General features: G+C 36.9%; 1 protein-coding gene across 1 annotated transcript; it reads right to left on the bottom strand.

Moving 5' to 3' along the window:
- Positions 1-12,141: 12,141 nt before the first annotated feature.
- On the bottom strand, positions 12,142-30,480 carry N4BP1 (NEDD4 binding protein 1). Its single transcript, XM_084294736.1, has 7 exons — positions 30,108-30,480; positions 25,990-27,749; positions 18,923-19,053; positions 18,413-18,509; positions 16,504-16,611; positions 14,810-14,917; positions 12,142-12,662 (listed from the first exon to the last, which is right to left on the bottom strand). The coding sequence occupies exons 1-7, from the start codon at positions 30,360-30,362 to the stop codon at positions 12,326-12,328; spliced, it is 2,796 nt and encodes a 931-aa protein (XP_084150862.1). The 5' UTR covers positions 30,363-30,480; the 3' UTR covers positions 12,142-12,325.
- Positions 30,481-72,089: the final 41,609 nt, after the last annotated feature.

The raw sequence follows: 72,089 nt of genomic DNA, 5'->3' as shown, positions 1-72,089 counted from the left end.
GATTTTTTTTGTTTTCGTTTCAGAACAGAGAGTCTCCCTGAGAGGGCCTCTTGCTCTGAACTTGCAGGCCATTTAGCACAGCAGAACTTTAATTAAGCTGGATCTGTTGGGTTTTTCATAATACTAATTACCAATCTTTTCAGTATATATTCTGTTCACCTGTGAGCTAACTTACATTGCCACTGCATAGCCTTAGGAGTTATGGGGCTGTGGGCTGTCACAGGTATTTTCAATACAATTGTGGCAGAAAGCTTCAGAGAAAAACTTGGTTGAAGAATGAATGTAGGTAAGATTGCAGCCCACCACAGCACAGGATGCATTTTCTTCCCCACAACTCTGTTAAGAGATGGTGAAATCTTTTTTGTTCTTTTTCTGTCATATCAAGAATGTAATCCAAACAGCTTTGTCCCTTTGCAAGTGCAGGGACTGCAAATCTTCCCCTGTTGAGCTGCATAATGATAGGTCCTGATACTGACGTTCAGACACTCAAAAGCCAAGAGCTGCATAAACTAAGAATGATAGAGTATGTTTCAGTCAGCCATTTAGAAAAAAATACAGTATGTTATGAAGCTACGTTTAATCAACATATTTTCAGTTTAAAGCTGTCCTGTTTTGGTTTTCTGTTCTGCAGGGCCAAAGATATTCTAGCACACAAGCCACATACATAAGCTCTGGTTTAAATTTCTTTGGTTTGTTTTTTAAACAACTATGCCTCATCTTGGCTTTCTACCAATATTTATGAGGCATGACAGGTATATGACATTCTTATTTTGATTAAAATATATATTTTTCTGCTGAAAAACTTGATGAATACTGTTTTTAATGTTTGGTGTATGTTATAGTGTGAGTTATTGCTTTCTGTTAGCAGCCTGCATTTGGGGACAGAACTATATCATTTGATATAAAAGTTGTTCACCATGACAACTTCTTCAACTACGGGATTTCATGTCCTGTAAGTGCAAAATGTGAGAATACAATCTCCATAAAATTAACACGGATTTCCTGGTTGTTATAAGCAACTGCTATACTGAGTGTCTTATCAGAAGCTCATCATCTCAGCAGAAGTAAAATACTACTTCCCACAAGTCTATCCACATCTGTGTGCAGAGAACATTGTTTTGTTCTATCTTCCACCTCTGCCCTAGCTTCCATTTCAGTTGTATATTGATTTTTATATATTGCTTTTTTCTTCTGAAAGGTGCACACTAGAAAATATGGAACTACTCAGAATGTTGCTCAGCAATATAGTGTCAAAACGATGAGTAGAACTGACAGTTGGCAGAAAGGTGGTTAACTCAGCTCAAATGTCAGTAAGAATAAAATGTTAAGCCTGTGTATTATAAAAGCCAACTGGTATTCAACAATAGGATACAATTTAATACCCAGCTCCTTCCATAATGACAGTCTGTGCAGAGACACAGTGAGGCAATAGGACCATCTATAGTAGTTTGTTGTCATAACTCATGAGCACAATTTGTTCAGAAATATAACCATTGAATTTTCAAATATATTGTCAATTTTTTACTTGTGGACTAGAACTCATTCCATATACACACTCAACGTGTTTAAGAGACTTCTGCTAAATACAACTTATCAAATTTCTCACCCTTTGCACACTGATACCTGATCAGGCCTTCTGCCACATGTCTGTATTCTCTAACCACAAGATAGCCTTAAATGAAGTTCTGACAAACCGACTTTGTGTTCTTTTTCACTCAGGAAAAAAGTGGAAATAAATCTTCATAATTTCAAATCTTTGGTTTAAATTTTTTTAAAAACAGTTTTAGAGCAGAGTATAGTAAGGCTAATCACTTTATCATGTCATCCGTTGGACTGGAAAGGCCTTTCCAGTCAGAACAGCACACAATCTCTACTGTTAGTTTTAATACCAAAAAGGTATCTTCCTTGACCAACAGCTTGCCTTCTTTAATTTAGTGGAAATCATCTTGTGAATGAATGTTTCTGTAGAATTTCCTAATGCTGTAAACATATCTTAAAACTTTCAAAATATACCTACTTTCCATTTTACAGGAGGGCAAGAATACATGCAAGCAGCACCAGTATTTAATCCATTACCAAATAGCAGTTCTAGTAATGAGATGGTGCCACGTGTGCCTTAGATGGGGAAGAAAGATCTATAATCTATTCCTGTTTCAGCCACTACAGCACTGACTAACTGCTGGTAAGTCACTCCACTAATGCACTGCTGCTTCTTCCCCTCCCACCTAACGGTTTATGAACAGATCCACACAATTTAGGGCTGACTCCTATAATGTCCTTCTCACTATGTATCACTCACTATTAATGCACTACATGTATGATACAAACGAGGCAAGCAAGAGCTCATCAGTAATGAGAGAAATAAAGGGCTATAACATTTTTACAGGAACATTATAAACTCATTTAAACTGCTTTACTATTTGTATATAATTAAATATTGCATTAAAAGAAATTCTAACCTCCCCTCTCAAATAGCTCCTCAAGTAGCAATTACTTTCACCTCCTACCAGAAACATCTGAATAATGCCCATGGAAGGCCCTGAGACTAAACCCACCAGATGGGCTGGACGAGATATTCTGGACTTTTGCATGAATTATTTCACTCCATCATAATTTGGAAGACTCATAGCTGCTGTAATACTGGAAGGCTTGATTTGATTTCTGTTTATAAAGTTGAGCTTTGATGGATGTTATAAAACAAAGGATAGGCAGCCAGCTTCTATATCTTCTCTGCATTTTTGTTGACAGTAGAGATCTGAGGGCTCTGACTCATGACCTAGAGCAGTTTAAACCAATATGCCAGCTGTGACAACTGAGAAACCAGCACACAGCACTCTTGCAGTAACAAGGGTAGCTAAAGTGAATCTCCTGCAAATAACACCAGTAACATTTTAAGCTACTACAATACATACCAGTTACGAGTCAGAGCCCTAAATGATTTCTAGTCAAAACTAATGTATTGGAAATTTTCATATAAAACATTTGTGTATATACTGAATCAGCATAAACTCTACAAGTTTATTTAATTTACATGCTAGTATTGTCTTAAACCATTTATTTTTCAGTGCTATCTCCTTACTCATGTACTCAAAAAACAGTTTCTGGCTCAACTCTATAAAGGAAACAAGTTTAAACATTGTGAAACTGAGTACTGATGTTATGTGTTTCAGACTATGTTACTAAGCTCTGGAAATTTCTCCTTAGGTTAGGTGCTAGCAGCTGCTAGACCTCCATATGTGCATGCCAAGAGAATAAAAAAAAAAAAAAAAAGTTGGCTAAGAAGTTAAAATACAGAAAATTCTATTTCTGTAATGTAACGAGTATTTGGGTAGCTGCATGTGCAACAGAAAACATTAATTTGTTTCCAACAAATGTCAAATATTACTATTTTAAAGCCCCTTCACTTCAGAATGTCAAGAATGTCATTATCCATATTCTTGGTGTACTGCCAGTAGGAGATCTGGCAAAGGACTCTGATGTGCTCTTTTTAATTCAAGGCCTCTGCTGCAAAGATCTCCCACAGAGCAGTATTTATAAACCACAATGTATCTCCTCCTCTCAGAAAATATTACCAGGTCTTCATGCTCTGCCTTTTAGATATTCCCAATTTCCTTCTGTCTTTGCAAGACACACAACTGACTGGGGCTCATTTGGATTCAAGGTGCAGCGATGCACCTCACACAAAGAGTCAGCGTCATTTAGTTTTGCATGCTCTTAAGTCACTGCCCCAGTGAAAGGGCTGGCCCCTTCCTGACTTTGCTTTTGGATTCTGCTTTGCTGTTTACCTGGGTTCTGGCAAAACTAGACAGGCAGCTCTGCCCTTGCCCTGTAATGTGAATCTGTGGGGGTATCTTCTCTGTTTTTTTAACATAATCACATAATCCCTCTAAATTTCTTTTTTTTTTTATTATTTTTTTTTTTTTTATTTTTATTTATTTCTTATGCACTGATATCTTAATTTTTGGCAAGCAGAATTGTCCAAACAGAAGATTTCTGGTTGCAAATTTGAATTCAAAGAATTTATATCAACTTACTACCAATATCACTCTCATCTCAAACCTGAGATATTAGCAAAGAAAAAGTAACATCCCTGAGCCAAGAAGCAAAAGTTAAAGCTAACATATGGCAGTAAGAATACCAATAAAGGGGTAAAATGATACAGTAAGACATATAATTGAACTTGTGCACTAAGACTGAGTAACTGTACAAATATTTATTAAGTTCATATATCATCCCATAATATTCTACATTTTCTTTGGAGACCAAAAATGCAACTGTTTACCTTTAAACTAAAGAATTAACAAGTGGCTCCCTCTACAGTTACAAGACTGTTATCACTATTGATATTTCCAGAAACTTTGAAATGGTTTTGTGCCCAAAAACACTGTATAAAACTAGGGAATTGAAACACTCATAGTTTGGATTTACTTTCAACGTTTGTTTTAAAAAGGAAGAGAGGGGTAATGTGCCTATATCTTTGTGAGCTGGCTTTTATTTTTATTTTTTTACTAACAAACTGAGTAAACCTTTCTGTTAATAATATGAAGACTCAGTAATTCAAATATTGTATGCTTATTCAACAGCTAGGTTGAAAAATTATAGGTTACTTTGGGTTTAAACAACAGTGATTCCTATACTTAGTGACAAATGAAAATGTAAAATTAATCAGTATATTCCAGCAGAACTCTGTTTTTGGAGCATATTTTTGTTTGTTTGTTTGTTTTTGTTTGTTTGTTTTTTATTGAAAGTAAATAACATTTCAGTATTCTTATGTACATTGAAAGTACCATTCCTTAAACTATTAAAAGATGTACTCAAGTGGAGACTGGAAAAGAGAAACCAATATATTCAAAACCAACTTTCTTTTCAAAAATGCTTCATTTGAATTATCCATTAAAAATTATATAGGAGAACCTTGCAGAATTTAGATGTAAATGCAGGCAGCAAAACTTGGTATTTATCATACACAACTGTGCAACTTCAGCAGTACAGTGGAGATCCATTCTAAGCATAAGTGCATACAAACAACGGTGAAAAACATACATATCTAAAAATCCATCTATGTTTTAAAATTCATCATCTTTTACTTTCGATTGAGCATTGTGGTATTTCTACTGTGTCCATAGCTTTACATACTAACATATTTGTGTGAAACTGAGTGAGCACAGTAGCTGTCAGGAGCACTAAAATACATAGAACATGATTAGTTGCACTGCTGCAAGGCCCTTGGGTTTATGTTCTGTGATAAAAGGGAGAATCTGCATGTATCAGAGACACACCCAATTTTATAACCATACTCCTCCAAATACCAGGATCCCCTACCAGAGTTTATACAACTTCTCACTGCAAAGTATGTAGTATTTGAATCTACAAGGTAGTTATTATTTTAAATAGAATTTATTAAAATAACAGGTCATATGCATGAATTGTAGCAGAGCTGCAAACTTCCCAATAAAACAGAAGCATTCAGAACATAAATCAGACCCAGATCTAAAAATAGCATTGGATGCAACTACAAAAAAATCCAGCAAGTAAGGCATTCATAGCAAACACTGCCTGAGAGCTTGCGAAACAGAAGGAAACACTGTCAGAATTAGAAAGACACTGCGTGATTCACTGTTTTTCATGGAACTTTCTCAGGCACTTCCTCTGCTGTTGCAAAAGGCAGTTCAGAAATGCTCTTTCAAAAAAACAGACTATCCTAATATGGCACTGACAGAGAAAGGAAAAACAGCAGCACCAGCATGGAATCCTAGGATTTATTTGTAGCTTTGTTTAATTAAAACCTGATAAAATTAATTATATTACATAATGCATACCTTAAAATGCAGAGAACAAACTTCTTGCAATAGCAAACTCCTCAGTTTACAAAAAATTCCTGTACTTGTCCTCCTACCAGGAATCAGTGACCAAAGACTTTATCCCGGAAATGCAGATTCTATAAAAAATTAACAGATGGAAGGGGATAACTCTGTACTACTCATTGATAGGAGATGGGTCCTGTTATCTTTCACTCAAAACACTGCTTTTAATCAAGATATTTTTTATTTAATTTATTAGCACATAAAAGGAGAAAAATTTATCTATTATCAAAGTATTCCCCTCTTGACTCTGTCACAGGGAAGTACTGGGAAGTTGCATTTGTCTTACAGAGCCTGTAAACCAGTAGCAGCCAGGTGGGATTAGTACAACGCTTAAATCCTTAACTTCTCTCTGGAAAACACAAAAGAGAATCCTGTGTCCCCAAAACCTATTCCCCAAGCCAACATAATTCGATTAGGTAGAGCTGTGATTTTTTCAGCAAAGAAAGGCTGAGTAGCACAATGTATAGTGTAAGAGGAGACCTTAGAGAAAGAACGATTGCCACATATATTCTCACAGCAGCTCCTAAAAATGAAAATGTGTGAGGTCAGAATCCACATATGTGAAAGAAGATATGTTCTTCAAGAAGTGTGTTCAGACATGTACACAGGCTCCAGACAGTTTAAAGGAGCCAATAGCTACCACCAGACCAAATAGAACAAAAAGAGCAGCCATTTCCCTTTAAACCAAGAACAAACAAACAAAGCCCCCAAATCCTGCTGGCATTCTGTCTACACTTGACCAAGTAATTGTGCGACTTTGAAGTGATTAATCTATTCTTGATTAAGTCCAAGTATGCATACTTATTTTGGAATAAGAACATAATACTTAACATTTTCTAGGCATAGCTCAATCGCTCAGGACAAGAAAAACAACTCCCCAGATCTCTGCCTTCAGTTGTGGCAAACCAATTTTTACCAATAGAGGTATTAAGACTGAAACCTGTCACCTTTAATACAGATGGCTATGGTGTTTACACAGCATTCACAGCATTAAATCATAGACATAACAGGAAACACATCTGATTATCTCTTTTATCAATTAAGTAAAAACAGAAGTACAGTTTTGACCTCTGACACCTGTGTGGAGACTGCTCAGCAGGGTAGTCTACCCACAGCTTGCCACCTCAGTTTAGTACTGACATTACTGTATTCCGTCAGGGCTACCAGAGCAGACACAGCATTGACATTTAAGCATACCTAAAACACATGCCTACCTTAGAGCTGCTCTGTGCATGGCTGAGGGCTTTGCAGTTGCTGCCTGGTCCACCACCACCAGGCAGGGGTTTGGCTTGTGCTCTGCCGTCCCCTACCAGTTTCCCAGCAGCCTCTCTCCCCTCAGGGTCTTGCATTCGCCCTCGCCCTCACCCTGCCTGTTTTGGCTGCAAAACTGGACCAACACACAAAAACCCATCTCAGCTGCTGCCTAGGCTGCCATATGAGGTTGCAAACCTTCTGCTGAGACATGTTGGCCATCGGCCATTTCCCAGCCTTCCTGATTCTTGATGCTCCTTTTCCCTCCCTCTCAACAGCTCACCTGAGGTGAAACAAGATGGGCGCCCTCAGAGGCCTCTCACAGGAGCAGGGCTGCAGTGGTGCTGGTTGTGGGGTGAACGATGCCAGAGCCAGCTGGGGAAAACTTTCATGGCAGTACTGGACGTCTGCCTAGACACAGCAGATACTGGGATGTAGTGGGATGAGGAGAATTTACAGAGGAGGCCATTGCTGTGGCAAAGCTTGGCTCGCAGTCACCACTTCCACTCACCATACTGCGTGGTTTTAGGTAGTTGGCTCTTATTTGTGCCCCATTGTCTCCATTTGAAAAATGGGAATTATTATGCTGACCATCTGTGTGGAACATTTCAGGCGATAAGCAAAAATAAGTAAATAAATAAATCCTTGCAATTCTGTAATTCTTCACATCCTATTCCATTTTTTTCCCTTGTTTTCCACCCATTAAAATCTAAGCATTCTCTCGGATCTGTCTATAAAAAAAATTGGACTTACATAGTAATATTTACTCTACAGAATGACCCTCTGCATGCTCATTCTCTGTGTTAAACAAAAGGTCATTTACAATTATTTTGTTAACTTATCATTAACATTTTTTTTTTTCATAGGCAAAAAGAACACATGGGGATTTGCTATATAGCCAGTGAGTTACCTGCTGCCAGCAGGTACTCAAACAGCAAACTTGCAAGTGGACCTATATGATGCTTCTGTGTTAATGCGTAGCAAGAACCCTGACTTTGCTCTGTTCATTTCTGTAAGTCTCTTCCTAGAGAGTTTACCTACTCATATTATGGTTTTCATCTTAACTTTTTTTTTATCAAAGAACAGCTTTCACAGATATCACAATATTTTGACAGCTTTTCTTTTTTTTTTCTTTTTTTTTTTTTTTTCATACAAGTTTCCATTAGGAGATACACTAGTATTTTGCAGTAAATACAAGTTACTTCATATTTTCAAACTGATTTACTTTTTCCTCTTAGGTACTATCAACTCTGTTTTCCAAGATGATGGGAAAGATGCCTGGAACACACAAAACATTAATGCTGGTAGGAAAAAAAATGCCCAGATACCAAATTATAGGGGACACTGGGAAGCACTGTGCAAGGACACTTGATGGAATTAGCTCAGGTTCAGCTGGAATGACAAGTTCAGGCTCACCATCGGTGTATTACTTGCTTGCAAAACCACATCACCTAATGTACACTTCTTTTGCCAGCACAGAACCCAGCAATACATGTATATCTGAAGTGTGAGCTATCTAGGATCTGGAACATTGCAGGAAGCAGAGAGCTCCAAGATCATTATTTAGGATTATGGTGGTCCCGGACTGACACATCCAGAGCACAACGGATATCTGAATTGCAATTCTCTCTCTACACAAGGATCACAACACAGCTAAACCACAGTTACATGTTAGTTATCACACAGACAACTACTTGAATGTACTCAAGTGATTGCAATATTTTATTATTTTACTATTGAGCTGGGCAATCACACGTTGTGGTGTGTTTTTTATTTATTTTTTTTAAATCTTTTGCTGGTAAACTCAGGGCTGTTCTGCCAGGTAATTATACCTACCTGGAATTATAAATGTCTTAGCCTGGACAACAAGGAAGTTCTGAGCAGGATCAAAAAACATTCCTTTCAGTGGAAATATCAGTAAATTGAAAGCTGTATTAGCAAAAAGTACCACCTCTGAAAATTAGTTTATTCTAGGCATCAGGAACATTCCAGGTACATTCAGACTTATGGACATCACACTTGGACTTTACCTTCTCCTTTGATCATTCCACTCTGTGTACTTTGTACAGTTGATAAAGGAATGTCACAGGCCAACTTCCATGTGTAAGGAAAGCATATTTTCTTTGCCATAAAAAATTCTAAGAAAAAAACAAAATACACGCAAGAACAACAACAAAAAAAAATTGTTCTGGTGCCTTTTTAATTATGTTAGATTGAAGAAGGCTTTCCAGGCTGCTCTTCACGCAGGGCTAGTTCTGTTGTGCACTGAAATAGAGGATTTTATGGCTGTTCATATTTCCAGCAAGTAAGTGAAACCTAAGTACACGTGAAAATAAAACTGAAAGACACTGATGGTTTTGTTCTAAGTGTGAGATGCAGCCCTAGGTACTCCTCTGTCATACAGCATAGCATTACAGAAGTTCCATCCATTTTGTTCTAGGAAGATTCAAACCATACTGACCATGGTTGTCACTTTCCCCATTAGCAGAGATGCAAAGAACTCGAAGGCACAACAGAACCTTAGAAAAAGGAGGGGGGAAGGGCAGCAAAGAACCTTTGGCCATCAATAGACTTCTGCTATCAAATTCAGTCTTTTTTTCATTAATCAGTCTGTACTCCATCTGGGAAAAATGGTAAGATCACAGGTTTTAGATAGCTACTCTTCCCAGCTAGGTTTCTTGTGTCATACAAAAGTAATCAGCTACTACTCCACTGTGCACTTGATACTACGTCCCTCTTTAATTCCTTTCAAATTGGATGTATAGAACAGAAGTGAACAACATGTTTGCATTTACTGGCATTGACATAGCGCTTGAATTTGTTGCCATTTAGTGAAGACTCTACATATTCCATCAAGCCTCCCATACTGGATAGCAGTCAATGTGGTATTTATCTTTTGCTACCTCTGCAGTACTTTGCAATACTTCAATTTTCTTCTTCCTTCCTTGTGACAAAAACTGAAAACAAAACCATATTTCTTTATTTGTATCCGTGTACGCTACAGGTTTTTTTTGTTGTTGTTGTTTGTTTGTTTTTCAGTTGTGAATATACTGATAAACAAAGGAGGTACAGGATAGTTTGTATAGGTTTTTTGTATAGGTTTTGGCCCATTTTCTTGATTCTCCAGATAACTTCTAGAACAGCTGCTTAGGTATTAGATGACCCTATGTCTCTGTGTCTCACGCCAACACAGAACTAAGAATTATCAGACTCACTATCACTGTCCTCCTCAGGATCCTATCCCTCCAGAAGATAAGCCCATATCTGAACACACAGGACTTAGTAGGTAAGTCACTGCTTCTTTGCAAAGATGTGCTGGTCAGAATAATTTTGCCCACCTGATGCATGAATCATCCCCTCAAGCACTCAGGAAAAAAAATTAAGCTTTGCCCATTTGGGTGTACAACCATGTTCAAATAATTTACTCATCCTCACTATTTTTTTGAGATGCTGCAAAAATTGTTTCTAATGTTTTTAGTTTGCTCTTGCTGCTACTCCTGTTGAGGGAACAACAGGGCTGCCTTCTATTTCTGACCTCATAATGCATATGAAAAGGCCATCAAAGACAGAGAGACTTTCAAAACCTGATCAGTATTTCCCAACTCTTTTGCACCCAAGAAAACAGTGATTTCAGAACTTAGCACACTACTGAAGAACAAATCACTATTCATATGCTTTAGGGTAAGGCTCAGCATGCCAGAAGTTTAACACAGGCCCTGAACACCATGTTTTCTTTTCAATTGTATTTGATCACCTATCACAAGAAACCTGTTAAAAGGGCAACGTGACCTAAGTGTGTTCACAGGCACAATAATCTTCACTTTGCTCCTACTCTCAAAAGTCTCACTGGTCAGTTTTTGAAAATTATGTCCTCTTTCCTCCCCCCATTTTTGGGCTAGATCCCAGAACATATTTGAGGGAGTGGAGCTGACTGTTAACTGCATCCTATTAGTTCTGCTCAAGATGGTGTGTCATTTCTATATAAACAGCATCACATTCTGTTAATAGCCAATCACAGCATTCGTAGTTCAAACAGGCAGGGCAAAGACAAACAAAACACAGATTGTTAAAGATACTTCAGTTATTCTGAAAGCGTATTGATGGTCAGAAGAATTTCTAATTTGAAAGCAATGTTAACATCACAGATCTTTTAAAGCATTACAAGTAACTTCAACTGATGGGAACTGTGGTTTTAAGTTTTCCTGCTGAAACCTTACTTCTAACTACTCTAATATAGTATCCCACAAACTGGATGAACAAGTGCATTTTTTTGATCAGTGTCCACAGACCGAAAAGACATTTTAGCCATGTATACAAAGCTTACTAGTCAGCTGTAATATCAGAAGACTGCTTAGCATCCCTAAGTTCTTCATATAATGTTCGGTTTTAACCACAGCAACATATACTGTTATCTGTCTTGCATTTTAACCTTTCTTTATAGAAAAACTAGCACTTCCGAGTACAGGTCAGTAACCTTGCTTTAGAACACTACAAACCAACAGATGAATAATGCCATCTTGTGACAGTACTGCAACAGTACACCAGACTCCCACACAGCAGATCTTCAAATGGTTGTCCACAGTACCTTAGGAGTATAGACCATTTCCAAAATAATGGATGCAGGCCTAAGGAAAGCAGGTACACGTATACATTATACAGCAGCCCTTGCATCTGGAAACGTTAGAAGGGTCTGCTTGTGTTTTTATGGAGAAATGTGTGAAGGTTTGTAAGTGAAGGAGGTACTACTATAAGAGCATGGGTTTTCTAAGAATATCTATACCCTAGATACAAAACAACGATATTTGACAGGTGCATGGCTTATCTTATAGCATCTTGTCCATGCATCTGGAAAACTTATCTGAAAATGAGTCATTTTTCAATCTCTGATATGATTTATCCCCTTAAGAGTTTTTGTGTGCACTAACACACTATTTAAAGTGATAGCAGTTCTTTAGAACTGCTACTGCTTTAACAAGCAATTAAAGTGAAGCAAAAGAATTTTTCATAGAAAATATTAATACAAATCTGTAGTAGCAGCAGTTTTTAATTTACCAAAAACTGGCATCTATTAGCAACAGAACATACACAAAAATACCTTTGTTTATACAAATAAAATTAGGTTCTGAATATTCACAAAGTAATAGAGCAACATTTTTCTTCACATTGACATTCATTGTTAATCAGTGTGATATAAAAACCCTGCATGGTATTCAGTCAAGCACCATGGCAGACAGTGCATTAAGATCTCTCATGAATGGATGATCAGCTAGTATTTGATCAATCTTTTGTCTCTGCTCATAATCAGGAAATATTTTTCTCAGGGCTTCTCTTAGCTGTACTGTTTCTGAGGCAGATCTCTGGGGTGGAATTGCTAGACAAGCATTCATGTTTGTTTCCAGAGGAAGCCACGTTGATGAACAATCACTGTGTGCTCGGTTTTTAGGCTGTCGACTGCTACTGGTTGGTTTGGGGACTTGCACGAAGAAAGGTGTCTCAGAAGAATATTGTCCACTGTTCTGTAAAGCTCTTTGTGCTGACAGAAAATCTCTGTGGAACAAAATTAAAGTTTTGGTTAAATTAAGGTAGAGGGAATGCTGTGTCTGTACAACCACAGAAAGAAAAAAAAACCTGCAGCTCTTATACTTCACTGCTGCTCAGCTAGCTATTGACTGAAAAATGTGTATCCCTTGATTCCAAAAGTGAAGCAAAACTGCAGGTAAAACATTTTTCAGCTTGAGTCTGGCATGCTTAACAACATTACCTAACATTATCTACAACTATTTCCAGTATGCTGTGAATAATAGGACATTTACTTGGCAGAATGAGCAACAGTCAAAGCTCATTTTATGGAAGTATCAACACCAGTATCATTAAGCTAAATGGATAAAAAAAAAAGATGTAATAAACGCATATACTCTGACTCAGAACACGTGAAAACGTGGACAGACCAGAGGGCTTCAGCTGCTCCAAAAGATCAGTCCTCATTTATTTGCTCATGACTGAGAGCTGTCAGCTGTGCCCATATTTAGGTCAAAGCCAGGTTTTTCTCATTTAATATCCTTAGCAAGGCAATAAATTTTTCATCAGTTTCAGGATCTTAATGTTAATTATTGAGATTTCATTTCAGACTATTTAAAAAGTTGTAGCTACTCAACACTGCTAAATTTAGGGCCAATTCTACTTCAGACGCCACCAAAATAACACAGAAGCATGAACTGGAAATCACATTACAGTCCGTTTTCCTATGACTGGGGGAAACTATAAAAATTACAGGGCTCTATTTTAAAAGCAGTTAGGGTACAACCTCCCACTACTCGGCATGGAACAGTTCTCTAATTGCTTGAGATCCTTCCAGTTTCTGATCTTATGCCCGGCAACCAATGGTGCCATTTATGTTTTCTGTGTCATTTAACTCAGATAGAAAGGTCACAAGGAAGGAACAAAATAAACTTTTTACACTGGCACCTTTTCTCTGTATTAAACAAACAAAATCCAAGACAGACCACCACAGACCAAAATCAATTTCTGGTTCCAAATTTCCAGGTAGGAAACCAAGCTCTTCTAGACTCCTTTTGAAAGGGGTTGTTTCCCCCAATACTCCCCCTTCCCTGCTTCCACAATCACAGCCACCTCACGACACTGTTATCACTTGATTTTCCTTGGACACAGGCAGCTAAAACAATGTTCCAAATAACATCTCATAAGGGCTTTATATTACAGCTTCAGTACTTTCCCAGCTTTTCCTTTTGCAATTCCATTACCACACTTTCTTTTTTTAATGCCAACATTACACGGTTATCTTCAAGTCAACCTACAGCGTATTGATACAGACATCTCTTCCTCGAAGTTTTTCAATAGCCAATATTCCTGCTTATACTTTTCATTAATCCTGAAGTGCACGTGTTTGCATTTTGTATCACTGATCTTTAATTCCTTCACTTGTTTCTGAAAACCTCTCTCATTATTCTTCAGTCATTAGTATTTATAATTTCTAAGCTGGTGAAAAAAGAGCAAAGATTGCCTCAATTTCTTGTGCAAAAACAGTAAAACCATTCTCAAGTCTTGGCACATAACGGAGAGCAAATTCATAGTTATGAATACATGCACAGAGTAAAATAATCTTAAGTAACAATATGTTTATTAATATTAAAATTATGAATCAAATATGAATGCACTTAACAGCTCTCCAAAACGGATTTATCAGTACCATACCCTCAAGTGTGAAGTGAAATGCCTCTCCTGTGACAAAGAATATGAATTCAGACTGTTTCTTTTGTAATACCTCTTGTCCCACTATGAATACCGAGTAAGTGATCAACCAAAGTATTTTAAATACCACCACGCTGTAATTAGCAGGCAGACCACCACATACCCAAACTACCAGTAGTTTTAGGAAATTATAACACACTATTTGTATGAAAGCCACCACAGTCAAAACCTCAGAGGAAGTTAAGGCATTTGTCTTACTTATCTTCGTTCTGAGAGAGATGTTGATGCAAATGTCACCAGCACTTTCTGAACAGACTGAAGTAACAGGGAAAAAAACATGTTTTTGTTAAGCAACTACATGCTACAGCATTCTGGTCTGATTTCACTGTACCGTTACTATATAGATCTAACCAAGTCTTCAAGTGAGCCACAAAAACAGGTCAGAAATCATAACCGTCTCAAAAAAAAAATAATGGTGCTTATACCTAGAACAGCCTTCACTTCGAAGGAAGTCATCTAATCTGGGTCCGTTTCTTCCCAAAGGATCATCAGGAACCATAAATATGTCCCCCGCAAAAGTGTACTGGAGCAACCTGCAAGAGAGTTCTTTCAACAATCTTCACTAACAATGAATTCACCACTCCCCACCCTTCACCTCCAAAGCACAGCACAATCTCTCATACAGCAAACACTTCATACCACATCAGGAGCTACTGAAGCTTAACTAGTACATACTCACTTTAATTACAACCAGCATTCACTGTCAACATAATTTTATGGGCCCTTATTCCCACTGCACTGCAAAGTACTGAGTTTTTTTTTTTTTTTTTTTTTTTTTTGACAACGCATGTTGGGTGACTGCAGAGACCGGGATAGAATTTTCTAGATTATTAGAAAGGATTGTTGTTTTTTTTTTTTTTTTTCCTTCAAACTTGTAAGGATCCTCAAACATGTAGCAAAAAACGCTCATGTTATCAGAAAGCCAGACAGCCAGCAAACATTGTTTAGATGCTTACAGTTAAGAGACAAAGAAGCCTTTTTTCTGGACTCATTTTGGGACAGTGAGAAATCTGCATTCAAAGAGACCAGTTCAACTAAAATTTGTCTGCGAGAAGAGGATTTGGTATAGTGGAATTTCCCCAGAAGTAAAACTAATAGCAGATGTTAACACAAGATCTTGAGAAAAAAAAAAAACACACAACAAACCACAGCCTAAGTATGACGTGCTAAGTATTCTTGCTAAAGTAGCATATGAGAACAGAACCTGACTTGGGTAAAACTTGCTAAAGAAATAGCGAAAATATCTATGTGACTAGATAAGAACTCAAGCAAGTTTTCAATTATTTATTTCAGTATGCCTATGCAGAACCCAGTCACTGCTGTAGATGTATGCTCAGGTTATCAGGAAAATTGAGAGACTAATAGAAAGTTTAGGCAGAGTAACAGGAGACCATCCTTTAATAGTAAATTTAATAGTAAAGGTGGCCTGATCTAACTGAAGGAAAAAAAAAAAAAAAAGCAACAACAGAAGAAGTTGAGAAGTTGCACAGGAGAAACTAGAATCCCCAGAGAATCTACAAATTGAAACAGGAATACTTGACAGCTAAGCAAACTTATCTAAACCCACAGGACACAACAATTGCGGGGAAACAGCTGCAGGGATACGTTGCAAGTGTTCAGTATGTTGTTTTGCCATGCCCATTTGTTGTACTACAGTAAGTGTGAGCGATTCTGAAACCTTAACAGTGACATTGTGCATCTGCATCAGCCATTATATCTCCTTGAAGAAATGAAATGTGTAACAAGAAAGACTGAGAATGGACCTAACAGGATACTACTGTAACAGGATGTGACACTGAACTTCAGAAGGGGCGTAACTTGGCTGCCATACAGACTTTCTACTTACATGAGCAATTAAGAGATCCTTATATGAGCAATTAACAGACATGTATTAGAGGATACATGAATAATAGGAACATTAGGCGACTCAACACACAATTATAAGGCCATTAATCAAAGCAGTGAAACAAACAGTAATTTCTTCATCTCTACCAGAATTGCATCACAGATAACCTTCCTGGGGGATTTTTTTTTTATTATTATTATTTTTTTTAATTACAGTGCCTACAACTGTAAGGACAGACATCCTTTAAACTTTCATAGAAATCTAAGTAATTACCTTTTCTGAATAATTTCTCTCCAGGCAAATGATTCTGTCACAAATTCTCTGAAGTTATCATTAGTCACAATAACACCTCCAGTTTTATCAGCAAGATGTAATAAAAATCTGTAACATTCATTTCCAAGACAGTTAAGGTAGTCTGCTGTGCTGAAAATCGTTCAAAGATCTAGAAAACTAAATATTTTCACCATCCAAAAGTAACTTATTTACATGAAAACAAACATTTGAATTACCAGAAAATTACTTCATTTTGACCCATTATATGGCTTTAAACAACAAAGTTTTAGGTAGCATTTATTTATTTAGTGCAGTAGAATCTTTATGGAGGCTTTTTTCATTTGTGGGGGGATGGCAAACACCACAAAACCACAACCCCCCCCCCCCCAAACCCACAGATTCATCTGATTCTGAGATATCTGTAGACGTACGTTGCTTGCTTTATAAAAGAGTACAATATTCACTAAACATTTTATCCCCAATTTATTTTGACATACCTTCTTTTTTTAACTTTAACGTCTGTGTCCTCCAAGATAGTATTATGCATGTTACTAAATTATTTGCTTTGTCAACATTTGCTAACAGATTGCTGCTACCATTTTGTTGTTAAATAATGACACACTAACTATTAATTTATTTAGAAAAACCCATGATTTTTACCTGTCTGAAAATAGGCTTTTTGCTAGCTGAAACACTGTGTGGAGACTTTATCAACAAGATAATAGATGTTACTTTTTTTTTTTTTTTTTTTTTTTTGAAGACAGATGGTTACACTTCTGAACAAAAAGCAAATATGTTATCATAACATTCATTTCCACAGTAATCTCAAATAAAATTACTGCACCTGCACAGTATTATGTATGAAAGCCAGGTGTATATAAAAATATTAGTGTGTAACCAACTCCAACTTGGCTGCCTTCTACAAACCACTGGGATTGTTTCTGCTATATCATTAAGAGATTGGAGTTCCTCTACTTTAAAGTATAGAGCACTTCATTTAGCTTTTGCATATCAAATTTTGCACTCAGGTACATGATTGTACAATTAACAAAATAAGCATTGCCCATGATGTAAAGAACTTGACAATTCTGCAGTCAGAGAAAAGTATGACTGATTATTAGTTAGAACACTGCACTTGCTGTCATGAACAGTTTCAAAGCTACAACTGCTCATCCGAGCACAATTAGGAAAGACGGTTGTTGAGGGGAAAAAAAATCAGCACAAAACCCCCTTAACTATTTTGTTCTTCTGTGTATCGTGACTGGCAAAATTTGGCGATACCAATGAAATCACTAACACGCCCTGCTACACCCACAATAAGACCTAAAGCTTGGTAGTGCATTGTTCATTGAAAAATGATTCCCACAGTCTGAAGCTAAACTTGGGTGCTGAAATTAACTTGGAAATTGAATAGCCCACACATTGTTACAAGTACACTGGAACAAGTACACACCTGTATTTATATGCAATAATGACTTCAGAGAAAAAGAAAAAAAAAATATTACCTGAACAGTAGCTAATTTATGTTAGTGCTCCCCAGACTTAATAGATGATTCAGGGATAAATCAATTATCAATAAAGCATAAAAACCTTACTGGAGAATTCATTTCTTCCTCAACGTAAATCATGAAATTTGAAATGGATTCCCTTTTTTTTTCCTTACAATTGCCATGAGAATTTTCAGAAATTCATAGAAAGTAGCAAACAGTATGTACAAAAATATTATGAGATTTACTTTCTTGCACTGTTATAAGAAACAATTTTATAAATAAAGCTCAGCCTTGTATTGAATGCACAGAGCTCTGTTTAGACAGACTGAACAGCTGCCCAGTACTACTGATCACAAAGTACTAAGCTTTTACAACTATTAGTTGAGTTTGAACATTTTATAACTATGCATATTCCACACCTGTCATCATGAGCAGCAATCCTTGCTCCCAAAACCATCCTTGCAGGGGTTAAAGACAATATTCCAACATCCTGGAGCTGCGTTAAGAAATCCTGTTCTGTTAAAACATGAAACAACTGTTCAGTTTTAAAAACAAAAGCTTTCCTCTTAAGCTATTTATAGATGACAATTAGTCTGATATAATTATCAGAGAAGATAGGTACAAAAATAACCTATTAATTTACAGAAATGACACTGATAGTTGGACGATTAGTAATACAGAAATAGAAGAGGAAGATGTTGAACAAGAAATTAAAGGGTAAACAAAAATAATTAAAAGAGGGCTTCCACTTATGGCCTAGCAGTTAAACAGCATTTCAGAGTGCCTCACACTGTATGCTGAAATCAGATTACTCATGCTGAGCAGCCAAACACTGCTCATGCTTTCTTTTTCATTTATTTTCACAGAAATACCCTAATAATTACAATTTACTTTAAATAAAGAAAACATTAGCAAACTATTTGCCTTACCTGTAATGTAAGGATCGCGTCTTGTTCTCCACTGCGGAACAAATACAGTAATATTTCTGTGGCCACGTTTCCAGAAGTAGTCAACAGCTATTGCAATTCCTCGACAGGAGAAGAATTTCTTTAAACCATGACTTGTGGAGGAATGGAAGGAATGGGAAGAAAAAGATGATGAGATTAAGTTCACTAGAGTCTATGAATACAAAGAAAACAGAACATTGCAACGTGTAGTTGGAAATTTTACCTTTAAAAAGAGGCTAATAGCAATGGTTTCAAAAAACCTATTGGTTATACATTAAAACTATCAGCACGTATATATGATAGTTCCAAAAGTACAGTCCTACTACAAAATGAAACAAAACCTCTAAGTGGTATCCCAGGATTACCTCTAAGAAATTCTATGATAATCTAAGATATTAGGGCCTCCTTTCCCTTCATTTCAACCAACTCAGCTACTATATTCAAACAAAATAATGAAACTTCTCTGGAGAAAGTTTCAAAACACTGTACGTGGCAATCCTTTTTCCTTTAGAAAGTAAGATGCTCTACTTGTTTTTTGCAACTCAATTAAGTGACTTCCATGAAAATCAACAATTGCCTACTATGAGTGATGCAGAGGATGGAGTTGATAACCTTGTAAGGTCCTTCCCAATACGAATTATCCAATGATCTATCCAATTATCTATTTAACAAATGGCAGGAAGTCCTCCTTTGTGTGACCAGACTCCAGGAACTGAGCTTCAAGAGAATAAAGAAACACCTTAAAGTAATGCACAGAAGATGGAACAAAAGCTATCTCTAGAATAAACTCCTACAAGACACCTATTAGGAGCTTACATAAGGCTAAATATATCAGAGGCTAGACTTCTGCAAAACAAAGACATACATAGAAAAGACATTTAGGCTGATTAAAACACACTATAATTGAGAACTGATGGCATAAACACACAAAGCATCTCTTATTATATGAAGAACAGTCCATATTTCATATTTTGAGTTAGATGTTAAATGACTGTTCCAGCAATCACTTTGTAGCAAGTGGTATTCATATTTTAAACTGTTCTTCAATTAATGTGTATGATTAGGCTTATATTAAGCCTAATATTAAGCCTTATTAGTTTTGAATGAAATCTTATCCTTAAACCCCTAATTTAACCAACCAGGAAATCTTCTAAACACTGAGTTCTCTACAAGATCTCCATGCAAGTATTTTACGGTGAAATTCAGCCTTTAGTAGGATTCAAGAAACCCTTTCAAATTTCTGTACGCACTTTACAATAAATGTATCAAAATGTGAATCTATTAAGATTCTCTGACTGAGTTCAGCGAGAACCATTTTATGCAGAAGGGCAGAAAAATTAGTAAGCTACATCTGAACTATAAAAGGCAGAACATTTGACTTACTAACAGTTTGGGGGGGCGGAGAACAGATATGCTACACTTATCCTACTAAAATTAAGAGCAGAAAGAAATCTCGTCATCGTAGAGCTTATGATATTCCTCATAAGCCTTCTAGATCAAACCTAAGTGCATTGTCCCCCTAGTTTAGTGTTGGATATCCCACTCTGTTAGCTGAAATGCTTTGTTAAATACTTTTACTATTTAAATGGTTCTCAGCTGGACATCAAGAGATGTAAAGGTCTCAATGTTCATGTTGAACACGCCTTCTCTACTTCTCCATTCTCCTGTTTTAAACCTTTACATCTGCTAACTACTACATGACTGTATTCTCAATTTTTAAATGTTTATTTTTTTTCTCAAATTTTAAATGTTTTCACGCAAGGCAGTCAGAAAAAAACCCACAGCAGCAGCTCCTGATTAAGCAGCAGCCCCGTGATCACCAACTCCCACTCTGAAGCAATTAAAAAAAAAAAGCAAGTATGCTACTAGAAACAATATACTTTCTCAAATAGCATGTAGAATTAAGCTAAGCTGTGAAATGAATAAATACATTAGTGCTAGATAAGCAGAAATCTGATACTTTATTTGAACTAGGTAGGTGTTTGAAGGACAGCAGGTCATCACAGTAAGGTGGTCTTTTCAAGACATCCATCTCAAAGACTGCACCTGTTCCCTAACTGCCACTGTAAATACTATCAGCTATCCAAGTTCTTTAAAAACCTAGGATGACCCTAAATAGGTATTTCTAAAGATAAAGAAGAGATGATCATGGAGAGCTTAAAGCAGCAAACAGCAGATTGCTTTCCAGGACATGTAAAGTCTTCCCTTTGGTTCTGTAATGACATTAAGGAAAGCATGTATCACAATTTACAAGCCATTCTAGCAAAAATTCTAATTCCATCAAATGATTTTTATTCTGTTCTGAGTTTCTTCAGCAGTTCAGTAATATTTAATTTAAAATGACTTGTGAACTATCTGGACACTTCAGTCTACCCTGAAAGGTCTGTTTTTAGCACAGGAAAAGAGGCAGTTTTAAAAAATACTTAGCAGTTGGAGTAAACTGGGCTCCTTCTCCTTCAACAAATACTGAAACTACAGTTAGCATTAATATATTAACGTGCAGTTTTTACTGGGCTGCATGTGAAAAGAGAAAAATCTTCAGCTTCTTGCAGTCTTCCAGAGTTAGGACCCAGTGCAAGTGGAGATGCTGAAGCCCGTTCAGCCTTAGTCCAAGCTTATGAGCAAAGCATTTGTATCTGCCTTAAAAAAAAAATAAACAGGGATGACACTTAGGGTGCAAAAATACACATGAATGGAAAGGGATGTCCATAACCTCAAGATACTGAGAAGCAAAACTGAAAACAAGTCGAAGCAATATTGAAAACAATTCTTCACCTTCTAAGATGTAAGAAAATAACGAGGCTTGATTTAACCATAAGGAAGCTGCAGAATACCTACATTAAACAACAAAACACACACAAAAACCAACCAAACAAACAAAAAACAACAAAAAACAACCAATACACAAGCTCCCCTGCATTGATTCAGTAGGATGTTTAAACATCTATCATTCTGCTACTTTTGGTTGGTTCCTCTGCCCACTGCTTTCCCCACCCACTTTTTTTTTTTTTTCCTTTCTGTAAGGAGAGTTTTCATTTAGTTGAGCAGGAGGAAGCAGATGTTACAGAACCATATTTAGGGACTGTCTGTACATCAGTGGGACCCAGCTGCTCTGCCCTTCAGCAGTGATCTCCTAAGTATGCGACCCAGTGGGTACACAAGACAATCCACTGGGGCAAGTGAAGAAAACGTTAGAACTTCAGTAATGCACATATACTTACTCATTTGTCAATGACATACATGCTCAATTTTATTTTTTTATTTTTTTTTTATTTTTTTACTGACAAGGATACACAAACAAGAAGTCTGGAGACTGGTCTCAGCCTTCAGAGCACTAAGTGGGTGCTTATTCACTGCCTTGTTACTTCATTGGTTTTAGATGCATTTGGTTGTTCTTAAAGCAAACGCATCTTCTTAAAACACCATGTTTCATACTATGCTTTATCTTCCGACATCATAAACCTTCTCTGTGGGAAGAACTATACATTCTCTTACAACAGAATGCTGAGTTTAACAGTTTCAGATTAAATATGTAGATAAAAAAAATCTCCCTGCACTTAGAAAAAAACAGACGAAGAGGATGTGGTATATTTGTTATTTTCTACATGACCCCAACAATTTACATTTCTCTTCCACTAATACACGTTTGGGAAATGTTTCTAAAAAATTCAAGGTAGCTTATGACTCAGTTGTGACTTGCACTTCTACATCACTATTTCCTTAACAACAGAGTCTGAACAATGAGGAAGTACGCTTGCTTTATGAACTGTTTACTGTAACAAGATGCTGTACTTGAATTAAAGCAGCGACGAGAGTAATGGATCACGTAGGGCTTCCCCTTCAAAGCTAGCAAGACTGCTAGTCAAATGTCAGAAGACTTCACTTACCTAATTTGATTAATCCTTCAGTGATTGACTTTAAAAGTTTTACTGTAGCCCCTCACAAACAAGCTCTACGCTCTTTAATGTGTGCAAATCTATTATAAGGATGATCACCACCTTCAATTAGTTATTACTTGGTAGGAAAGGTTACTCGTTTGAAACCTTCCTGCACCCCTGCTCAGTTACTCAGACTTACTTTTGACAATTAGTCTATGGCACAGAGATTTCTGGACTAACTACATTTTTTTTTTTTTTTATGACTACATTACTATATCCTTGTTCCTTAACTTGCATTTGAAACTAAGTCATTCAAAAAGTATGCTTTATTCTGAATGGGGGACAAATGATGACCTAGCAGGAACATGTGCAAACACATACAAAGCCTATTACCTATTAAAAAATAGGTAATAAGGTATTGTTATATGAAATAAGTTTGAAGTACCAGCAGAAATATTCCTGAATATTTGTTCAGGAATTACAAGGTATGTTACATGTTAGAAGTTGAGACTGATTCGCAAACTTGCTGAAGTAGAAGAACATTAACTGTTGTAAGAGCACTTCACAAAAACGTCTCAAAATTTCAATTAAGCAAAATTCACACATATTATTAGATAGACTTTGTGCAAAGAAAATGAGTTAGAAGTATTCATTAGCACTAACAATTGAGGAAGTCTGGGTATTCCATAAATTCTGGTAAAGCATTTAGGATTTCCAGCAGACTCTTCATAACCGTGAAAGAACAATAACCAAGGGCATCTTTGTCCATCTCTTTGAAACTAGATGCATCTCGCCCTCCCCTGAAAACTGTGTGCATGCAAACACAGATCTGTGTTTATACATATGCATTCATGAAATTATACAAGCTGTCAGCTGTCAAAAATATCAAATCCATTTTAGGACAAAACTTTGACGTTATTTTCTTACAGGATATAATGTTATAACCTCCCTCACCCCCCAAATATTTTCGTCCCCTAAGCAGCATATAAGCCCATTCTTTAAGGAAACTTATCTAATAGCTAGAAATAGATGACATCTTAACCAGCCAGACACATTTTTCTTAGCATAAACAAGCCTCATACAGAATTCCTGGAATCTCCGGTAGTACTCTAGCCTACTATTAGAAAACACCCCATTCAAGAATTAGCATCCTAGATCTAGCTCTTCTAAGACTGATAAAAGGCTCTTCAGGATTTCTGATCTTTTAGAGTAACCTCTTTGTTGGTTTTGGCAGCAAGGTTTCCATTTGAAAACTAATGTTTGTAGTCTGAAGGTTTATGCATGTTTAGCAGAGAAACTTTGAAAACACACAAACACTTAAATAAGTTCTCAGAGTAAGTTTACTCTTACCTATTGTTATATTTACCAGTGGAGCAAAAAGACTGTCAGAGTAAAAAGAAATTTTGGTCTTAAAAATTACCACTTCCTCATTAAGAAGAAATCCTGCATAGAACTTACTACTGCTCACACTTCCTAAAACTATGTTCTAGAACTATGAAAACGCGCTCAAAGCAAGCACTGACAAACCGTTTAACATGCCTGTCAGAACTACTTAGTATAAAGAGAAAAAGAACAATTTTCTTCCTGACTAGAGAACAGCAATCAACTCAAGGGTAGTTCTGATGAGACAAAAGTTAAAATCAACCAAGCAAAACACTAAATTTTTAGAGATATAGGTTCTAATTGATTTTTGCTATTCCAGTTGGTTATGACAGTAAACTTAAAAGAAAAAAAGGAAAAGAAAATGTAATTGGCAGCACTCTCCGAAGTTGCCTACAATGAAAACAATGGGAAAAAAAGGAAAGGGAATTAGATATCTATACTAACAGAAAACCCCTGCATCGCTGTCAGTGAAAGGGATTTCTTGATCTTTTAACTGGGCCCATTTCACAAGGTTTCTTTGTCTGCATGCTGCCTTGTCAGCCAATCTATTAAAATTAGCAAACAGCCCTGTAATTGTATATTACTGTTTGCATATGTTCTTTCAGATAACAGGAGTAATAGGAGATGAGGTACGTGCGTGCTCACACAGTTCCTTATTCTGAGAGTTCTGAGATACCTACATTTGAAAAAAAAAAAAAAAGCAGATTCAAGCAGTAATATGCTAATATGCAATGTTGTCAAAGGTCAAGCATGTTACTATCATACTGCCACTTTAAAATTGCAAGACTTTAAAATTGCAAGTAGAAGTGGGGGGAAAAAAAAACACACTTTACTCTTAAATTGTTGGTAATTCATTTTTTCTCTTAGGTGCCAGCTAAGTTAAGTTTCATGCATAAAATTGCTTGCAACAGAGCTCATTGAAATTACTTCGGACTGACACATTATGTATCGAGATGGAACACTGATTATTTCAAGTAGGTAGCTTTAAAAGAGCACACATCAGCCTTCAAGTCTAACAGTTACACAGTAAGACATATTGTAGAGTTAATTGATTTTTCATTTTCAGAAGTCTTGTTATCAAAAAGGATCCCATTTACCTCTAAGGTATAGCTGGTTTTAGATTCCATCGCCCTGTTATTTTTTTCAGATTTTAATATTTGGGTTTCATGTGTCTAAGCTGTTTTACAAATTACCAATGTTCTACCAAAGAAGAATAGTTTGGACTTAAAAGACTATAGGGTAAATCTTTCCAAGAATATTGCTATCACCAATCACTTTAAACCAAACCTTTCCATATTCTCATTAATCAACTTCACAGCGTGGATGTTTTTTAAATCAAAAGTGTATCACGAAACAATTCTTCTAGGATTAAATGTCTCAACCGCCCTACTATTAGTTGAATTTGTGTATTGCTCTCATTGTCATACAACGAATCAGCTAAAAACTTCTGAATTTCCTTCTACATTCTGTATGTCAACAGTGACTAACTTTCAACAAGTCAGTCATAAACATGACTTATTAAACAGGGAATAAAAACTATAAAAACCTGCAACGTGTTAGAAATTAAAATGGCTATTTATCTCATATAACTTTCTATTATTAAACTTTCCCATAACTAATCTATGCAGCCATTACCAGTATCTGAAGGACACTGCACAATACATGGACTGCTGATCACCAAGAAACTAGTTAGCAAAAACCTTACCTATGCCACAGCAGCCTCCTTATGCCAACTTCATTTTAAAACTTATTAAACTTTAAGAGATAGCTGATAAGAACAATACTTACGACATTGCAACATTGCTTCCATCAATAATGATATGTTTTAAATATGGATTCCCAGGTTCATTTTTCAACTCCAGCCTGTATGGCTTTTTGAGAGATTCCATGAATCTTTGAACCCCAGTAACTGAAGGATCAATATTACGTCTGTGTGGTCCCACCGTCTCTCTATCAGGACTCGAACGATGTATTTTTACATGGGCTGTAGTAGATTCTTCAAAATCTGATGTTTGTAAAGGGTGTTGGTTGCGCGATCTCACTTGAGAAGAGCTGCTCTGTCCTAACCGGTCCTCAGCAACAGGATGAGGATTCTGCACTGCTGAGAGCCCTGCAGATTTTTGCTGAGCTGCAGTTTTAGTCTTAGCTGAGACACGTTGCATATCCGAGCTCCCTCTGGCTACAAAATCAACATCTTTTGGAACTCCACACTGTATAGGGCTGACAGTTATAACACCATCAGTTTCTGTATCACTTGACATTGAACTGCGATTCTTACCAGAGGAGTATGTATCTCTTTGCTTACAGCATTGAGCTGAACTCTTACCAGGAGAAACGGGTTTGCATATCACGATATGCATTTGATCTTCTCCATCAGCTTGTGTACTTGGCACATCTCTTATATTGTGATGTTCATTTTTTGTCTCCTTTGAAGTATGACCGGATTTAAGCACATTTTTACTGCTAGAAATGCCTTTGTCTTCTGTTTTTTGTGAATTATTTGCATTACTTCCTAAAGGAGGATTTATAGTTCTGGGTTTCTGAGATGACAGTTCATGTTCTTTTTGAAATTTTAAGTTTTCCTTTTCAATTTCTTCTAGCAAGGTTAATGGTTCCACAGATTGTCCTAGAATGCCAATAACTTTCTCTACAATACTCTGGGAATAGCCCATTGTTCTGAAAAAGTTCACAAGAATCTTATATTCCATTTCCTCACTGATATCATCATCTTCTTTAATCAAGTAATTGGGATCATCTAATTCACCACAGCTATCTGAAAGCAAGTCAATAACTACATCCTTCCCAGAACGATCACTGTGGGAGGTGGATTTAACTTCCTGGTCATTTTCCAAAGAGAATTGCTTTTTAGGGAGCCTTTCCTCAACATCAGAGGATCTTCTTTTACATGACTGCCTTTCTTTAGACAGCCCTGCCTCTAACGAAGGCACAACATTTATGGGAACAAAACTTGTCTCAGGAGCATCAGAAAACACCGTGTCCATTTGCTTTGTAAGTTCAGTTACAGGTGTCCCAGCGTTGTTTCTTGCTTCCTCACCACCTGTTCTTCCATCTCTGTTTGTAACATTTACTTTGGAAGTTTTGTCCTGTAAAAACTCTGTTGGACTCTCAGAACCCGTAAGATCTACGATATTGCTCTCTGCCTCACAACATTCAGTTTGTGTGAGACTTAAGAGTTCTCTTTTTAATGAGCTAGGCAAAATCAGTAAATCCATTGTGTATTTATCTGCATGTGCTTCCACAAATTGTCTAAATTGCTTTTTAATCTCTGATTCATTGTCACTTGGTAAGCTTTCATTATTCTCGAAAAGGTTCACAAACTGCTGAACATGACTTTGAGCCATAACAACAGCCTCTGCACCCCCTTTAATAATAAGCAGTCCTATTTCCAGCACCGTTATATCAGCACAGGTATCCTGAATAAGACTGTTGAGAAACACACTCTGCGCACCAACAAAAATGCAGTGCATGTCCTTTGGGTAGTACTGCTTTTCTTCGAGTTCAGGTTCACACAGTCCCTTAATATACTCCTAGGAGGAGAAAAAAACAGCAGAATGAATACTTATGAAAAACTGACACATAAAATTATTCAGTAACAGACTAATACATTAGAAAATAAAGACAGCACAGCAAATGTGACAAAGTAAATACTGCCAGTAAACCTGGTAACAAAGAGAAGACAGGTGTTAAAACAGATTTCATGGAACATAACTTCCTTTATCACCCCATTCTTTATAAGTTCACTAGAAACTGAAAGTAACTGAGTATATTAGTTATACACACTGTATTGTGTACTTTATTAATGCAAAAAAATCCTTACCATTCTTGATTCTGAGAGCTCTTACTATCTAGAAGCCCTCATGATCATACAAATGGCAATGCCTGTACTTGTATCTCAAATTTAAGAATGGTTAACATTTTGGTATTTGCACCAAATTCAACTTTATTGCTAATATTTACAGAGTAACTTACTCCACTGGGCTCCAGAATAGTATCTATGCTGTATACAGAACTGAATAAAAAATTGATTAGCTAGCTTTCAGTTATGCCACCTCTTTTTTTTTTTATTTACTAGATCAACTCATTTGAAACAAATCTTGATTTTTCTACACAGTCTTTAGCGCAAAGAGTGCAAGCATTTACTATTTAAAAAGACAAGCCAAAATAGATTTGTCATCTCCATTCTTCGGTCAGACAATACACACTGCACGAAGTGTGAGGTGGTAAAGACAGTTTCTGAAGAATTTCCAAAAGCTTATTGAAATGGTATTTTACACTTGTAAGTAGTTATTATGTGTGTTGTTTTGTACTTCTCACTGTGGTATGGCAACAACATAACTAGCAGCCCCAGTAGCATGCATTAAAATATATCCTATCAAAAAATTAGGCTAAAACACAAGACAAAAACGCTATCTGGACTCTGACAGATTACATTAATAAAATACACTTACATTTAAAAGGTACAAGTGACAAAAAAAAACTACTACCAAAAAAATGACACCCAAAAAGCTTAGCAAGGCAGCTTTTCACAAAGCTTTGGAACACAGTGTCTTGAAAAAGCAGATGATACTGACAAGTGATTGAGAAGCTAGTTCTGTGTTAAACATGGACAGCATGACTAGAAGTTTATTTATTTATTTAAGTATGTTAAAGATATCGCATTATGATTTTTGCCACTCAGAAGTTACTATAGTTAAAGTAAATTCACTGTATTGCCTCATTCTATCGTAGTTCGGAAGTTTTGTCAAAACACTATGCTATTTTTTTTTTTAAGTCAGGTACCATGATTTTTCACCAAGCTGTCCCTTTTTGCACTTAAAATCCTATAATGCAGTGAAACCAATTTCTAAGCTGCAGTCATTGCATGTGCGGATTCCCAAGCAGGCCAGTTTTTATTGTCTTTCCTTACTCAGGGAATCTGAAATTCTCTTTCAAACGTAATTGAATTCTCTTTTAAATGAAACTGTAACTGTTTGTTACAAGGTAATGCAAGGCCACTTTCTATCTCTGAGTCATATCAGAGTAAAGGTCGAGGCGGAATGCTTCAAGACTGTACTAGCACAAACTGCTTCTGCAACAAATCCACAGAACCGTGTTTTGTGCCTTAGCCATCACACGACAGCTTTTGCCAAAATCAAAAAAAGAAACTCAAGATAGGGCCTGAAGACTGCTCTGCACGGAAGTGGGAAGTCTCCCATCCCCTTTCAAGTATGTAGACTAAAAAGCATTTTGCACGTGACCAGGAAAAGAAATAAACAGAAGACTGAAGTCATCTGCCGTTTCTCAGGAGGAATATCCTTTATGCAACCTGTAGTGCTTTCGAAAGTCACGAGACTGAACTAAGTCGTAAAACACGAGCTAAGGATCCCCTCCAACAGGGGACTTCACACCAAGTCGTGTCACAAGCACAGGCAGAGCCTCGGCCGTGCCTTTTCGTCAGCTCCGCGCTGCGTTACGGAGGGAGCCGTGGCGAGCAGGGCCGGCCCTGCCGGCTGGCGCAGCGCGGACACGCCAGCTCCGCGAAGCTGGAGCCCGGCCAACACTCGCCCGAACGCCAGGCACAGGCGACGTGGGCACGGCACCGGGACACCGGGCAACACCCAGCCGGCCCCCAGCAACTCCCCGAGCCGGGGGGGAGGAAGAGGAGGAGGAGGAGGAGGAGGAAACGCCCGGGGGAGCCGCCCCTCGGCACGGCCGCGGGCCCCGTGCCAGGCGCCGAGCCCCCCCCGCAGCTCCGCCACCTCCCGGCGCAGCCACTCCTGAGGCAGCGGCCGCGAGCTCGGCCCCGGGCGTTTCTCTTCCCCTTCCCCCGTCCCGCGGCGGCTCGGGGCAGCGCCGCACACCCGGCAGGCCCCGTCCTCGCGGCCCGCCCCCCCCCCCCCGCGTACCTTGGCGCAGCGCACCGCCTTGCCGCCGCCCGCCAGCTGCACCCAGATCCTGGCGGCGGCCGGCGGCCGGCCCGGCGGAGGGAGGGCGGCCCGCCAGTCCTCCTGCGCCCCCAGCACGGCCAGCCGCACCTCGAACAAGCCCTCGATCCGGCCCCGGCTCCCCTCCAGCAGGCGGCTTTTCTCCGCCGGGACGGTGAACTCGTCCGGCCCCGGCCCCGGCCGGGAGCCGCGGGCCGCCCCGCAGCGAGTCGCCATCAGCGCCGGCCGCGCCGCGCCGCGCTCCGGCCTCGCATCCCGCCGGGCCGCGGGACAACAACACGGGGAATCCCCGGCCGGGCGCACGGCGCCGCGTCATCGCCCCGCGACGGCCGCAGCAACAGCGGCGGCACCGCCCCGCCGGGAGCCGGGCACCGCCCCGGCAGCCGCCCCGCCGCCATCTTGTGGAGGGCGGTGGCGGCCGCCGCTCCCCTCGCTCGGCTGAGGCGCGCTCCGCCTCTCGCTGCTCGCTGGGGCGGCTGAGCCCGGAGCTGTGCGGGGCGCAGGCCACGGCACCGCCCGCTGAGCTCCGCCCCGCGGTGCTCGCCTCCTCTGAGCGCCCCGAAGCTGCCCCCGCGAGCGCTCGGTCCCGGGCGCCCTCCTCAGCCCCCTCACGGAGTCCCCCTCGGAGAGCCGGTCCTGAGGGAGGCAGGCGGGGAGGGGCTCCTCCTGCCCCCCTGCCAGGGACAACCCTTCCCTTCGTACGCGTGCATAGCCCAGAGGCTCTGTGTTAAGCCACGGTTGAGTGACGTCGTGAGGGATTTCATTTAGAAAACAAACAAACAAGCCACCACATGCGAAAAAGTAAGTCATCCCCTGTGATCATAAGGGGAGAAGTACGGTTCTACCCGGCTCCACATCGTTAACACATCGCTAGTTCACAAAAAAGATAGGTATTTACTTAAACAAACCAACAAAAAGAAAACACCCAAAACAAGCAAGCAAACAAAAACTCTTGAAATGTAAAGGATAAAATTAGTTTATTAAAAGTAGCTCTGTGGCTTTACTAGAGTCTTCAGTGCTTGGAGTTGATAAAACTGAATAACTGTTGTAGAAAGGAGTAAACACGTAAGGCTTTTTTTTTTTTTCTTTTTTTTTTTTTTTCTCACCCTTGAGAAGTATCTTGTGTTCTCCCCGATTACATGATTCCCATTTTCCCATTCGTATCATCTATCTCTTTGTTATTCCTGTGAAATTAGTTTTTGGCAGCTGTTCATTAAATGTGGCCTCCAAAGGGAGGGTGAATGTTTTATGGTTTTGTATCCAAACCTACTTCTTTTTTTTTTTTAGTACCCTTCATGCTACACTGGAAAAGTAATAAATATATAATACCTTTCCTCCAAAGACACTTGTATCCCTATTTAGAAATTTACGTTTTATGCTCCCTTTTCAGTTAAATTCCATAACACTCCCTTTCTCCAGCATTCACATTATGTAATGCTCAGCTGGGCAATTTCTTGAGGTGATTGGTGCCATCAACTGTTAAATTGTGGTCACTGCAGCCGTTGTTGCATTATAGACCATTAACCGCACATGAAATTATAAACAAGCTTTATATTAAACAAACAAACAAACAAAAAAAAAAACCACCCACAAAGCACAGTATTTTGAGATACAAAATATAATTAACAATCTGAAAGAAAATTCTTTAATTTCTTTCTATTATGTCAACACTGCCTTTTTGAATGTCCTAGGATAGCTGAAAGCTTACTGTTTTCAAAACAAAGTGGATAATGTTTAGTGCTCTTTATACTTTCTTGTGGTGTTTTGCCACACTGTGTGTTATAAAACTTGTTCTCAGAGCTGAATTTACTGTAATCTGTATAATTCTGAAAGAATTCTTTATAGTCTGTGTTCAGAGGTTATTTACATCATTGCAATGGCCTGAAACTGCTTCCAGGGAAGTCATTCTGAGTGACTATGGTTCTGTAAGATATGATAAGACTAAGTAGCATGTGACATTTTAACATACAGGACAAACTAAAGCCCTTTTTAAGTGGAAAAGACCAATATTATAGAAAAGGCTTACTTCTGTTTACAAACAAAGATAAATGTAAACAGTTGGATTCTTTGGGGCTTTGAATGTTTGTAAAACAAGTTGGATTTTTCATCCTGCATTGTTGTGACTGAGAACTCGAAAAAATATTTTGATTGTATCAGTTACTTTTTTTTTTTCTTTTTCCCCCATTTTGAAACTGCAGACTTAACCTTTCTCATACTTCGTAGGAGTTGTAAGCCTCTTGTCCCAAGCTTATATTCAGGTGTACTAAAACCAGACATGTGCTAGGTTGAGAACACCAGAAATTCTGGTACTTTTTATAATAGGTTGCTTCCAAAGAGGATTTGTCAAGGAAGAAAGACTATTCCTACCTACAAGCTGTTTACAGTAGAATATCCAGAATGATAGGCCCTGTTCAGTTGGAGGGGAGATTTCAGTTTCCTGACCTTTTGGGCACATCTTGTAAACTGACTTGAGGGAAGGCAAAATGCAGCATGTAACTGGTAGCCGTCGAGGCAATTGGTGACAGTGCCTGCTCTTGTATTTCCAGCTGGAACACCAATGGGACATCTCACAAATGGTTCTGACTGTACAGTAAGCAAGTTGTTGGCATTATTTGTATTAGTGTTAGAGAAATACTGTAATCCATAAGTATTTTTTAATTTAATCTTTTAAAATAGTTTGCTTCAGCTGCCACCTACAACTTCTTGCTTTGCATTAAAATGCCTGCAATTGAAAAATAGTTGTATAAATGGTTTTGTGAAACTGTGTCTTCCTGAAGTGTTTGGACTTGAGTTGTATACTTGAAATAGGACCTGTGCTAGTTCAAACAATGTGGAAATAGAATCTTTAAGTTATTTCTGATCATAAAGAGCTGTGCAGTCTATGATGATGCACTTTACAGATTCTGCTATGATCCTCATCATTAGTCGTATGGTCTTCACTGGGGTTATTCTTATGCATAGATTTAAATATATGTTCTACTCTTTGCAGGGTGGAGACCTACAATACTGGTTTATAGAAAATATCCTGCATTAATTTGAGTAGCAGAAACTTTAATTGGTAGTAATAACATAAATAATATAGTTGCATAATATTTCTAAATCAATACCTTAAATTCCATATATCTCCGACCAGAAAAACAACCATGCTAGGGCTCTCAAATCTTTGTGTAATATAATCCTAAAACTTGAGACAGTTTCTGATTATATCGAACTTTCATTAGGGGATTTTGCTATATGCTTGAATTATTTTTTGTTTGTTTACAGAAGTACAAAACGACAAGAAATGGTTTGATATAAAATAACTTTACAATGCTTTATAAGGATGAACTTCTAGCCTTTTTTCATGTCTCCAGTTATGCCTGGCAGACTTTATACTTGCTTGAAGCCCTGGTGACACTTGTGATTAAGAAGGTTTCCCTTTTGTGGAGCTTATTGCAATGCAGAGGCCTTAATGAACTCATAGATCAAAGCTTTTTTCACTTATTTCTTCAGTATCAAGAGCCAAACCTTTTGAAAATAATCCAAAGCGTAGGTTCTGTAACTAGCAGTTTCTGTTATTAAACCTTTTCTGTCCCTTAGTTTTAATTGATTACTTTTTTATTTTTGTTCCAAACTATTTTAAAAAGAATCTGTTGTGAACATTTGAATCTTTATAAAAGAAAAGACAAAAGTATTGAAATTATATATGCATCAGTCGCTGAAAATTGGTAATATTTTTCTCTGCATAATGGAATTTGTATTTGTTTTTTGAGGCTTTTTGAGTCTGTTTGCTGGAGTTTCCTAATTAGTTACAAAAAGCTGCAGGTGTATTGGCAGAGACTGGTATTTAGTCTGGGAAATATTCCAGAAGACATTTTTTTTTTTTTTTAAATGTAAATATTTAACTCTATTATGAGTCACTTCAAAGGTGCCATACTATATGTTTGCTGTGTATTTAAATGCTATGGCTTCAGTGGAATAGCTGCCAAAACACCTGATCATGTTAAGAATATAATTGTTGTGAGAGGGCACTGAACACCACTGAATGACTTACAGAGATGACAAGTGGTATTTGAAGGGAAGTCACCCTCATGCAGCTGTCTGAGGAATATATAGCCCAGCTTCAGCTGCAAAGAAAGTGTGCTTGCTCAATTGCCCCTCTGTGAATTAAGAAGTGGTTAACTTTAGCAAAGTTTCTGCAATTGCAAAAAGGAAAGTGGTAGTCTTGGTAAAGCTCTTTCAAATAATTTTTCTTTAGTTCGTGAAAAGCTAGACTTAGAATCCATTATGGTTTACTTCTGCAGCCTGATTTTTTTTTTTTTTAAATTATTATTTTCATAAATGAATATCTTGCTCCTATTCTCACTACAGGAATTTAAAGCCTTTCTGTAAAGCACTGACAGTGGTGGCTAAGCAGTGTTCTTGCATGTACTGTGCCTGTTTGGTAGCTGACTGCTTTTGGGCTGGGGCCTTCCAGGGGGGTTCTGCTCTTCTGGGAGGTTTACTCCAGTGTAAAGTTGGTGGACAGCAGCACCAACAGTTGGAAGGTGTAATGTGTGTAATAAGCTCCAAGGCTTACAGGCTTTCTATGAGAATACTCTAAAGTGGGATTAATTGTCAGCTGTTGTAAAATAGAGTATTTTCACCAATTTCAGTTAAATTTGATGTGAACCAACTGGACATGCTAGGCTTGCATAATAGTGGTGAAAATAGCAAACTGAGCTGTCCTTCTTTACATAAAAACAGTGATGCGTTAACATTTGATTCCAGTGTATTTTACTGCATGTCACAGAGCAAAGATAGTTTAATTAAATATCAGTGAAGGGCTTTTTCTAGACAGAGACCTCTGGGAATTGCTTTAACCCTCTAACATTTAGAAAGCATATTTCGAGAAATGGGATGCCTCTTTTTATGTGCTTGTATTAGCAGTGGTGGAAGAAAAGAAGGCGTTTTCAGGAAGGTATGATCCCATTTCACCCTGCTCCACCAGACATCATAGAAGTTAGCTCTACATTTTGTATTCTAATGAAGGCTCCTACATCAAACTCTTGGAGAAACTTGGAAGTTATTTCATATGATAGATGAAATTTTGGAAATTTCTGTAAGTTATATCATGAACTTCCTTCTACTGGTATCCTGTCAGTCTCCAGTCATCTGCAGTCTATTAAGTCCTAAAACAGCAAACCTTTTCATAAATGTATAAGTACAAGAAGTCAGCACTATCTTTGACTGCATTTGAGCACTGCTAAATGCAGTTTTGCCATGGAGATAAAATATTATTGTTAGAATTCCCTGCCTGGTCAATGTCTACTGTTCAGTGGTTTAAAACCATCCCCTATGACTTAAAACACTTTATATTTATTTAAACTTGTGTATTGCTTCTGAGTGCAGTTAACTGATAGTGATTTTTATTAGGTGAGGATCAGAAAGGGATTAATGGTTTACTGATTTAAATGCTGACTGATTTAATTTTGTTTATTTTTGTACTGTAAACAATTTTGAAGTGTAGTCTTTTCACTCTGCAGTCCTTGAACAAGTAAAGGTGACAGAAATTTTAGGATTTTATCTTTTTAAAGATTCTCAGTCATGCCAAAGATCAGATTGTTGAAGGCAATAATGTACCCAATGCCTATTTATATGACTAAGTTACTTTGGAATAGAGCAGTTCTTTCCAAATACCTTTAAGAAGCTCCGGATTATTTTTTGCTTACAGCAATGTAATATGGGAGTTAACTGTGTTGGTATCATTGGGTCTTTTGTCACTTGAACACGGAATGAATAAAAAGGACTTGGTTAATAGTTCTTCAGTGTTTGATCTCTTTCCCTGAAAAACATTTCATACTGTAACCCTGGTGCCTTACTTGCCCGTCAAGAAACTCCTTACTATTGTAGCTGTGGTACCAGAACTACCCACTGAGTTGGTCTGCCCCACCTCAGAGGCACTGTGTGACCTAGGTTAGTTGTTAATGAATTGTGTCACCTTGTCGCTGACAGATCGATTCAGCTTCACTAATTGAGAAACATCATTGCTCTATAGAAGTTACTTGAAATGTGATTTATTCAGAAATATGTTAAGAAAAATCAAGTTTATATGGTTTCTTTAAGAAAGAAACTTCTATGAACTGTAGGTTTTATGTTCACTCTAGCTGTTTGTTTCTGAGAGTTTCCTCTACAAGGCAAAACTCTTCATATATTTTAATTAAAAGCCAGAGAATAAATAAATTGTCCTTGGCATATGTCATGCTAATGAGCACTGGTTAGTTTGAAAATACATGTTCATTGGTTTTACATGATAATTTCCCTTTGAACCAAAAGACCCTGCTTATACAGAAACATTTTCTGGTAGCAGTAGGGGGCATCATTTCACTTTTGTAATTCTTCAGAGACATTATCCCAGTGCATTGTGTGCAAACTGAATTTTCTTTTTTGTTTATGGCATTAATCCTGGGGTTAAGGTTGGCCTGTGGTGAGCAATAATAAGTTTAACCTTTGACTTCATACAATAAGATGTAATTTATCATTTCTAGACTCTTTTGTAAGTGCCATTACCCTCACTTCTGTTTAAGATAAACTGAGACAAGCGAGTACTTGATATCACTTAATATCAGTGATCTTTAGATGCAAAACATAAATCAAATTTACTTATTGTATGAGCTTAGTTCTTTATCCTATAATTAAGTCTTTTAAACAATACAGATTTTTTTTTATTTTGAAAGTTTGTATTAGTCAATTTTTGTAATTCATAGAATATGTCCTTTACATAGATTTCAAACCAGTAAGTATGAATCATGGAATGCCTAAATATAGAAACTGTAAGAAATGTGGAAACAAACCAAGCAAGATATTTACACTGTTATATTTAAGTGCTGTGTATCTGTGATCAGGAGAATATTTTAAAATTATGACAGTGCTCATTTAAATACAACCTAAAGGCAATTTAACAAGTAGCAGCAGGTAAATAGACCGTTTTTTGTGGCCATTATTTTCACTTAAAAGGTATGTGTATCTGCTATTTGTAAAAACTCGCTACTATTTGAATTGTTAGTGAAAGTTTATTTTAAAGCACTGTTTTTAAATTTGCATTGTATATCTACATTGCTTTTTTGTCTTGTAATTGAAGAACAAATAGCAGGTTTACTGCTCAATACTTTTTGAGGAAGAAAAATGTATACTTTTAAATTGCACATACTGTGAGTGCAGTGAGTATACCTGATCTTTTTTTCTCTGATGAGAAAGTGCTGATTCATCATAAGCATTTGGGCAGGGTGGGAGGCATGAAGCATATGCTGACTTCATACAGCATGTTTTGGTTTCAGGGAAGAACTATTCAGATACAATCATTCAGGCTTGTGTCCCTCAGAAAGACCAGAATTTTGAATCTCTCTTTCTACTGTATCAGACCTATTATATTTTGATAATGGGACCTGTTTTTATCAGCAATCATCGCCCAAAATTTTGGCATTTTCATGAATTTTAAATAGAATTTAAAAGGTAGAGAAAAAAAAAAAAGAATAGAAATAAAGGTTCTGTAATGCTATTTTGGAAGAGTACTAATGTTTGGTAAAGTTCAAAATGTATTTTTCAGCCTTGATTTAATCTCTTGGCAGAGAAAAACAACTGTAGGAACTCAGCCTATTTATGGGCCCTTCACATGAAAGCTTATATGGAAAATGTTTGTAATTATGTAATTTGCATGGTAGTACAACCATGATCAGTACATTTGGTCTTTGTATCACTAAGGGCTACTTGATGGTAGTTTCAGTCCAGCTCCTAATTTTAGAATAATTGTTTTTAGAATAATTATTCTGTATTATATATAGCAATTATACTGGCTGACAGTATGTGTAATATGTGCTGATATTTGAATCTTCACTAGTTCATTTAAGGGAAGCTGTCTTTTGGCTGAGCTTTCTCATTTAAAAAAAAAAAAAAAAAAAAGGCAATTAGTTGATTAGTGTAGCCCTTGCTGGCTACTTATAGGTAAGAGATGAGTATAATATTATGAATCCAACAGTACCAGCTGCCTCTTATAATACACCACAGACGAAGGTGGATTGTGATGGTAATTAGATTCCTCAAAATCATAGAAGGATAATTTTGAAAATCTTCCTTCAGCCTGTATGGCATAGATATTCTTTGTAATTTCCATTCAGTTTGATTTATTTTAGATAATGAAGCTGTAATAGTAAGAATGGAAGATACCATCAGTTACTTACTCTACCTTTATACACTACAGCTATACTGAGTCGAATGTGCATAACTGTGAATTAAGGAGGGAGAAGTTATTCTAGTGGTATGGGGTGGACTGAGGGGAGAGAGAAGGATTTGTTTTGTTTTGTTTTTTTTGAAATGTCATACACATTCAAAAAGATTGTTTTTTACTAGACTAGAATGCTGTATATGAGAACAGAAGAGCTACGTGAAGAAGGAAAGGTGTATTGGCTGTTGGTGAACCAAGAACACGTATTCTACTAAGCTGTTATACACACTACAACATGCCATATGAAATTAAGTATGTTTTTAATAGATACTAAATCTTAGGAGTGGCAATCCTTCTTACAGTGTTGGAGCATCAAGTAACTTGGTAACTTTTGGTAACTTCCGCAAAAAAACAAAGGAGTATTCTTCAGCTAATGATATTAAACAGATACTTTGCATATTGATCGGTTGTTAGAATACCTATAAAGTTTTGAAGCTTGGAAAGCAAATTCTCTTGTACTCTAAGATTTTCTAGATAGAAACGTGTCTACGTGCTGAGTGTGTGCATTTGACTCATGAACTTTCAGTAAAAAGACGATCTGATTTGGTGCAGCTGCTTTTTTCTTCACAGTTGAGGATACCTGGTAAGGTTATCAGAACTGTTAAGACTGGAAATTCCAGTCTGGAAGTTGAAAATCCCAGATAGAGGAAATGCAAGGATACTAGATATCACTTAAATACATTAGTCTGCCATTGAAAGTGGTGAAGATGAGGTTTATACTGCAAAATGCTATGGTTTCTGCTTTGCAACCATTTTCGGGATAAGTCAAGAGGCTCTTTTGTCTGGCATACTAGCAGCTATTAATATTTAATGCACAGTTATGATAAAAGACAGAATACTGGGACAAGACAGATGATATTTCTTCTGAAATGTCTGTATTGGATAGCTCCTACTACTAAAGTGCTGCCTTGACTACGAGGACCAAGAGAAATACGGGAATGCCATGTATTTTATCTGCTTGAAAGGACTTGTCCCTGTGGACCCACCAGAAATGCAGCTAACACAGTTGCTACTTCTTTTGCTGTCACCGTGTCATTCCCAAGTTGACTGAGGAAGTCATACACATAGGAGGGAGGGGAATGGAAAGGGGAGTCCTCACCTGAAGATGTTAGTCCTACATGTACATAGCTGGCTTCAAGCACTTTCATCCCGCATGTCCTCCGATGTGTTGAATGGTAACAGCAGAAGCTATCAAACATATAGCTCTGAAGTCTTTCTTAATTCAAATATTTCTTTGCCGAGATGGAAAAAAGTTGAGAGAGCAATGGGAAAACTGTCTGCATGACTGATGATGTCTGCTGGGGATAAAACATATGTCTGATACCCACATACGTGGTATGCCTAAAATATAAATATAAACGGACAAATTACTAAACTAATGGTAGCCATTGAAAGGCTAAGCTCAGGTGAAATATGGCTCTGAGCCCTGATGGGTGAATGTACAACCTCATTTTCCTTGTGTATTTCTTTGTGCATTTGATATAGAAGTTGTAATCAACAAATACTGCAAATAAGTATGTCGCCTATGGGGAGGGAAGGAACATTTCTTGCTTGTCAGAGGCAGCAGACAGGAAGGTCTTGCATGACTCTTCGTTGTAACTAAGTGGAAACGTCCTTTTTCCACTGGGTGGATAGTAATTGTGGCAGCTTTGCAGGCTTAATGTCAAGTGACGTGAGGTTGTGTGTGTGATATAGTGTTTTTTGTTCCTGATGTTTTTTTAAGCCACATCTCAGTGGCACTGAACATGGATTGGGATCTTCATTCTACCTTTCCTTCCTGGGGAGTTTCTCCTTCCTTACAGCAGGCTTTTTTAGGTCAGAAGAATGGTTAGACTTTAGAAATTGCAGGTTAAGATTTGGAGAAGAAGGAAGTTGTGGCTCATGTGGAGCAGAGGAGATAAGGATGGTAGATGAAGATGAATAAAAGTCTTGCAGCAGGGGGCTTCTGCTGACCCATTACTTTTAATCCTTCCAAAGCTTTTCTGTGGTGGATGCTAGCTCCAGCTGCAGCTGAGTCATTGATGTACCTAAACCGGTGCAGCTTCTGGGAAAGTTTCTTTTTGCAGGAGCAGAATGTTTCAAATAAGGATAAATTCTCCTGGTGCAATTATTTGCTTATCCACATTACAAATGTGTACTGATGCTGCTGGCTATCAGTAGCATTTCACTGGGGCATGTTCCTTTTTATAGACAGGGACTTAAATACTGAGGAAATTAAGTGGGAAACTATAAAGTGAGTGAAAATTCCCCCTCATACAAATAAAAATGAAATGCTAAAAACTATTTTGAAATTTTCTTGTGCGGGAGAGGCTGTACTAATTGTGGTTATTTATTCTCTCCTCTAAAATCTGCACTGCTTTGGCCAGTGGCCAGGAGAAGAATTGCATTCTGACAGTTTTGCCTTTTTATAATCCTATCAAATACTCGTAACTACCCAATTAAGGCAGTTTTTCTTCCACTAACATGCCTTTTTCCTTGTATTTTCTGTCAAGATTTTTTTTTTTTTCTGGGTTTAAATGCTTGAATTACTGCTTCAAAAGGACAGTTGAACATTTTTAGATATGCTGAGATTGCTTCAGGTGATTTTTTTTTTCTGATGGGCTGTTATGACTTAAGGGTTCTACAGATCCTAATGTAGTGGCATCTGAAAGAAGTTTCTGTGCAGGTGAAGTCTGGCTGTGGGTTTCAATGTGTTCATTTTCTCTCTGTTCTTGTAATACAAAAAAATCTGGGGAATTTTCAAGGATTGCAGTACACTTCATTTTCAGTTGTCAAGATAGCTGACAGTTCATTGTAGTGTTATGAATAAATTATTCTGGGGTTCACACTTAAAACAAAGGCATAAGTGCTTCCTTTTATGTATTTATTTTTTTTTTTGTCTGACGGCTTAAACTTATATTAAGCGTAGCATCACCTGGATACATACTGCATGAAAATATAGACTATTAAGAATGAATTATTAACCCAAAGCTTTTGCTCTCTCAGATGCATTGGAGTTACTCTGCAGGCTACTAGGGGCATATGAACGTGAGAGAGAATAGGAGGCTTCTAATAAAACGTATAACAGGCTGTAGTATCAGCAGATGTCATTGTTCAGCAACTATTTTCCATAAGAGAGAGTTCTTTATTGCAAAGTGGTGTGCAGAGATGCCTAACCACGTTAGGAGAACAGGAGCACTGTAGTTTGTATATTTACTTTAGGTAATGTTTTGATATCTAAGGTAACTGCATTGCTAGGATTGTGGTTTAAATGTAGCTGGTAAACCCATAATCCAATCAGCCATTGTATTTGGTACATGTTTTTTAACAGTGATATTTGAAATGTCAAAGTTTAATCTCGTCTCAGTGCTGTCTGGGGAGCTGCCAGTCTCCATGCACTTCTGCAAGACTCTTTAGAACAGTCAGCTTGCTGGAAACTAAAAGAATGAGCTGTAAATATGGTCTTTTAAATTAAATGTTTGGTGAACTTTGGTGGTGACTTGGAAATAGCATAAATGTATAGGCAGCATCTGCCAAAATCAAGATTGCAAAGTTTGTCTTTTGTTCTTGGGTTTCTTTATATTGGATGAGTAACTGAAGAGCATTAGGGTACGTGTTTGCAGCTTTAGGAAGACTACCTTTGATTTTGGTGGATTTTTTTGGTGGATATTCTCAGTGACTTATTACTGATTGTCAGAAGGAATAGTATAGTTTGAGCCTGATTCTTTTTTTTCACTGTAGATCTAGAATGCCTAAAGATATGGAGAAGTATTATCAGAATGCTCCATATAAAGAAAATGACTATGACTTGAACAATTTGAGAAGGTTTCCTGTTGCTTTTAATGTAAAATTTAATGCCAAGACCTTTTTTTTTTTTTTTTTTTTTAAATTATTTTTGTAAAAGGAAAACTCAAAATCACCTGTCACCATGGAAAAAAGTGTTGATCCCAAAATAGTTCAGATAGTTAATATGCCATCCTCAAAACCCTCAGTTAGTGTCATGCAGGGTCAGAGAAAATGAAGTTTAGAGTTGGCTAAACTATATGCAGTTTTTTCCAGGTGACTTCAGCTCTGGCCATTAGCTGCCCAATAACTCCAGTATCCAATGCAGTGTGAGAGTATACTGAAAGTCTGCCTGTGTGATTGTTTTAAAATGTACAGAGGAGGTGAAATGATGCTGTTCTTCCCACTTTTACTATCTTCCAGGTTACTTTACTTTTAATGTTTAGGTAATCATCTCCAATGTTTCTTCTATCACCTTCTTTCAAGTTTGAAACCTTGATTTATTTATTTATTTATTTATAAATTAAATTAAATTTTACTTTATTTTACTTTATTTTACTTTAACAGTATGTCAGCATCTAGAGGTGGAATGAATGCAAGTATTTGTTAGGGGTAGGGAAAACAAACAAAATAAAAACAATTAAACAGGTTATTTCAGACATTCTAGTCCACCATATTTGACGTGTGACCTGCAGAAGTGCTGTATCAATGCTCTTTGCTATTGTCATGCTTTATAGCAAACAGCATTGTTTAAAGGGGTCTGGACTTGACAGATTCATATATACATTCTTTGGAAAGTTCATGACTGTATGAAGATCTGCTTGATTTATTTTTTAGCTGCAAAGTTGAAGTTGGTATTTAGGGATTATTTTACCTGTTGAAGATAACAGGGATGAATTTGAACTCAAGCTTGACAAGTTTCATTCAACTCTAGTATGCAGGACATTTTTCTGGTTCTTTTTCAGATGGAATCAAATAAGTTATAAATATGTCTTTAGGTACATTGAAGAATTCAAATAAATGTGAAAATGTCTTTGAAAATAAAACCTGAAAGAATAAGAACAGTGCCCTTTTTCAGCATTGAGTCCTGGTCTTCTGCATGGATGCTTGAATTTCTACAGATCGGAAGGAATTAATAGCTCTTATTCTGTACTAACAATGCAGCCAGTCAGGAGACAAGTTGCACCCTGGTTTTCAACTATCTTTACAGACCTATGATTCCTAGTTTCCATGGATGTTTGTGATTTTAAGAAAGCAGTTGTATAATTTATTTGAAATTGGACATACATAGAAATACCTGGTGTTCACAAAGCAACTTACTAGTGATCCGAGTGACGGAAAATTCATTCCCTTTGATTAACAGAACCACCTTTACTGTTACGGATGTAGAAGACAGTAATTAAAATATATTTAATATAAGCCACCCTCATTTTGAAGCTGCCTCAGTTTGCAGCCCTGAGGGAAGCCAAGTAATTAAGTTCGGAGGCAGCACTGAAGTGAAGATACATGGTACTAGCAAAAAGATAAATAATGATTTGGACAGCACTAGCATAATAGAAGGCTTCCATTAGATTCTAGAACACTGTTTGTGACCCTTAGTGGATGCACTGCACTAAGTGATGTTAATTTCATTAAATGTTAATTTTGGATATTTTACATAGAGATAACAATGTTAAGCCATTATTATCTGTGGTTATTCTCCACAACGTCCATTCCCTGCTACAAAAGTAATGCTGTACCACTCAAGAGCCTGGTTGGAGTTGGCAATCAAAATCTCTCCAACAGTGAAAACAAACAACAACAGAAAAGCAACCCCCCGAACAATCAAACAAACAAACCCCACATACAATCTGAAAACTGTTGCAAGATCAGACAATAAAGAGGAGTCATTTCAGATGGAATTAAAAGCAGCAATTGGAGCTGTCTGTGGATGGAGTGGGAGTGGCAGACAGATGGGATGTGAGTAGGAGTGGTGATGCTGGCCTTGGAAATAATCATTTCTGTGGGCTGGGTAAAACACGTAATTACATGATCCTAATTCCATGGGAAGTGGGAGTTAAGTACCCATCTCTGAAGCTAAAACTTGGAGATCTTGATATTGGCAGGGAAGATAAATATATCACTGTCTGAAACATTCCTTTTTCTGAAAATCTGCAGCTATATTTGTCTCTTCACAAGCTCTGTGAGAGTTTGAATGAATAATTCCAGAATGACTGTCAGTTTCATTTCTGTTATTTCAGTTCTACAACTTAGATTCTGGTGTTTCCTATATGTTAGCTGTGATGTAACATGTGCTAACTGTCTGTGTGTGTGTGAATTGGTAGGGATACGTTTCCTATTTCACTGATTTTTAATTGACTGACTTAAATTGACAGCACTAGGAATTTTATTGTCTGTAATAAAATCAGCAGGAGTATATGTGTGTGTTTTTTTTTGTTGTTGTATTTTTTTTGTTTTCAGATTTCAGAACACATAACGGTTTCACCAAGAGAGTCAGCGTAAGTTACACTAAACTTCAGAATGCCTCTAACATGGAAGTATTTTCAGCACAATTTTGTTCAGGCTTCCATTTGCAATATTCTGCTAGGTGGTGTGAAAGAATGCATCTTCTAACTGAAACCAGTTAACACATCTGATATGAAGAGCCTAAGAGGATTCTTATCTTGTTGAGGTAAAACTTGTCTCAGGTCTTTCTTATGAAAAAGAACAGAAATAAACCCTGCATTCCTGGGCAACAAGGCTTCTCAGTAAAAGAATTTCTATTGGCTATGAATATATATGAGAGCTTTTGCTGAGAGCATACTGGCTGCTAAATTTTCCTATACTCACTCACTGCACTGTCGGTAAGCTGCTGTGTTATAAAGTGCTTTGGGACACTGTCCATAAAGAGGTACAATACAGAACCAAATTCTGTTTTATTTGATTCCCTGAAATGGTGCAATTCATTTTAAGTAAATACTGTTGTCAATGTGATCTGAAATCGTTCTATTTAGGAATCTGACAATGTCAATACAACACTCTTCTGAATAGCTCATCTGAATACCAAAAGGAAATAATAGGAGATTACATTGGTAGGAATAGTCAGAAAATACTATGATGGATAATGTGTTTCAAGGGTAAAGGATATTCATTGTACCTAGTAAATTTCAGGATTTTGTATCCTCTCTCCCTAGTGTTGTCAGCTAAATTTTTTCAACAAGTTTTGCTACACAAAAAACGATAAAACCATAAAGCCAGTGGCATTACAGTAGCATGAAACCTGCATGTGCATTAGAATTACTCTGGTATTTTAATGTGTTGAAGAGCTGGAAGTTTTGTGTGAACATTTTTGTCTAATATTTTGTATTTTAGTGGGTCACAATTAAATGCATATCTGTTATATCTTGAATGCTAGCTGGAAATATAAGTGAGGTGGCAAATAATTGCATGTAAGGATGAGGCAGTAACCCCATTCACATTCCTTTTGTGTCTTTTTTTTTTTTTCTTTTTTTTTTTTTTTCTGCTATCTATTTACACATTTCTATCTTTATGAGATTGCCTGTTAGGCATGCTCCAGAAAGGATTCTCATTTTTCATCTCTGTTACTCCTTAACTAGAATGCACAGAATCAGCAACACTGCATCAACTATGATCTCAGAAGAGTTGGTAACTATGCACTTTGATTTCAGAGAAGTAATTGTTAAGAATATATTGCAGTTTTGTGAAGTGCACATCTACTTAACTGTCTAACAGTCCATTATTGTTGTATGTACTGCATATAATAAGATCAGTTTGCTGTGATAAATATTTTAGAAAGGGTGAAGGAAAGCTGCAGAGGAGTAGTTGGACTGTTCGCCCTAAATGTATTGTTTAGAAACCAGGTGTAAAGGGAATCTTCAGTGGTACCTCTATCTAGTACTTGGACAGCAGCGAGAGACTGTCAAGGTTTAACTGAGAATGGGTTTTGGATCCATGACTGAGGAGTTTTTGAAAGGATGACTGCAGACAGAAAGAAGTGCTATTGGCCCTACTAGGGGCCAATATATATAGCATCCTCTAAACAAACTTGAATTGCTATTGCTAAATTTCTTGAAAGTTTACCTTTTGCCTCTTCTTTTAAGTTCAATATCCTCTAAGAATTTTTCGTTTTATAGAAGAATAATAGGCTGTATTTTGCTGTTTACATTTTGCAGTTCTACAGCTGCCAGTGCTAACAGTTTCCCAGTAATAGAGTGATTTTATTCAGATTTCTCAGCCTTTGTGAAGGTTTGTGTTCTGGATGGGACAGTTTCTTACAGGAGTCTGGACCTTCACTGCAAGGATAATGATTTGGGCATACTTGAAAAATGTAAAGTTTTTTTTTTTTTTTTTTTTTTTTTTTTTTTTTTTTTTTTTTTTCTGATCCCTCATGACTCTTTTCTGCTAATATAAAGTCCCATAAAGTAACACTGCCTGGAGCTGTCACATTCATACATACACCTTGTTTACTAATTCTTCTGAAAAGCCAACAAATGCAAATTGGGAATCTGACTGAAAAGATACAAATAGGAGTGATATGCATGCAGAACCTTTACTGTTGCCCCACTGCTGAGGGTTAGCTGAAATTCTATTGTGTTTGCTTTTTAATGGTGTATGTATCAGTTCTATAAGTACATTAAAGGAGGCTGTAGCGTGGTGGGGGTTGGTCTATTCTTCCATGTGCCTGGTGCCAGGACGAGGGGGAATGGGCTAAAGTTGTGCCAGGGGTGTTTTAGGTTGGATATTAAGAAGAACTTCTTTACTGAAAGGGTTGTTAGACATTGGAATGGGCTGCCCGGGGAAGTGGCAGAGTCACCATCCCTGGAGGTCTTTAAAAGACGTTTAGATGTAGAGCTTAGGGATATGGTTTAGTGGAGGACTTGTTAGTGTTAGGTCAGAGGTTGGCCTTGATGATCTTAAGGTCTCTTCCAACCTAGACAATTCTGTGATTCTGTGATTCTTTCCCATCCTTGGGTTTTTAGCAGCTTATACAAGAATGATAGTGGGGAGGAAGGGCTCATAATAGACTATAGCTTCTACCACTAACTTCTTTGGCTCTGTAGACACTATGTATTATAGCCAAAGACTATATTCTTACTTGGATACCAGAACAGAATTCCAGTTTTCTAGTGTTCCATAGAAAAAAGAAAGCAATTTGAGAAATAAAAAATACGGAAATGTGTCTGCCATTCTGAATGTTTTTTGTTTGTTTGTTTGTTTGTTTGTTTTTAATGCAAAGTAGTTGGATACAGTTTTGGGTGAAATGCATCTGAAATGATCTGTTCTCAGTCAGTGATTTCACATGTCAGGAGTCTCACAACCCTGTTAGTGTTATGGTTCACTTCTTTCATCACTTCTTTCTGGCGGTATTGTTTAACTCAATTGCTGTCAGGTCTTTGTAAGGAGTAAAACCATTAGATACAAGGCCAAAAGTTAACATTCACAAGAGAATAAATAAGGAAAGAGTAGGATTTCCTACTATAATACTTTTCTGAGTTGTAATTCTACCAGAGAGGATCTCCAGAGTAACTACACATAGTTGATAACTGTTCTGCAGCAAGCTCAAAGTGGATTCATTCTTTAACTCTCTACAGCATAACTTACCTTAGGTTAGAGACAGGAGAAGGAATATAGAGGTTTCCAGGGTGATTCCAGGTGATTTCTTGGCATCAAGGTGATTTCAATTATTAGATCAAAAATGAAGAGGAAGAATCAAAATGTTAATGTGTGCCATCAGATCAGTACAAAATTTGAACCGTGAGAAACACAGAAACCTCAGAGAGGAAATGCATAGTTCGATTAGAATATATATATATATATTTTTTTTTTTTTCTTGTGGTTTTGAGTTAAATAGCTTTCATAGCATCAATTCATGAGTAGTCAGTAAGAAGCATTGGTGGCTAACTTCTTGTCTTTGTCACAGACTTTACATTGCTTATAGTTATTTTAGCTGGATCAGTTTTCTATCTTTGTAAGGGTATAGAATTGATAGAGAGGGAGAGAACAAGCAGTAAAATGCTGGAAATAACACTTAAACTTTGTAGTGGAAAACCACTTTGTGAAGGGATAATCTTTTTCTTAGAGTTCTCTTTCACTTTTAGTGTTCATCATGGCAGTTTATGTTTCTGATGAATTTCTCTGACACTTTAAAACATGAAAATGTACATATTGTACATATGAAAGAAAGAACCAAAAGTGAAATTCAAACCAGGATTTTGGACTGATTCATTTTGTGTTCACCAAGCCTTGGTGAGAAGCCGACAAGTTGAAATAAGTATTCTGAGGTGAGAAAAAATGTGCACTGCATTCACCAAATGTTCACCTTTTTTTTTTTCAGATTACTATCCATCTGCTATTTTCAGATATTTGTTGTTGCTATATTTTTTGTGATTTCTCCCCTAAATTCATTTAATTATTTCTTAATTTTCCTGCCAAGTTGTTCTCTTTTAATTTCAATTAGATTCAGCATTATTTACTTTCAAATGGCAAAGTCCTTGAATGACTTTAGCATCAAAGTGATCAAAAGAAGTCACCTGAATTCCCAGTTGCAGTAAAGGTGTGTGTGAAGGATACACATAGGAGATGTGAGAAGAGTGGAAGATGCACTGCGAAGTAGTGTCCGGGCTGTGGAACAGATACTGTTTCTGGCTGCTTGTAAAAGGTCCCATCTACTCTGTTTTTCAAAGGAACTTGTGATAATGTTACTTTTGTCCATTACATGTTTATACTCCAGAGTATTGAAGGAGAGTACTGTATATTTTCACAATAATATTGCTCTTCTTGTGACTGGCATTATTATTTTTCAAAACAATTCCCCTCACCTCCCCTTGCTGCTGATTCTCCAGTAATTTCCCAGTATTACAAATTCATGTTTGGTTCTTAGTATTCTTGTGCATCATCAGTGAATGCTGTATGGACCTCTTGTGGTATAGAGAACACAGAACTAGTGCTGCAAATGGTTTTGCTCCTCAGATTTTCTGTAAAGTGAGAGGCCACACAAGGGATTCTCAATCAAGGCATAAGGTTACCTAACAAATGATTTCTCAATACCAGAGCTTTTACTTATGAAAAACTTTAAGAACATCCACAGGGAAAATCTTTGGTTCTGTAGCTTCATATTTAGATTATAGTAGTTGGAAGCTAATTAGCCCTGCTAGCCTTTTTCTTTTAGGCTAATTAGTAAGAAAACTGGATTTAAAAAAAGTCAGTCATTTTGAGAGAAAGAACCTCAACATTTTGTACATAACAGTCCCTTTGGAGGATATTATCTCCATAATGACCATAGGATACTCTCTGTTCTGACAGAATGTAGTTCTGCAATCTCTGGACTCGTTTAGACGATGTCTTAGTCATTAATGATTTTAGACCTAGCTGCTTGCAATTGCCAGATGAAACCACATGACATGTTGTTTAATTATGCAATGATCAGCAGCCTTTACATTTTAATTAGGAAGCCACTGTAATGAAGCCGTCCCGTTTTACATGCGGCTTATTGGGCTGAAAGGTAGTCTTCACTAATTGCTTGTTTGGAAATGTAATTTTGACACAGTAATACAGGTAGACTTGTCTTCCCTTCTAATGTGTTTCCCAGTTTTTTTTTTTTATTATTATTTGGCTAATTAGTGCTAATAATTTAAAAGCTGCATGGCATTCCAGAACTCTTGCTGTTTATGATATGTGTAGTAGTTTCATTAACAGATTTTAGTACCGTTAACACTTGGTGACATACTGCTAGTATCTACTCACAATTTTCTTTGGTTTTGCCAAATTACAGGGACTGTCACACATTTCATTCCGTTAGTTGTGCATGAAAGAGATTCCTGATGCAAGCAGTTTAAAGAACTATGTTTTAATAACCATTTGCTGTACTCTTTAGAGAATATTGGCATTGAAAAATGCATGATTTGTTTGTGTTAAGATTTTCAGTGATTAATTCATGAAGATATCTGCAAGACTGCCAAGGTCTCCAGCATAATGAAAGCCTATCCTTTTATAGTTGTTTGTTTTCATTTCAAATCAAAGCTGTCTTGTTAGTTTGTTTGCTTTTTTTAAAGCATAGTCTGTTCTTTCTACTGGGGTTTTGATAACATTTTGACAAGTAAAAGAATTAATTTGCATTTAAAGAATCAAATAGGTAAAGTTTCCTTCTCCCACTGCATTATTCTGAGATACAGTAAGTGGGAACATTTCCCAACCTGCACCACCAATCCAGTCTGAATGCTATATTAAGTCCCTTTCATATTTAGTTTTTCATTTTATTTGGAACAATAAAATACAGTGCATTGAAGTTCCTCAAAGGGCTGGTATTTGGCTCTGTGTCCTTTCTCCCTTGAATGTAATTTTGCTTATATACAGTTGGGCAAAAAAAAAAAAAAATAAAAAAAAATTGCTTCAGTTAGTCAAGAGACTCAGCAGGAGTGTTTCAGACATGCACTGCTGCTGCTCGATTGGTAGGGTTCTCTAATGGTCAGACTCATATCGATTAATTCTGGGGTTGCTTACTTTCACATGGCATTCACAACCCTTCATTTACAGGCCTTCCAAGATCACTGACTTTAGGTTTTTACTTAGCAGCTTCTGCCAACTATATGGGATTAAGATACAGATGAGTATCTCTTAAAAAGACTGTTTCATTGAAAAGGTTTCCTGTGCTTTTCAGGAAATCAATCCCATAGTTTTATCATCTGTTCCTAAAATAAAATAACAGATGAGGAGTAAGAACATCTTTTATTGTGTATTTTTTATTGTACCTAGTAAAATAAAGATTACAGCTTAATGATATCATTTGGCAATACTGAATACATTACAGAAAACTTTGGTTTCACGGGTTTGACCTGGTACAGTTGTTCTTGGTTTTGGGAAACCAGAATCCTGGACTAAGGAGATAAAAAGTGATTGTTGGTAATCTAAAAGTTGAAGTGTTTGAGGAATACTCTGGGCACTGGGGATTAAGTGTACGGGGTATGGCCCTGCAGCAGCAGTGGGAGATGATACTGGCTCTTGGGATTCTCTGGAATTGCTATAGAAAGAAAGGGAGCTCAAGACCTCTAGCAGGAAGGGAGAGCTCTAGCTGTGAAAAGAATAGAATGTAAAATAGGAATGTGTAATAATATTGAGCTCTGACAGTAAGAATTGTATTTTTGGCATACATACAGCAAAATAAGGTTAGGGTAAAAGCAGAGTTTGAGGAGAGGAATGGAACTGAAGCTTCTAGGAACGTATAGCCAGCATACTTACGTGTGTATGTTGACAGGAAGGCACAACCCCTCCCCCCCCTTTTTTTTTTTTTTGTCTTATTTCTTACCTGATCTGGCAGCCTTAAAATATAGCTGGAATGTTCTCTTATGATGGTGTAGCAGGAAATATTCACTTAAACATTTGACACATGCATCATATAGAAAATTTGGTAGCAACCTTCCATTGCAGGCTGTAAGTGATATGACATAAAAATGAATTGTAGCAAATGATTTGCTTTTAAACATTTACTGCGAGGCTCGTATCTTTAGCTACAAAAGCTGTTAATCATCGCCTATTAGGGAAGAGACAGGATATCTGGAAAAGACTGAGCGTCAGGATATTTGAGCAGCACATCTCAACTAAAAAAAATTCATCAGAATGGATTTTGGCAATAGATTGCTCTTGGCTTTGGCCATGCATCTTCCTGTTGGTTACAGGAATAAAAGATGTCTTTGTTGAAACACGGGCAGTGAGCTGCTCTGATGTTTTCCTCGCTGAGCTGCAGTTGTAAATGCAGCTATGCAAATTCACGGGTTTCAACTTTCTCCTGCCAAAACTTTAGCTTTCAGCTAAAGACAACATGGGTGCATAGAGATCTGAAGTAACTTTTCTATCAAAAATATGACACAAATGAGTTGGTAAGCAGAATTTAATGATGCATGTACTGCTTGTTTCTGATCTTTATATCATTTCAGAAACTAAAATCTTATGCCTTAAACAATTGGACTCGGCTAGCTATTGTTTTCATGTTAATTCTCCATGTCCATCTGTCAGGACTTGATCCTTCATGATGCTAAGTATCTTTGCTTTTATTTCACATAGTACATGAGCAAATACTTCATTTTTACTGTCTCAGTGGTCTAATTCTATTGAGTGTAATTTTGTAGTCTAAAGTCATAACTCCATAGAAGTCAACAGGGTCACTTATGTGCTTAAAACATTGCCAAATGATGAACAAAGTGCTCAGGAAATTGTATTTTAATAGGATGAAACAGACCTTGCTCTTAATCCAAATGGTAAGCCTTTAAAAGAAATTTTCTCAGTGCCCTCAACTTCTCACCTGAAGCATTCGCTGCACAGACTAAATTTCTTGTTATCCACTTACAGTCAGGCCACGCCCATGACATGTTGACACATTTTCATGTTGATTTGGCTAAAAAAAAAAAAAAAATCTTTTCAATAAACAAGTACATTTCAGTTCAAGCTAACATGAAACAATTTATTTTGCCTCTGGTCTTGCAAGTTGAAATTTCTTTTCAGCAAGAAAAAAAAAATCTCTGTGGAAAATTTAGTTCTGCTGATCTTGCGATCTCTTGAAAAATGCTCTCCTTATTCTGATGACCATCCATCTTCCTCCCTTTCTGTTCTGCTTTTCATGTGCTGAATTTTAAATATTTATTTGGACTTTAGAAAGGTGCCTTTAGTGCAGCTAGTCTTTTAAAAATGGAGTTATCACTATGTGTAGAAAAAAAGATAGCAATGTGAATAAGCATGTCCACTTTATCTTCTCAAATATGTCAACATGCTTAATATAAGCATACAATTATTTTCTCCAGTGAATTTAGGCTTCTTTTCTTCATAGCTTTGCAACTTGATGTTTTAAAAACCTTTAAAATGAGAGGCCTGAAGATGAAGATCATTAAATTTGCATGGAAAAATGAATATCAAACATAAATGATAGCTGAATTTTGCAGTAATGTGAAGGTCCTGAGAGTCTGACCTGTGCAAAGAACAGTATTTGCAAAAGTGCCCTCAAGTGATCTGAAATGATAGGAGGCTTCCCTTTACACTATGGAGAGATTAGAGCTTGATTTTGCATGCTCTCAACCTTGTGCTATCTAAATAGACTTTGAGAACAGGATATATAGTCCTTTACTGTGTTTTCAGTTATTTTGAGATTATAATTTGATCATGCTTTTCTGTAATTTATTCAAGATATTTTCAGTTTTATGCTAACTGCATATGAACTATTTGTTAATATTAAAATCTTTTTTTTTTTTTTTAAGTTAAACAATAGCAAAATAGGCATACTTTTAAACATAGATAACCAGACCTTTCTTCACCTTCATAAGAGAAATTCAAATCTATGTTATTTGCGTGTATGTTTAAATTTTACAACTTCAGTAGAACTGCACAGAAGATGAACTTGGCCTTACTTATCATGTTAAACCCAGAACTTACATTTGTATTTCTTTTGAGGATAGGATGGTGTATGCCCACTTCTGCCTTGTACAAAAGACATGAATGCTTCGCCTGTTGTCAGTAAAATTATGTGGTGGCTGAGACTCAATGTCTGTTATGTACTAAATCCTTGGCCTATTGTTTGAGGGGTATATGCGCTCAGGTTATGATGTCATCGTGATCACTTGTTTCTCATGCCTATATTCATATTGAGAACTCTAGTGTAAATCAGGATAGAAAATCTTGCTGGATGGTAACAGTGTTATCCACATTATTAAGAAAGAGGTTGCATTTTTTCTGCTATTCTTTAGCTGTTTTGGAACGCAATGGCAAGAATTAGAATAATAACCTCCATATACACTATATGCTTATTTCTGGTTAAAAAAAAAAAAAAGATATATCTGTTTGCTTTGATATCAACATGGAATCTATTTTCTCTTCTGTAATACAATGTTTATTTGAAAATGTTAATAAATAAGCTCTGGTGGACTAGCTTAATTTTATTAACATTTCCAAAACAACAACAAACAATATGTTTAAGAGTTTTCATTTTACATTTACATGTGTTCCATTAGAGTTCTCGTGGAGAATTTTGAAAAAAAAATTAGTCTCACTCATACCACAGAATAAACAAATGAGTATGGAATACACAGCATATGGAAATAAGCTTGTGTCATTTCAAGAAAAAAATCTTGGTGGACAGAAATTTACATTTGTTTAAAAATGTTACAGTACCCTCTCTTTGTCCTCCAGTAGGACTTAATAACATCTCCTACTTTTATCTGTTTAATTCTAAGTCCATTTGGTTTCTTAATAGCTTGGATTACATGGATGAATTTAAATGTAATTAAATTGAGGAGACTTAAATATTTGAAAAGCTTTTAAATTCTCAGAATATAACTAAAACATGAAGAAATTTACTATGACTTGTCTTTTCGAGAGAGTGGCTTTGAATGTATCTGCATTCAATATAGGATTAGTTAAATCTGACCTATAGAATATTTAAGTTGCCACTATTTTTAAATTGCGGCTATTGAATAAAAGAAAGAATGATGTATCAAAATATCCAGTAAAATATTTTTTCTTCTGTTCTTTTAAAATCAAGTACAGTGTTAAAATTCCATTTAGAATAATTGCTTATGATTGCATATCATACAGTATTTTATCTCTTGGTGCTCCTAGCAGCATATTAGCAACTGAAGCTTATGGATTTTTCCAGACAGATTTGTTAAAGTATGCTTTATGTCATTTGTTCAAAAGTTTGTGAAAATCTTTTTCTCATTTGAAATGGTGCTTGATTCCATCCCTGATATAAACTGAAGTAATGATTCTGCCATGTACTGTTCTTTGCTGGCTTTTGTATTGTTCTTATCAGCCCCTACTGCTAAATTAAGTGGCATAATTTAGGGACTCACTCACTTGGCTTTGAAATCACAGTAAGAGCACAACAGTCTCTCAGGCTTGACTTTAAAAACTGTTCCACCAGGTGATTACTTCTGAAATGAATAATCATCATTGCCAAAATATCCCCTTATTGTATCTAAAGCTGGGAAAGAACAGATCAAAGTTCAGGCATGGTAAATTATATGGTAAATTACTTACTGTGCTATATGACATGCTGTAGGTAGATGTCAGACAACCTTATATTGATATCGCTTTCATTATGAACTGTCTTTTTAAGAGAGAAACAAACACAATTAAAAGTAGGCAAGTACATACTGGGTATGCAGCTGAACTAGTTAAAGGTGCTTAAATCACCAGCTGGTGGTTTTTCTGTTAATCATGTCGGCTTCAGGTTTGTAACATTACTATTTGCCATATTAGATCTAAATTAGATACTTCTGTAATTCAGATCAACTATCCAACATGTAATAAGATGTTGAAATATTAGTGGTTGCATTAGGATTTTTATGATCCTGAATTTTAATTATGCTGTGTTAGCATAGCTGGTAAAATACCTGAGAAGAATGAACAGGATTATTGTCCCTGTGGTTAACTCAAAATACTAAGTATTAGCTCTGTTATTTGTGCATTGCACAGTACTGCATAGCATTTTAACAAACTGATCTGCTTTGTAAAACAACTGAGGGAAGCGGATAGCTCCTATATGTGCTTAGCAAAGGCCTGAGCCAAAGTCTACCAAAGGCAATGGGAACACTTCTGTGGATTTGAGTTGTTTTGAATTAGGACTGGGTATAGCAGGTTGATCACAGGATACACAGGTCTTTATCTAAAAGCAGGTTAACTGTAGAATTCCACTCACACAGCAGAACAGGTACAAGAAATGTTTGTACCATGCAGAAGCGCAGATTCCTTGCTGATGAGACATTCTCACCATGTCTGAAAGGAAAATTGTTGCTCTTGTTGCTGACAAAACTCATTCCTGGAATGTGAAGGAGTCTGTCTCACAATGAGAACAGATTTTACAGATAGAGAAGAGAAATGCAAGCAGAGTAGGGACATCTCTCTGCAAACAAACACATCACAGAGCAGAGAACTGCACCAGAACCCAAGGCAATGCGAACACGCCAGCTAAAAGGCAGAGCTAACTGGCTTTTTAACTGAGCACTGTTAAGGTGTGCTTTCTTCTGTAGTCTCCTCATGTATTTACAAGCTGGTTCAGGGAAGCAAGAGTACAGGGTCCCCACTTCATTAATACATGTTCACAGTGACTTTTGAGATACGTGGTCCTCTGTAACACACAACAAGGTATAAAATTTGAATCTGTATCATCTAATTTGGTGCCTGAGTTGGTCATTTCTCCTAAGAAGTATCAAAGAATCTACAGCATGCTTATCTGTTGTCTAGATACTGCATGTAGCCAACAGTCAGCCCCGTGGATCCACAATTAAATGCTTGATATGACAAGAAAATCAGCTTTCTCTGTTATATTTTCCATGTTCATTCCCAGCAAATATTTTAAAATTTTAGTGATTTTGTCTGAGAGGTAGTTAAATTCTGCCTTTTGTTGTTTTACAAAAATAAGTCTTATAATACATATATGGAAATATATACTTAAATTTATCATGTAAAGAGAATGGGATAGGAATTAACATTGCAACTACCCTGAAAGTAATAGAGAAACCTTGAATATTTTCATTTTGTACCATGAAAGATGCTTCACATTACAGAACTGGCCTTGATATATCAGAATGAGCACGTTGGGGCTCATTTATACTGAGAAGGCTTTTGGTCATCAGGATGGAGAGAGAAAAAAAGCACAGCACTTCTAACAGATCAGGATGCTCTGCTGGCGAGTCCTTGTACTGAAAGACACATGTGCAGTGCCCTGAAAATTAAAATTCCACACTCTGTTACTCATCAAAAGAATCTACTGCTGGCAAAGAAAAGCCCTCCTTTTTGTTTCTTCATATGAATTACTAAATGTTAACTAATGCTCAGTGTTCTCGCTGTCTGACTATCTCATTCTAAATCTTGAGCATACCAGCAGGTACTAAATTGCCTTTTTACTAACTTGGGCCTTATGAAAAAACAGTGGTTAACAAATGTGGTCAATTAAAGGTTTATTTTTATTTCCTCAAGGTGAGACATAGTCAATTATCTCACCCGTTTAGAAGAGTTGACTTCATGTTAGCCCAATTAAATATTTTAAGCAGTGACTATATTATATTTTTCTTCTAGCACACCCATCCCTTAGATTGAGAAGAACTTCACTGTACTGAGTGCTTTGCTTGTACAGAGAGCAGCTGCACCACTCCAGTAGTGCACTGAGGCTGCCTTTCTGACTTCTGTTTGGCCTGGGGGTTGTCCTGTCATGGAAGCTGGAAGTAGCCATTGCTTGTAAGTGAACCGATCATGCTGACTGTTCTTTCTAGTTGATGTTACATTGTGTTAAATTAAAAAAAAAAAAACGGGGATGGGGTGGGAAGGGGGAGGAAGAGAGAACAATAAGAATCATTGTAGTTAGAGGGGGGGAAAAAAGACCCATTAGTATTGTAGCGTGCACACAGACAGCATGACAACATTCTGTGTGGTTTTCGAATATTTTGCAAAGTCTGCCTTTAAATGATTAATTAACATAAACATTAGTTAACAGACCTTTCTGAAGTTGTATTTTAAATAATAATAAGAATAAAAAATTTAGTTTCCCTCAATGAGCTCTAAGGAAACTTCAAATCCTCCTACCCCGGAGTCCCATCTGTTGCTTTCAGCACCTGTTTTTCAATGGTTCTTCCATCTGAGAAGAATTTGAACCTTCATTTAATCGTTTCCCTGCTAAAATTGCCTCCTTACGGAAACATATTTGTTAATTCCAGTGATATGCCGCCATCATAATCATCAGTACAGGCATACTGGCTGTGTATTTAAGTGAGGGATCCTACTGATTTGGATTACCAGAAGTTAGCCATTACTGTAATACCTGAAGTTGACTGGAAAATTCTCAATGTGCTACTTTTTGTTGTAAAAACTGGACAAGTTCCCAGGTGTATTTTCTTCATCCAAACACAGACTTTCTTGTCTGACAAAAGACATTTTTTTCACCTGGGTCCCAGTTTATTTAAATAAATTATCTAATATACATATATACAAATGACCTTGTAGTGACAGGTACTGGTGAGACATTAGAGACACTCAAAAGCAGTATAACTTTCAAACATAGGTGGAAATTTTATAATTCAAGACATTGTTTAATAGAAGCTAGGTCTAGAAGATTGATTCAAGCAGAGGGAGAGAACTCAGGAAATTAGTTTTTTTTGTTGTTGTTGTTGTTGTTGTTTTTTTTATTATTTTTTTAATGTAATTGAAAGAAATAGCAGCCATGGCTTTATAGGGAAAAATACTTACCATTATTAGAGATAGCAATAGAATAATAACACAGCTCATCACTTTGTTAATAAAGCTATTAAAGTGAAAGCTTGAACTGTCTTTTAAAAGCAATGTTTTGAACCCTGGTTCAACAAAACCTTTGAGCTTGTGTTTAATTTTATGAACATGCTTAAGGTCCTTTTCAAACTTAAATTCCTCAGAAGTGTTGCTGAATGGGAGTGGGCTTATATATACACATTTATATATCTTTTTTTCCTAATCAGAATCTTATTGGTGTTACTTCCCAAATGTAATCCTTGTCCATATTTGGGAGAAAATTAACATGAGAAGCATCATCAGAAACTACATTATTTCTGCATTTTCTTTACAATTTGGGAGCTATTTGCTGAATGATAGTTTAAAGAAAATGTGCATCTTTTGCCTTTCCTCTAAAATTATTCTAACAAATACTTACTGAGGTTCTTTAAATCTGAGTACTGATTTTACTGGGTTGGTTACATTCAAGGTTTAGCACATCTCTAGCAGTAAACAAGCATGTTGGGCATGTTATTTGATGAACTTCAAAGATTTAAGCACTCAGCTTTAATTACTGATGGTTTTAGCAACAGCACAATAAAGATAGGCTCCTGCTTCACTAAATCAAAGAAATGTGACTGAGGGCCTTCTGATCCAATTGTTCTCATTTAGTTCAGCTCTCACAAACATGGTTGTAAAATATTATTGTGGCTTGAGCTGACATGAAACACTATTGTCATCAATCAAATGAAAAAAAAGTGCGAGAATCAATACATAACACAAAAGCAGTGGCTTCAGCTACTTAATCAATTGTGCATGTATTTCAGAGTTTTGTTGACCCACCACCCCATTTTGTTCTCTAACTTCTGTTTGTTTATTTTATTAATATTTTTTAATATGTTATTGTGCAATCTGGTAAGGTTTAACAGCTGTGGGGATGAAAGGAACACTTCCCAACCAGGATGGCCCCTGAAAGACACTGTTACTATATAACATTCAAGTGCTAATGCTACTCAGTAAAGCTCTGTACCTTTTGGTTGTTCAGTGATAATAATAATATTTTGTTTCCCTGCTTGATGCAATTATGCACACTATATTGAACAGTTATGATTGTGTGGCTTGACAGGATTCCAAGGTTTTGCCAGAGATCCTGCTATATGAACACATTCAGAGCAGTAAGGCAAGTTTAATGGGCAAGTTGGATGAAGCGTGAGGCCAGCTGGTGTCAGCTGCCTCTTAACAATGGTAATATGTATCAATCACTCAGCATGTTCTTTTTTTTGGGGGGGGTGTGATATGATTTTTTTTTAATCCTTGAGGTCTCTTACCAATAAAAATTTTTTACTGGGATTTAAAGGGTAGTATTATTTAGAGGGAGGAGATGTGATGTTCCTTGCTGGCTTAATTTAAGCTTGTGCTGAATAGATAATCTTCAGCCAAAACAAGCATTAACAGCTGACACATCTACTGTCAGAAAGTTAATTGAAAGAAAACAGATGAAAACAAAAAGAAATTCTTGTCTGGTGAAAGAACGATATCTCTGCAGAGAATCCAATGCATGGTTTATGCAGTATCAGGTTATTCTTAATTTTTGCTTGATTTCTTCTTTTTTATTTGTTTATTTTTCCACATCTCAGCGAGGAAAAAACAGAACAAACAAACAAACAAAACAAAACAAAACAGAAAAACAGTATCTAGGCGGGTACTTTTTTTGGTTTCATCTACATGTTGCAGACTGATCTGAACACAGGTTGCTGTCCAATTTCTTCTTCTTAGAAACCTAGCAATCTAAAAAAGCATGCTAATGGTTTCTTCTATTAGCAATTGGGCTCAGATCCTTTCTTTTTTGTATGAAGTCTCCTATGGATCAAATGTCCTCAAAAACATTCTGTATAGCTTTGAAATTTACCTATGTCTAACTTGATTTTTCTGGATATCACATATCACATAGCATTGTATCATCCCACATTAGCTATTGCCTGGCAGTTTTTTTCTGTGCTAGGTGTTCTTCTACATGAGCTGCTTTCATACCTTCCAAAAGAAAGATACACACCAATTTCAGATACCTCTAAAGAAGTATCACAGTCATCTGCGGATATGTTCTGGAAGTCTTAAGTGAAGTAGGTTTCAATGGAACTTTCCAACTTGGAAAGTTGATGGTATATTTACATTGCACTTAGATCACACCTACTTAATGAAGCAAAGCAGAAAGTCATTGTGGTAATTTACGTTCTTCATCAGTTAGCATATATTCTAGAGCATACATTCCATAGCAAACCCATTCTGCAGTCAAAGTGAGCAAAGGTTTGTCTCCATATACACCTATGTTATTTCTAGCACAAGGTCATGTGGGGTATGTGTACTAAAGCTGCGGACACATGTGAATGAAACAAATTCTGGCCAAAAAGAAGCCATAAATACATCCTCCCTCATGACCCCAGAGTGGAATTTATATTGAGATTAAAGATCTGTAAGAATATTGGATACTATAATGATAGTGATTTATTTTGCTGAACTAAAAACTTGATATCAGTGCTATACATCTGCTATGGATAGCTTAACAAGGTTTTCTTTGTTTAATGTAAGCTTTAATAAAAGGTGAAGTAACATCCTCAAGAAGCTGAACTGATTATTGTTCCACCACATTAACTATGTTGTTATCTTTAAAAATAAAAAAAATAAAAAAATTCAGCCATGACAAAAGCAAAAAAAAATAAATCCCTTCTGGAATTTTGTCTGATCTGTTTCCTTCAAAAATACCCCACAAATTACACAATGCTTTGTTTGGAAGAAAAAAAAAAAAGTATAATATCAGTTGGGGAAAGATTTTCAATTTTTTGCATTGATATTTTGGAGGGGGAGAAAGGGTACACAGAGGATGGACTTTGAAGACAAAAATATTGTAGCCAATTAGCTAAAATGTTACAATTGGTGCATTCTAAGCTTGATGGGCTCATTAAGCATTAAAACTCCTTGACATTTCCCTGTTGTAGTGATAAATAGGAATGAACAGTATGCATTTATACTTTAAATCGTGTCTTTTTGGCTTCTTCATCTGTTGTGTTTTACATGTTTAATTTTGCATCCATTTTATTAAAAAATTCAACATTAAAGTTTCTTTGTTCTTCTTCTAATTATCTTCCTTCAAAAAAACAACAACAAAAAAGAAAAACACAAAAAAAACTCCTAGCTTTGTATCAGTGATATTGTTTGGTTTTAATGTTTCATAGTTAATGCTCATTGTTAATTTGCCAAAAGGATATAGGCTAATTTAGCATGTCACTGCTACTTGGTGAAAATGCCATCATTAGTGATCCATGAGTTTTACAGAAGCACAGAAAGGAAGGAAGGCCACCAGTCTTTAAAACAGTCCAAATGGTTTTAAGTGCATTTTTATTAAAGGGGTGGTGAAGAGAACCCCCTAAACCTTTTTTCTTTCTTTCCTTGACATAGTTAAATACATTTACTTTGAGTTACATTTAAATGGAGTCACAACTGCATCAAATTCAACAAACAGGCAAGGAGTGTGTTTTTTTGTTTGGTTGGTTTTGTTTTATTTTTTGAATGAGATTGTGTTAGTCTTTTTATACTCGTGAAATTAACATCAGGACTACCTACTTTCTTTTAAAACAAAACAAAACAAAAACAAACAAACAAACAAAAAAACAAAAAAACACTTTACCCCTTATTTTTAATTATCACAAACCTATTCCAAGTTCTGAAAGCAAACCACCTGCATGGATACTAGTAACATGGACTGGAGATAAAGGCTTATTCTGTCCTTTTATTTTTCTTTTCTTATTCAGAACTACTGGATTCTGAAGTCCTCAATTATTCAAACATACATTCCCTACCTTTCTGTTAGGAGGAAAAACTCATTTTCTCTAGACTTTAACAGACAAGTACTAGGCTAATAATTCTTAACTTCTGTATTGGATCTCAATGACAAGGTTTTAGAAGCAGATGTGGCTGCTGGGGTGGCCTCTGTGGAAGGAATTCAAGGGCTGCCCTGTGCAGGACACAGCTGGTTCCAGCCAGCTTTGCAATGGACCCACCACTTGACAAAGCAGAGCCATTTGAAGGAGGTTTTATTGCCTCTTTGAAAATGTTTTTAGGAAAGTGTGGAAAAACATGGAGAAGGAGAGAACAGAGGGAGCAAGAAGATCAGAGATGCAGGAGGTATTCCATGATACAGCAATCACAGCCTGGAAGGGACTTTGACCTGTGGATGAGCCCATACCAGAGCAGGTTCATAACTGAAATGAGTGAATATGACTGAAATGACTGCAGCCTGTGAAGGACTTATGCTGGAGCACAGGAAAACCATGGGAACATTTCTCTAACCCTTCTCAGAAGTTCTTCCACCTCTTCTACTTTCTTTGACCTTCTCTGAAGTTCTCTGAGCTTCTCTTACCTCCTCGATATCTTTGACCTCTTAATCTTCTTTGACCTTATTTGACAGTCTTTCTTCTGTCCTCTTTTCATTTCTGTCCTTCTCTTTTCTGATCTTTTCTTTGACCATCTTTTTCTCCATGTTGTCCAATATTTTCTCTGACCTTCTCTTCCCCTAGCTGACAATCTCTCCTTTTTTTTTTTTTTTTGGTCTTCTCTAGCATCTTTTTTCTATCTTCTCCTGTTTCCTTCACTTCCCTTTTATAGCGCTGGATTTGCAGAATCACATTTGAGACAGGGTCTTACAAGTCATTGTTTTCAATTACATGTTCATGTGGAGCTGGATTAACTTATTTCTTTGGTCAGCTATGAGTTGTCAGCCTTTTCTCTTTGTATTGTGCATCAAGTCAATATACCTAAACGTTCTTTTGATTATTTTTTTTTAAATTTGAGCATAAAGCTATATGAGAATTTTTGCTCTGATCGTCATTATATATCTAATATATATTTAAATATAATAATACATTTATAAAGATACATATAATTTAGGTTGTTCCAATTGGATACAGAGGTGACGTTATTTTGTAGAAATCTTGGTAGAAAAAGGCTCTTGTTCATTTTCTTTTTCTGTAACACTGTATTGCTCCTGACCAGGAGCCCTGTGGACACTGAGGAGCTGGTAATCCACAGTACGGTTACTCTCAGTAACCCCAAAGCTGTGCTGTGCCACCAGCACATATCCCTTGGCTGTAGAATAACCTCAGCAGCTCAGCATGATGGAGAAACCTGCAGCAGCTCCTCCTTGGTACTGCCACTGCACTACCTTGGTGTCCTTGCCTTTGTCTGAAAGTGCAGCAAGAAGTCTCATGTAAACTTCTTTTTTGTGTGGTGGTAGAAATAATGAATAGAATTCTTTTCTTGTAAGAAAAATCATATAATAGCTGTATTGACCCAAAAGGAGAAGCTCCTCTCCACAGACAGGGGCTGTTCAGTGTGCCATGGAAAAATCCATCTAGGGTCTGTCTGATGCTAGACAAGTACAGGGTTCCCAGAATCTTGTAAGATTTACTCGCTACCTATATTCCTCTTTTTATTCTTTCTTATCAGAACAGCTAATTTATTAAGCCATTTCTTGTCAGGCCTTTGTTACTGAGATCCAGAAATAAACCTGCAGCATTTCTCTCTGTGCCTCCTCCCCAGCCCCTGCCGATTCTTCCCCATTGTGAAGCAAACACCTTTTACATTATGGTATCTCTATTTATCTTCTTGGAAATTGTCCCAGCTTACATTACATTCAACTCTTTTTAATATCATTGCTACCACTTAAAACACTATATAGCATTGTGTGGTTTTGCTGTTTTTGTTAGGAAAATTCCCACTGTATGTATGTTTGGGGAAGAGGTTCAAACTATTTATCTAACATGCTGTGCAGCTAACCACAGAGTTGATTTTCCGTATTTTATACGTTTTTCTGTATTTTATAGAGAGGGTGATAACAAGGTAAATTCAGCTTAGGAAACTAAATCTTTTTTCCCATTCCTAAATTTTAATTCTTCTCCTCAGTGTCCCAGACTTTAGGTTAATGGACAATCAGATTTCATCCAAGATGTCTCATAGCATTGTAAAAAGAAAGCATTTGAAGATATTTTCTCTTCTTTCTTATTTGAAATGGAGTTTTCCTTAGTGCTGTGGTCTCATTTTTACAGTGGTTATATTCATCTGTCATTTTGCTTAAGCAGTCACTCTTTAGGTCTTGATTACCCTTGCTTTGGGCAATCCCTTCTCTTTTAAATAATACGATGAAAGCAAATCCAGTGAGGCTTGCACAATGAGACCTTTAAGGTGCCGCCCAATCCTATTTGGTCTTGCTGTGACAAAGATTGGTCTTTCCTTTCATAGAATTCATGAGCACAAATGCAGTTGTCATTATACTTATAAAAAGCAGCCTATGCATGCAAATAGTTATTAATGGTATCAATGCAAGACTCTTTCCATTGCTGGTTGAATTACTAGTAACAGAGATGTTTGTCAGTACCAGGGAATAAAAGCATTTCTTTTGGGAAGATCACTGCAGTCTTTCTGGACAAAACACTGCATGGGCTCTTAATATTTTAATATAATTTTAATATTTAAGAATATTAATTTATTAATATTCTCCTGATTCATTTTAAAATGAATTATGGCACGCACACGATTGGGTTTTACTTAAATTGATAAAAAGCCAAGATTCAATATCTGTTCAATATCCAGTTTAGGAAGCTGGTTCATGTACCTCAGTGTAATCTATGTGGATGAATCCTGTTGGTTCATCCTGGGGTCTTCAGGGTAGATTTATAAATAACTAGTGATGCAGACAGCAGGGGAAAAACAAAACAAAACCACAGGCTTGACACAATGAAAGCTGATAAGAGTTGCTTGCATCTCTGGGGCCATTGATTTAAAAACCTAAATACCTCTTAAACCTGTGTTACAGATTGTGAATTGTTGTTCTCCTAGATGGTTTTATGAATAATTCAAGTAACTGAACAGTACAGCCTGATCTTTATCACAACCTAGGAGAAAGAGCAACAGTTTCTTCTAGTATCTTTGGTTTTGGGGGTGAGGTTGCAAAATTTTTGAGTGCTTTGCATCAAACCTCTCCTTCTGTGTTGTGTCTGCCTGACAAGTAGAGACACTCATCACTATTTAGACCTCAGTTGCAGGCAGAGTGAGTAGCTATGATGCCACTTTGTGCAAATAAATCAAAGATGCTAATTCCTTCTGGAGGTGTTTGATAGAGATTTCTTGTTTCCTTTGTGCTATATGATCTAAGTCATAATTTAGCTCATGTAATCAGTTTCTGAACATAAAATATTTGTAGAATTTATATATATTTTATGGACTTCTAATGGTAAATGCAACCCACTATCGAACTCAAAATTCATTTATTTATTTATTTATTTATTTATTTATTTATTTATTTACAAAGCCAACAATGCTGAGCTAAAACTGAGAACCAGAAATCAAGCTAACTGATCAACCTGAATAGAATTGGACTGTATGAAAAAAAAAAAAAAAAAGGTAGTAGGAAAAAACATGGAAAGAACAATATTTTGTGTTCAAGTTTTGAAACCTAGATGCATTGGAAAAGCATCTGTTTACTTTTTGTGCAATAATTACATTGACATGCGAAAGAACTATAGATAGCTATATTAATGTAACTGAGAACTAGGAAGGGTTATTTGATATAGGCTATTATTTTTGAGGATATTCTATGATTCTATGATTCTATGTCCCAGTCAGTGCACAGGAAAAGCGGCCTGGATGAAAGTCTTGATAAAACTTCATTGTTCAAATATATGAATAGAAATGTTTAGCTTATTGCTTTAACTTAAATTCTTTAGCAGAAAATCATAGGAAAAGATGAAAGCTTAAAATTAAAATAATTAATTGCAATTGAAAAATGTTTCTCTTTCTGGCTCAATTAGGCATGTACTTAAAATCAATTTATTGGAATGGAGTCTGAAGAGGAAGCTGAAATTAGTTTTTATGCTTTGATACTGGAGTTTATAGAGTGAAGCCAAAGGATTTTTTTTTCCCCTATTGTGTTTGTTTAGGAAAAGTTACACAGAGCTAGGTAAATATAATCATTACAGAATTTAATGTTTTGCTATGGGGTTATTTGCACCAAAAACAAGCAAACAACGAAAAGAAGTCTGAAGCCAAAAGAGATAAATGAGATTGCTACAAATAGGAAGAAAAAAAAATCATTTGTGAATATGAATGCTGAATAATTCACATTTTCTGAAATGGAATACACCATATAGTTTCTTTCCTAAAGTTACTGAAAAGTATTTTTAAATATGAAAATAAGCAGCACTAAGTTGCACCAAGGTTTTTGTGGGAAACCATGAGATTTTCTGATAGTTTCCACAGTAGAAATGCAAAATTAGATAAAAATACAAAGCTTTCTTCTCAAATGAAGTTTACAAATCTGCACAGGCATTTTTTCTTTGCTTTATTGATGCTTGCACAATATATATCAGCAGCCTAGTATACTTCCAATCACAATAGCACAATACTCCACTGATGACACCTGCCATCAGTTCCTTAGTTTCTGTCATCTCTATGGTGGCTCTAGCTTTTAAAGAGTTCATTCATTGGAGAGGAAGGAAAGGTCAGTGATCTCTTATTGTTCAACAACACCAAGGGGTTTTCTGAGATTGGCAACCAGCAGAACGTTGCAGTGCAAGTATTGTATAAAGCTGGCAGCATAGGCTTGCATAGTAGATCAGCGTTGTATGGCAAAAATAGAAAATGACTGATGTATTTTCTAGGTCAGGGCAGAGGAAGTTAAATAAACAAGGATACTAATGACTTGAGTAGGGGAAGGTTGTTATTAGACACATATTACACCAACTGTGAATGGGCAATAGTATTTTTTTTAATTTCACTCTACAACGATATATGAAGTCCTGAGCACTAAAATGCTAACCATTATTTTAACAAATTGGAAATAATACCATGCTTATCTTCGCTTATGTATCTCTTAGATATAACAGCACTGAAATAGTAGGCATTAGTGTGGATAGAGTTGACGTATCTTCCATTCTAGGAGAATTATTTTGAAGAGAAATTTCCAGACAGTTGCTGTGGTACTTGAAGGTGTTTCTTATTTCTCTTCTTCCCTTGAAATGTATTGTTTGTTTGGATATGAAAGAGGAGTCTAGCTACAAGTGCCTTACTTTTGAGACATTTTAAAAGTCTGTAATTGTTTAGAGAGGCGGAAAAAAAAAAGTAGTTTAATAAATGCTTTAAATCGTTTGCTTTGTTCCAAAAAAGTTCTTCACAGCCATAGCAAGTCTCATATAAGCTGGTGGAACTCTGGGTTTTCTGAGATACTACTTAAGAGACTGAAGGCAGCAAGAGGAGGAATGACTCCTAAGGCAACAGGATGGTTTCTCCAGATCTTTAAAGGTCTGACCCTGTGCTTCAATTTGGAAGTGTGTGAGTAAGGCCTATGTTGTCTGAAGAAGAAGTAATTAGGAAGAACAGGCTCAACGGGAAAAAGAGCATTGAAAGACCATTTAAGGTTCTTAAAGAAAACTAATTTGTTTCTTGACTCTATTCTTCATTTGTAGCTATTTCTTAATTGTTTTACTCGTCTGAACTAAGTTTGAAAAACAAAAGTTTTGCCATCGAACAGCTCATAAGAGTAACCTTTACTAGAAATTTATCAGCTTTATTACAATGCTGAGCAAATTTCTAACTGCCTTTTGAAAAAAAATGATGAAAGTAATTTTTTTCCTTTTTTTTTTTTTCTTACAAATGATAACTTTTCTCCTATGTAGTCTTGCTCCTTCTTTGTAGAAAGAACAAGACAAGGTTAAAATATCATTGTTTATTTAAGATAATTGTTTGACAACTTACATTTAGAATTTGCACAATTCAAGAAGAAGTCTGTGTAAATGTGACATAGGCACAAGTGACAGGAGCTGATCCTTAGCCTTCAGAATGCTTCTCTAAAGGGAGTTTTGATGCAGAACAGGTGGCTTGGCAGATAAATCTCCACCTGGATAAATCATGAGACATCAAAGTAGCCTGTTCTGACCTTTCTTCCTGTAAATCCAGACAATGCTTCTGCTACCTAAGGTGGAACCAAGGAAGATATTATTTTCTGTCTTGGCTTTATAGTGATTTTTTCTTATTTTTCTTTATTTTTACTTTAATTATTTTTGTCATTCATATCCATGTTTTTAAGTAATTTTGGATTATTGCTAGGGTAAAATATGTGCAGAAAAATTAGAATGTTTGTATATTTGTAATAGAAGAAAAAAATGAAATCTACAAGGTTTAATTCTGAGGTAATTTCTCATTCCTAATCAGGTAAGACCTCACAGGGGTTAGGTGAGACTTTGGCCCTCTCTTTGGAACAATTTAAAACAGAGCTTCTTTTAAAAAAAAAAAAAAGAATTTATTTCAGTTAAAAATAAAAAGGCATTTTATTTTTAGCCTTTGCAAAAAAAAAAAATAAAAATCAGAGTCTATATCCACAAGACAACCTAAGAGTTGTCACCAAACTGCCACATAACAAGCTTATATTGTCCAGGAAAATATATTACAATTTTATCTACTTGTACTGTTCAATAAAACATTAGTATCTCAGCATTTTTATTTAACAATAGGCAACCTTAGGCCAGTAATTATGCAACAATTATAATCATAAAAACTGTCCCCTGCTGCTCACCTAGAAACAAGAATATATTAAACCAGAACTAACCATCTAAGAGGAAAGCAACAAACTACGCTCATTTTTAATGCCCCTGCAGTGCACCATGGGAAGCTAATAATTCACCCTCTAATTAGTATCCCTTCTGCTGCTGTTGGCGCAAGGACAGACAAAGAGGTATCCGCTTCATTACAAACTTGCCTTGGTAATCTTTAAATGTCTTTCTTCTCTGCAGGTTGAATGCATGCAATAGGGGCAAATAGAATGTGCAATTAAAAAAGGTTTGCTGGTATTGCTATTCTGACCATGCAAGCTAAGTCTAATGAGTATACTGAAAAATAAAAAAAAAAAAAACATTTAAATGCACTTTTTCTCTTTTTGGCTATGGCATATTTCTTCCTTTTTGTCCTTCATTAGTTTCTACATTAGCAGAAAAAAAAGAGGATACACCAATGGGATAAGAGAGTGATAACTTTGCAGCATAACTGCAATAATTGCGTTGTTCAGACTTTGAGAAGTTGGTAGATGTCCTTAATCTGGTTTGAGAAAAACTGAATGACGGTAGGCCTTAGTGCTTTAGAAGACTGAGTTTATTTGTTTCAAGAAAGTATATCAATATTAATGCATTTCATTTTAAAAACCAGAATAATTTTGCCACAGGCCACTATGGGTTCAAAATACTATGAAGTACTTCTATGTTATTTTTAGTGTAGAAATTAGTGATAATATTACTGTTACATTACTACTTTCCTTTAACTGACTTGTTTACATATGCACAGTGTACTTGTTAATTAATTTAAGCTTATTAAAGAAAATGTTACATGCCTGAGGGTATTTTCAGCTTGCCAATGTACAGCCAATTCCAATTATTATCAAGAAATTTTAGTTGTTGCAATGACCTGCTTGTACAGTAAAAACAAACAAACAAACAAAAAAAAAACAACAACAAGGCAGCAGTGCTAAGAACTTGTGCTCTGGTTCAAATATGGCTTAAGTCAGTTCACTTATTTCCATTTGATAGTGATCTGGGTGAAGTCCATTAGCAGTCTTGTAACAAAACTAGGTGAAATACTGCCACTTGAGTTAATTTTGAGGATTATCTTCTGAGTTTCAAATTACCTGCCTGTAACTTCCATTTATATCCAGTTCCCTGTGTGAACTTCTTGTCTAATCACTTGGAGAGTTTTGTATGCTTAGGGGAGATCAGTATCATGTCTTATTTTTTTGCGGACAGCCAATAGAAAAATCAGAAGTCATTCATAATCACTCCCATCTGAATATGCTCAGCTAAGAGCTGGTGGGGGCTGCGTTATCAATGTGAAAGGATGCATCACTCTTACTCAGCAACACTCTAGCCTCGGTGGTAGAACTAATTCTGTCCCACAAGCAATGAAGCTCCTTTAAACACCTTTGTGTGTATCTGTTCCTGGCTCACTTGTCACTCTTTCTCCAGTGCTGCTGAGCAAGTTGATCCTTCATTGTCGTGGTTCCGCTCGAGTGGACAGCCGAGCTCCACCACAGCCGCTCTCTCACTCCCTCTCCTCAAAGAGGAATGGGGAGAAAATATGTGAAAAGGGCTCAAGGGTTGAGATAAGGACGAGAAAATCACGCAATAATTATTGTAACGGGCAAAACAGACTCAGCATAAGAAGATAGTAAGATTTATTGCTCATTACTAACAAGCGAGAGAAGTGAGAAACAAAGGAAAGAGACCAAAAGCACCTTCCCCCCCATCCACCCTCTTCCACCTCCTCCCCCCGAGTGGCGCAGGGGAACAGGGGAGTGGGGGTTATGGTCAGTCTGTAGCGCTCCTTCTCAGTCACTCTTGTCCCCTGTGCTGTGGGGTCCCACCCATGGGATGCCGTCCTTGCTGAACTGATCCGGCATGGGCTTCCCACAGGCAGCAGCTCTTCAGGAACTGCTCCAGATATAGGTCCGTACCATGAGGTCCATCTCTCAGGAGCAAACTGCTCCAACCTGGCTCCCCCACGGGCAGCAGCTCCTGCCAGGTCACCTGCTCTTGTGTGGGCTCCTCTCCACGGGCTACAGGTCCGGCCCAGAATCTGCTCCGGCAGGGGTCTTCCACAGGCGGCAGCCTCCATCGGTGCAGGGCCACCTGCTCCACCGTGGTCTCCTCCACGGGCTGCAGCGTGGAACCCTGCTCCACCGTGGTACTCCATGGGCTGCAGGGGGACATCCTGCTTCACCATGGTCCTCACCACAGGCCACAGGGGACTTCTGCTCCGGCGCCTGGAGCACCTCTCCCCCTCCCTCTACACTGACCTTGGCACCTGCAAGGCTGTTTCTCACTCCCTTCACTCTCCCGGCTGCTGTGAGGCGCAGCGTTTTTTTCCGTCTTAAATATGCTCTCACAGAGGCGCAAAACAACATCGCTTATTGGCTCAGCTCTGGAAAACAATGGGGCCCTTCCCAAACATGGGGCAGCTTCTAGATCTTTCTCACAGAAACCACCCCTATGGCTCCCTGCTACCAAAACCTTGCCACGTAAACCCACTACATTCATATTAGCTGATACTTTTACCTGTGATCCTTTCCCTATCAGCCTTCCTGTCCTACTGTTTTTTTGTAAGCTCACCTTACCTAGTTTTTCTTAATGCTCTATTTGCCTTCCTACTTCTTTCACCTGTTCCTACTGCTCTTCCTCTGCTCATTCCTAGCTGTCCCAGTGCTTATCTCTTCTACTTCGCTGTTGTACCAAGAAATGTCAACAAGGAAAACTTGGTGGCTGTAACATAGAATAGAGCACCACTCTAACAAAATATGTAAATGAAGTGGCTGATCCAGCGTTGACTAAAGCTTTTTATTATTCTCATGAGCCCTGGACTGGTTCCTAAGCACCAAATTTCTAACAAACAACAAGGAAAGAGTGGATGTTTTGTCTCCAAAATTAAATAGGATCTTAATTTGTTGTTCTCTCTGTCTAAAATAAATATCTTTCAGAGTTTCTCAAAGGTGAGTCAAAGGACATACAGTACATAAGTTGCAAGTACAACTATTTTTGCTATCTTAGACTGTGCGTATACCTGAAGAAGGAATTTGATGCCATTTTAAGCTATCTTAGGACTCATGTTGGGAAATAAAAGGTCTGGAGGTTGTCCTGTTT

Source organism: Netta rufina (assembly GCF_964035555.1).
Source record: "Netta rufina genome assembly, chromosome: 13".
NCBI lineage: Eukaryota > Metazoa > Chordata > Aves > Anseriformes > Anatidae > Netta > Netta rufina.
The sequence above is the reverse complement of the archived record's forward strand: the minus strand, read 5'-3'. Positions and strand labels throughout refer to the sequence as shown.

Bases quoted from the DNA above. Each gene is read 5' to 3' on its own strand.
- N4BP1 (XM_084294736.1), bottom strand. From the start codon at position 30,362: ATGGCGACTCGCTGCGGGGCGGCCCGCGGCTCCCGGCCGGGGCCGGGG. The intron at 19,054-25,989 runs GTAAGTATTGTT...TTCCTCCACAAG, and splicing joins GGAAGCAATGTTGCAATGTC to TCATGGTTTAAAGAAATTCT. The intron at 18,510-18,922 runs GTAAGGCAAATA...ATGTTTTAACAG, and splicing joins ACGCGATCCTTACATTACAG to AACAGGATTTCTTAACGCAG.